Source organism: Oryctolagus cuniculus, chromosome 1 (genome assembly GCF_051225735.1).
Source record: "Oryctolagus cuniculus isolate XC-2025 breed Fujian yellow rabbit chromosome 1, ASM5122573v1, whole genome shotgun sequence".
Classification (NCBI taxonomy): Eukaryota; Metazoa; Chordata; class Mammalia; order Lagomorpha; family Leporidae; genus Oryctolagus; species Oryctolagus cuniculus.
The window spans coordinates 190,180,946-190,248,240 of record NC_142867.1 but is presented as its reverse complement, the minus strand read 5'-3'; the positions used below and the strand labels follow the sequence as shown (position 1 = coordinate 190,248,240).

General features: G+C 41.8%; 1 long non-coding RNA gene across 3 annotated transcripts; it reads right to left on the bottom strand.

Moving 5' to 3' along the window:
* Window positions 1-17,405: 17,405 nt before the first annotated feature.
* Window positions 17,406-33,971, bottom strand: LOC149128794 (uncharacterized). 3 transcript variants are annotated; one of them, XR_016213809.1, is made up of 4 exons: window positions 33,812-33,971; window positions 25,961-26,074; window positions 18,533-18,617; window positions 17,406-17,978 (listed from the first exon to the last, which is right to left on the bottom strand). It is a non-coding gene; the product is annotated as an uncharacterized LOC149128794 (long non-coding RNA). The 3 variants fall into 3 exon arrangements; XR_016213810.1 differs by having other exon boundaries at window positions 18,533-18,608; XR_016213811.1 differs by lacking the exons at window positions 17,406-17,978; window positions 18,533-18,617 and adding an exon at window positions 19,537-20,893.
* Window positions 33,972-67,295: the final 33,324 nt, after the last annotated feature.

Here is a 67,295-nt window from a genome sequence, read left to right as displayed (position 1 = left end):
CTCACACTCACCCCCTCTCCTCAAAGATCAGTGCCTTGGTGCTAGCCCCACTGGGTATAACATTTGTCCACATTGCCACAAGAACAACACAAAGGATCTGTGCATTCCTTGGTGTAAGCAGGAATCCCACAGCAATGACCCCCACCAGGGAATCAGGGAGCCCAGAGCATGTGGAACCAGCCACAGTGACTGCCCAAAGTCTCAGCCCTACCCTGCACCCTCCCATGCAGCCACAGTGTTTTCACAGTCCCGGCACAGAAGCCTCCCATAGTTGCAAGGATCTAGCCCTTTGTCAGTGCTCCCACTCAGACTCAGGTGGCTCCGCTCAGCTGATTGCCGGGTATGTGGACAGGAGCTGGTGCAATTGTTACATATGTGCAGAATGGTGCTTACCCTCTCTCAGCTTGTTATAGGATACAGGTGCAGAGTAGTTAGGGAGAGAAATGTGCCCCTTTTTTTTCTCCTCTAGGTTGGCAGATACACTGCCCCCACAGGGCTCCAAGCCAGACGCACACCAGGCTCTTCCTGCAGCTTTATCTCCAGTGGCTTAGGCTACTGTAGTCTAGTCTCCTCACTCTCTAGAGCTGGTGCTGGGGCTCTCGGCTGCTGGAGTCCTGAGTTGGCACATCCACACCCTCCACATAGGTGCACAGTGTCCCTCTAACTTGCATGAAGTTTCTTCTGTCGTTTTCTCCCTAACTCTTCTCTGCGACTGCACTCTCTCCGCTTTTTTTCCCCTAGAATGGAGCAGTAAGCTGTCTCCCTGTTCTGCCATCTTGGATCTCTCCCACTCTCATATTTTGAAAAAATATTTGTTATACAGTCTGTTGTATAACTTGAATGAGATGTGAAAATGCTTGGCATAGTTCCTGTCCTATAGTGCACTACTGACATTTTGTTCAATGAGGGACAGATGAATGATCCACTTAGCTGGCTGAACATCTGATTTTTCAAGATAGAGGTGTGGCCACATATGATAGAGAATAGAATATATATTTCTGAGATGAATTAAAAGTAAATTTCATTTTTCTCCTGGGATTCCCATAACATAAACCAACTCTGACTGAGATGTATTGACAGGATACTCAGGTTTTGTGGGGCTGGCGCTGTGATGCAGCGAGTTAACATCCTGGCCTGAAGTGCCGGCATCCCATATGAGCACCAGTTCTAGTCCCGGCTACTCCTCTTCTGGTACAGCTCTCTGCTATGGCCTGGGATAGTGGTAGAAAAATATTTTGTTTTGTAAAAATAGTTTTGTATTTATAGAAAAATTGCAATGCTAGTATAGCAAATTCCCATATATCCTTCAGCCTCCTTCTTCTAATGGTAACATCTTACATAATCAGGGTTTGTATATCATTTCTAAGCGATCACCATTAGTATATATTACCATTAACTAAGCTACAGACTTTATATATAATTCACAAGTTTTTCAATTGATTTTGTTTTTTTCTGTCCCTAATTTAAGATGCCACATTATACTTGCATGCAAGTATATGTATTTTAAGATGGACAGTATCTGGAATTAAGAGGAAAGCATTTGACAGACATTGCTGTGGTTAATTCTTAGATATCTCACATAGATACACACATCCCACACACATTTAGGATCAGACTGCATACCTATTTTTGTACCCTCTTAATTTTTATTTTTACTATTTTTTAATTCATAAATATTATGCTATGATATTTTAGTATTTGAAAGTGCTTTCCATGTGTACATCATTTTATCATATAGATATATTTTTGGTTTAGTTTAACTTAATTATTAAGTTCTTGTTTCCATGTTTTTTTATCATACATATGTGATGCTTTTTGGTGTACATGAGCTTTTGGGGATTTTTCACATTTCTATATCTTGGTGAACAAGAAGACTATATAATGTGAAGATCTATAGATTTTCCCCTTTTATTATGTTCTTAAATTCAAGAGAAAAACCATTTAAACCATACTGAAATCTCTAAAATTTTAAAACAAAACTCTCCCTGCTCTGGTAGACTTTCTTCCCTGAGGAAAAGAAAGTATTAGGAGGTCTCTGGCTTTAACCTGAGCCTGTGCAACTGGAATTACCAGGAGTGCAACTGTGAGAAAGTTCAGCTTCAACCTTGAACTTTCCATAAGCGTTCAAAGATCCAGTGAGTTCCCAGGAAGAATATTATAGCCCCATTATCTTTTGATTTGTGACCAGAGGTGGCATTGCTTGGGCAATTCTTGTGGTTGTAGTTACTGCTTTTATTTTCAAGGGTTCGCTGCTCCTTTGTCAGTTAGGAGCCAATTTCCTTATTAGGAAACAGACACTGACACAGAGAAAAGGACCTCAGATTGTCCCTGCCTTCCAGACTGGATAATTCATTTGTTCCCTGGACATTGATTTCTTGAGCTTCAATCAGCTGACACTCTGATAGCCTTGAGGTAACATCAAGGAAACATCTTGAGGTCCCTGTTTCTCAAACCCACAAGCCACTATGACTGGACATTGCAAACATGCTATTGAGGGTAGAGCTTACTAGCCCTAGGGAATGATAGTGGGGAAAATGTGGCCTCTGGAGTTAGATAGGCCTGTACTCAAATGCTGGATTGAATAACTACTAAACACTTTGATGTTAAGCAAATAACAGCTCTCTGAACCCATGCTTTTTTAAATTTTTTTTTTATTATTTATTTATTTATTTATTGATAGGCAGAGTGGACAATGAGAGAGAGAGACAGAGAGAAGGGTCTTCGTTTTGCCATTGGTTCACCCTCCAATGGCCGCCGCAGCTGGTGCGCTGCGGCCGACGCACCACGCTGATCCTATGGCAGGAGCCAGGTACTTATCCTAGTCTCCCATGCTGGTGCAGGGCCCAAGCACTTGGGCCATCCTCCACTGCACTCCCGGGCCACAGCAGAGAGCTGGACTGGAAGAGGGGCAACCGGGACAGAATCCGGCGCCCCGACCAGGACTAGAACCCGGTGTGCCAGCATTGCAAAGCGAAGGATTAGCCTGTTGAGGGGCGGCACCAGCCCCCATGCTTTTTCAATTATAAATGAGAGATTGTTATACAGTCTGTTGTATAACTTGAATGAGATGTGAAAATGCTTGGCATAGTTCCTGTCCTGTAGTGCACTACTGGCATTTTGTTCAATGAGGGACAGATGAATGATCCACTTTTTTCAAGATAGAGGTGTGGCCACATATGATAGAGAATAGAATATATATTTCTGAGATGAATTAAAAGTAAATTTCGTTTTTCTCCTGGGATTCCCATAACATAAACCAACTCTGACTGAGATTTATTGACAGGATACTCAGGTTTTGTGGGGCTGGCGCTGTGATGCAGCAAGTTAATATCCTGGCCTGAAGCGCCGGCATCCCATATGAGCACCAGTTCTAGTCCGGGCTACTCCTCTTCTGATACAGCTCTCTGCTATGGCCTGGGATAGCGGTAGAAGAAGACCCAAGTCCTTGGGCTCCTGCACCCGCTGTGGGAGACCTGGATGAGGCTCCTGGCTTGGGATCAGCGCAGCTCCAGCCGTTGCGGTCATCTGGGGAATGAACCATCGGATGGAGGACCTCTCTCTCTATCTCTACCTCTCTCTGTAACTCTTTCAAATAAATAAAAAATTAAAATAAAAAAAAAAGAATGCTCAGATTTTGTAGTCTAAAATAACCAAGGTTTGGATGAAACAAGCCAGAGAAACTGTAGGAACCTACAAAGCAGAGTGTTAAGAGCCTTTCTCCAGAATATTGTCATCAGTGTTTATCATCTTTAATGAGCTGCTGTCACATGGGTTGGTTCTGAGAAAACGGAGTCGTGTAATACATGTACAAGCGTGGCTGCTGCAGCCTCTTCCTCTTTATAGAGCAAATCTCAGGACAAAGGGAATGTTGAGAGCAAATAAATGTTTAAGGCTTTATTGAGATGTAATTGACATACAATAAATTACACATATTTAAATTTGATACACTGTGGCATATACACACCCTGGAAGCCCTCACTATGATGAAGATAGTGAATCTATCTGCACCCATGAATATTTCCTTTTGCCCCTTTTATTTTCTACTTCTCAGCCTGCCATGTCCCTCTTTCTGTCTCTAGGAATCCACCAATCTTCTGTCACTGTAGATTAGTTTGCATTTTCTAGAATTTTATGTGAATGGGAACCTACAATATGAACTCTTTGTTATGCAACTTTTTTTCATTCAGTCTAATTTTGAAACTCATCAATGTCATATAGATCAGTATGTTGTTCTTTTGTATGGATGAATAATATTCTGTTGCCTAGCTATGCCATCGTTTATTGTTCCGTTCTCTTTTTAATGGACAAGGATTGCTTCTAATTTTGGGCTATTATCAATAAAGCTTCTGTGAACATTCATGCACAACTGTTTTTGTTTGTTTACAAATTTTTCCATTTCTCTTAGATAAAAACTTAGGAGTAAAATGACTGAGTCATAGTAGAAGTATATGTTTAACTTTTCATAAACTGCCTAGCACCTTTCTTCTGCACTATTTTATACTTCCACCAGAAGTGTGTAAGATTTCCAGTTGTTTTCTGTCTGCACTAACACTTGGTACATATCTAAAATTTATTTGGAAAACTCTGAAAACTCAATATTAACAAGACCAACAATTCACTTCTTAAAAATAAGTGTAAAGTTTGAATAATTTGCCAAGAAAGATATACCAATGAAAATAATAAAGTTTAACATTAGCCACCAGAGAAATTAAAATTAAAACCACAAAGACATTAAAATCACTTATTCAAGTGGCTAAATAAAAAAGAACTAATAATTGTACATTCCTACATACACACACACACACACATACACACACTGTGGAATACTACTCAGCCACAAAAAAGAATGAAATCCCATCTTTTGCAACAAAATAGATGCAAGTGGAAACCATTATGCTTAGTGAAATAAGCCAGTCACAAAAAAAGACAAATATATGTTTTCTCTGGTATGTGTGAGTTAATACAAAATATAAAAAAAAGTATGGGAATGAAACAGATATCTTGTGATTGGGTTGTTTCTAGCCTTTGTTTATGCTCCTGTGGAACTGTGGTGTTTCTACTTTTTGTTGAATATTATGGTTAGTGCTGTGTTAAGCTTGTGATTATAGAGTAGTTTGAAATTATGTTTTTTCAAAAATTAAAAAAAGATGGTAGTAGGGTTTTTTTATTTCATAGAAAGTTTTGACCATTTAAGATTTGATTTTCCTGCTTTTTCTTTTTTTTCTCATCTTTAAAAAATTTTATGTAAGGTATACAAATTTCATTTATTTCCTACATACAGATTCAATAAATAGTGAACCTTCCCACCCATCCTTCCACCCTTCTTCCTCCTCCCTCTCCTATTCCAGTTCTTAATTTTTGCAAAGATCTGTTTTCAGTTTACTTTATACTCATAAGATTAACCCTACACTAATTAAAGAGTTTAACAAATAGTATGAAAAAAAAAATACACTGTTTCTCAACAGTTGACACAAGGGCCATGAACAATTATTGAGTCTCAATCTTGCTCCTGTAGATTACCTTTTAGGTACTGTATTAGTTACCACAATCAAGGAGAATATATGGTATTTGTGTTTTTGGGACTGGCTTATAATGGTTTCCAGTTGCATCCATTTTGTTGCAAAAGACAGGATTTCTTTTTTCTTTCGTCTTTTTTTTCTTAACCACTAAGTAGTATTTTATAGTGTATTTATACTATAATTTCTTTATCCATCTTTCAGCTGATGGACATCTGTGATGATTCCACATGTTTGCTATTGTGAAATGAGCTGCAATGAACTCTTAGGCTACAGATCACTCTTTCATATGCTGATTTTATTTGGTTTGGGTAAATTCCCTGGAGTGGGATGGCTGGTCATATGCTAGGTCTATATTCAGATTTCTGAGGTATCTCCATTCTTTCTTGCACAATGGCTGCACAAGTTTACATTCCCACCAACAATAGATTAGGGTACCTTTCCCCTCAACATCTTCGCCAGCATTTGCTGTTTGTTGATTACTGTGTGAGAGCCATTCTAACTGGGGTGAAGTGAAACCTCATTGTGGTTTTGATTTGCTTTTCAGGAGGGGATTGAGGGAAAGAAGGAAGTACTGTTATTAGAATTGTACCTATGAAATACATGAAATGTGTTCACTTTATTTTAATAAAAATTAAAAAATAAGCACACTAAAGTATTGCAAAAAAGGGTTTTTTTTGGTAAAAACATTGTTATAAATCCTGTTACAACATAATTGTGAAATTGGGGCTGGTGCCGTGGCGCGGTAGGTTAATCCTCTGCTTGTGGCACCGGCATCCCATATGGGCACCAGTTATAGTCCCAGCTGCCCCCTTCCAATCCAGCTCTCTGCTATGGCCTGGGAAAGCAATAGAAGATGGCCCAAGTCCCTGGGCTCCTGCACCCACTTGGGAGACCTGGAATAAGCTCCTGGCTCCTGGCTTTGGATTGGCACAGCTCCAGCCATTGCAGCCATCTGAGGAGTGAACCAATGGAAGGAAGGCCTTTCTCTCTCTCTCCCCCCTCACTGTCTGTAACTCTACCTTTCAAATAAATAAATAAAATCTTAAAAAAGAACATAATTATGAAATTGATACTTAGGATGCTTGAAAGTTTCTGAATAAACAAGTGAATATTGAAGTAGTGAAAAAGTACCCATATTAGGGGTGAGAAAAATGTGGCTCAAGGAGTTAAATAACTTGAGCAAGGGAGAATTTGAATTTGGACCCATGTCTATTAATCTTTGCTTAACATCGGTGCTATGTAAGCAACATTCTTTGAGGGAGGCTTAAAGCTAAGGTTGGAACCTGGGAACTCACTTATTTTTCTCCTGATAGGACTGGCTACCAGCAGTCTCAATGGATATTGTAGAATTTCTGTGCAGTTTTAGTGTTTGCTTTGCCTAAAAGATAAAACTGATGTTTCTGTAACATCTGGCTTTGTGTAGTTGCTTCTTTAAAAAAAAAAAAAGATGTATTTATTTATTTGAAAGTCAGAGTTACACAAAGAGAGGAGAGGCAGAGAGAGGGAGAGGTCTTCCATCCGATGGTTCACTCCCCAAATGGCCACAACGGCCGGAACTGTGCTGATCCGAAGCCAGGAGCCAGGAGCTTCTTCCCGGTCTTCCACATGAGTGAAGGAGCCCAAGGACTTGGGCCATCTTCTACTGCTTTCCCAGGCAATAGCAGAGAGCTGGATTGGAAGAGGAGCAGCCGGGACTAGAACCAGCATCCATATGGGATGTTGGTGCTTCAGGCCAGGGGGTTAATTGGCTGCGCCACAGCACCAGCCCCCATGTGGTTACTTCTTAAGGGAAGTATTCAAAGTGTGGAAAACTGAGCAAGGCTAACATTGTCCAACAAAGATAAAGGTCTGTTCAACATGTTGATTAAGAATAGTGTGTTTTTTGTTTGTTTTTAAGTCAAATAGATCTGAGCTGGAGTCATGTTTTAACTATTTCTCAATGACACAATCCTGGGAAAGTTACTAAACCCTGAGCCTTGATTTACTTGGGTGTAAAACAGAAATAATGATACTGTGTTTTAGGGATTAGAGGAGCTGATGTATAGAGAGAGTTCACCACAATGAATTAATTATTAAAGTTCAAAACACTGATGTTACCATGTTGCATGGTTAATAGTATAATCATACTAAGAATAGGTATGTTAAACTTCATACCACAAAGCTTAAAACACTAATTCATCAGAAGGTAATATTTTGCTTCTCTCAGGGACTTGCCCCCTCCTTTAGGAAATGCTAATCTAAGTACAGATGATGGCATTTAATTCTACAAGAATTATTTATTAAGAAATAAATGGGGCCGGCGCCGCGGCTCACTAGGCTAATCCTCCGCCTAGCGGCGCCGGCACACCGGGTTCTAGTCCCGGTTGGGGCGCCGGATTCTGTCCCGGTTGCCCCTCTTCCAGGCCAGCTCTCTGCTGTGGCCAGGGAGTGCAGTGGAGGATGGCCCAGGTGCTTGGGCCCTGCACCCCATGGGAGACCAGGATAAGTACCTGGCTCCTGCCATCGGATCAGCGCGGTGCGCCGGCCACAGCGCGCCGGCCGCAGTGGCCATTGTGGGGTGAACCAACGGCAAAGGAAGACCTTTCTCTCTGTCTCTCTCTCTCACTGTCCACTCTGCCTGCCAAAAAAAAAAAAAAAAAAAAAAAAAAAAAAGAGCTCTACAGAACACTGTTACTTATGCTAAGATAACCAGAACCCAGCTGCAGTTTTGTGTGGTTTATAAACCTTGTCAGAGACTCACACTTGCTTACTTGCTTCATCCTTTACTTGTAACTCCACCACCGTTTTTCCAGCCGTCTTCAGCTACCCATGGTATGCTTTTCTATGCCCTATTCTTTTTTTTTTTCTGAAATATGATCAGTAGTTTTAATCAGTATTCCAGGAGTCCAGCAAAGCTGCTTCCGAACACTGGGATGTCAGATTACAAGGAGAAACAAGCTAGTGTTTCTACTGGACGCCTTCAGCTTCCTCTCAGATAGCCCAGGGATGAGCCAGAGAGCTGAAGGTTGTACTTGTTGGCTCCAATGCTGATATGAAACCGTGATAGAACAGAATTTTTTCACACTGGCAAGACCGTGCCTCATTTTAGAGTATCTGGGTCAGGAGATCTCTGTCATCCCCCAGTTATACTATATGAAGTGACAGGGCATTGAGCGTCTTTCTCCTGCAGCATCGTTTGAGCAGTCTCCAGCTGTACTGATTTAAACAGGACATTTTCAGCTTCAACCAGTGGCTGGCAAGAGACTAGGGGACTACCAACAGGTCTGAGCCCAAATGTTGATATATGTTTTCTCTGTATGTCATTGTATTGTTCAACCCTGTATCTTTTGAAAGCAGAAAAATAATAACTTTTATTGTAATTTAACTTAAAACAAGCATAGGGGCTTGCATGATGGTGCAGTGGATTGAGCAGTGTCTTGCAGTGCTGGAGTCCCGTATCAGAGAGCTCATTAAGTCCAGGCTGCTCTGCCTCCATGCCAGCGTGCTGCTAATGTGACTGAGAAGGCACTGGAAGAGAGCCCAGACACTTGGGGCCCCACCACCCATGTGTGAGAATCGTATGGAGTTCCTGGCTCCTAGCTTTGGCCCAGCTCTAGCTATTGTGGCCATTTAGGGAGTGAACCAGTGGATTGAAGACATCTTTCTCTCTGCTTCTCTGCTTCACACCCCGGTCACTCTGCCTTTGAAGTAAATAGAGAAATAGATCTTAAAAAAAAAAAAAAGAATTGCTTAATACTTTAGAGTTGGGATACCTAAATTCAGCTCTAAGGTCTGTAAAATATGCCCATAACCCATCCATTTACAAAATAGTGTTAAAATCCCCATAAACAAATTTACTGTCTTATTTTTAAGTGGGCAGCTCAGTAATATCAAATACATTTATTTGTTGTGCAACTATGGCAACCGTCCACATCCAGAATTGTTTTCATCTTGCAAAACTGAAATTCTTTTCTCATTAAACTGTGATTTTCCATTCTCCCCTGCCCACAGCTCTTGGTAATCGCCATTCTACTTTCTATCTTCATGAGACGGGCACTAGGTACCTATTAAGTGGAATCATGTAGTTTTTGTCTTTTTGTTTCATTTGTTTTTATAGTAGTACATTGATAGAATCAGAAGTTAGCCAGTGGACTTCCTACTACCCTTGGCTAGGAAGTTCACATAGAGATTTTGGTGAATCCCGTTATTTGTTTTGATGTTAAACATTTGTATATCTGACTTTCTTTATTCTGAGTCCATGTGCACAGAGTAACCCTCTGATTATGACATCCTATAGTAGATATAGTTAGCCATCTCCCAAACACCATCCCTATAGACTATATAGCATTATGGTTGGATGGTGTTCACCTCTGAACTCCAGAGATCAGCCGTAAGCCCATGCTGTGTGTCACAGTGATGAACTCATGGATGGACAGGAACCAGAGCCTAAACCAATCCTCTGGTAATAGTGATTAGTTCATGGACAGGTAGTACCTAAGTTGGCCCAATCATAGTGGAGTTTAGGACTTTGTCCAGTGGTTGGGCAGAAAAAAGTCTTCATTCTCTTGCAGAGGTTTAATTTTTTTATTTTATTTAAGATATATCGATTTCATGCGTTTCATATATACAGATCCAGGAATATGCTGATACTTTTCACTCTACCCTCCCTCCCACCCACACTTCTACCCTTCTTCCTACTCCCTCTCCTATTCCCATTCTTATTTTTTTTATAAAGATCTATTTTCAGTTAACTTTATACTTGTAAGATTAACTCTACACTAAGTAAAGAGTTCAATAAACAGTATGAAGAAAAAAAAAAAACCACTGTTCCTTGGCAGTCAAGACAGGGGCTGTTAAAAATCATTGCATCTCAAAGTGTTACTTTCACTCCTGTTGATTACCTTTTACCACAGATCAGGGAGAACATATGATACTTGTCTTTTTGGGACTGGCTTATTTCACTAAGTATAATGGTTTCTAGTTGCATCCATTTTGTTGCAAAAGGCAGGATTTCTTTTCTTTCTTTTTTCCTTTTTTCCTGGATGCTCCACTTCCTACCCAGCTCCCTGCAGGTGCACCTGGGAAAGAAGAAGTCAGCTTCGGCCCTGGCACCCATGTGGGAGACCCTGGGGAAGCTTCAGGCTCCTGGCTTTGGCCAACCCCAACCATTGTGGCCATTTAGGGAGTGAACCAATGGATGGAAGATCTCTCTCTCTCTCTCTCTCTGTCTTTCCTCCTCTCTCTGTAGCTTTGCCGTTCAAATAAATAAAAATAAATGTGTACACTGTTGTCTTGAAATGTATAGCTGACTTACCTCAAACGGTGGAGTTAGAAACATACCAGGGGATTCGAATTCAATCCCATCGAGGTGGCATGTACCAATGCCATCTCACTAGTCCCAGTGATCAATTTCTGTTCACAATTGATCATAATGATAGGACTAAGAACCAAAGGGATCACATAAACAAGAATAGTGTCTGCAAATACTAGCTGATAGAATCAAAAAGGGAGAGAATGATCCAACATGGGAAGTGAGATACACAGCAGACCCATAGAATGGCAAATGTCCTAACAGCACTCTGGCCTCAGAATCAGCCCTTAAGGCATGCAGATCCGGCTGAAATGCCCATGAGAGTATTTCAGGCATGGAAAGCCAAGACACTCTGGGGAAAAAAAAAAAACCTAAATGAAAGATCTCTGTGAGTGAGATCCCAGTGGAAAGAATGGGTCATCAAAGAAGGAGGTACCTTTCTCTGAAGGGAGGAGAGAACTTCCACTTTGACCATGGCCTTGTCTAAATATGATCAGAGTCAGTGAACTCAGGGGGCTTCCATAGCCTTGGCAGCTCATGACAAGAGCCTAGGGTGATTACTGAGGCCATAAACAAGAGTGTCAATTTGTCAAGTCAACAACAGGAGTCACTGTGCACTTACTCCTCATGTAGGATCTTTGTCCTTAGTGTGCTGTACATTGAGATTTAATGCTATAACTAGTACTCAAACAGTATTTTTCACTTTGTGTTTCTGTGTGGAAGCAAACTGTTGAAATCTTTACTTAATGTATGCTAAACTGATCTTCTGTATATAAAGAGAATCGAAAATGAATCTTGATGTGAATGGAAGGGGAGAGGGAGTGGGAAAGGGGAGGGTTGCAGGTGGGAGGGACGTTATGGGGGGGAAGCCATTGTAATCCATATTCTGTACTTTGGAAATTTAAATTCATTAAATAAAAGTTAAAAAAAAATGTTAAAAAAAAAGAAATGTATAGAAGCCATTGGACCTTCAGGTAGATGTTTTCATAAGTTGTTATTTAACATTTAAAATTGTTTGCTAAGTTTTCATTTGGTATTGTTATTGTCAGTAAGTGGTCTGGGAAGCCTGACTTGTTCCCTCATTTCTCTATTCTATTCAAGATGGGTAACTAATTCTATTCTGAAGGACTCTCTAGAATGTACAATTTAATCTTTAGACCTTATAATATGGATGGCTAACATTTTTCTGTAATAATATCATAGCCAGAATGAGAGCTTAAATTGTGATTCAACAGCTAGATTACTTTGCCATGGGCACAGGAAAAACTTCATTTTTTAAAAATTTTTTATTTAGTAAATATAAATTTTCAAAGTACAGTTAGTGGATTGTTAATGTTAATGTTGTTAATGTTGTTTTGTTGTTTTTTGCCCAGTGTTTGCAACTTCCACACAGGTCTGGGCCATTTCTACTGCTTTTGCAGGACCACCCACTACAGTTTCCCCTGCAGTTTTACCCTGAGGGTGTACTTTCTACATTTTTTTTTATTTAGTAAATATAAATTTTCAAAGTACAGTTAATGGATTACAATGGCTCCCCCCCATAACATCCCTCCCACTCACACCCCTCCCATCTCCCGCTCCCTCTCCCATTCCATTCACATCAAGATTCATTTTCAATTATCTTTATATACAGAAGATCGATTCAGTATATATTAAGTAAAGATTTCATCAGTTTGTATCCACACAGAAACACAAAGTGTAAAATACTGTTTCAGTACTAGTTATAGCATTACTTCACATTGGACAACACATTAAGGACAGATCCCACATGAGAAGTAAGTACACAGTGACTCCTGTTGTTGACTTAACAATTTGACACTCTTGTTTATGGCGTCAGTAATCTCCCTAGGCTCTAGTCATGAGCTGCCAAGGCTATGGAAGCCTTTTGAGTTCGCTGACTTCGATCTTATTCAGACAGGGTCATAGTCAAAGTGGAAGTTCTCTCCTCCCTTCAGAGAAAGGTACCTCCTTCTTTGATGGCCCCATTCTTTCCACTGGGATCTTACTCGCAGAGATCTTCCATTTAGGTCTTCCTTTTTTTTTTTTTTTTTTCAGGGTGTCTGGGCTTTCCATGCCTAAAATACTCTCATGGGCTCTTCAGCCAGATCTGAATGCCTTAAGGGCTGATTCCGAGGCCAGAGTGCTATTTAGGACATCTGCCATTCTATGAGTTTACTGTGTATCCCACTTCCCATGATGGATTGTTCTCTCCCTTTTTGATTCTATCAGCTAGTATTTGCAGACACTATTCTTGTTTATGTGATCCCTTTGACTCTTAGATTTATCAGTGTGATCGATTATGAACTGAAATTGATCACTTGGACTAGTGAGATGGCATTGGTACATGCCACCTTGATGGGATTGTATTGGGATCCCCTGGCATGATTCTAACTCCACCATTTGGGGCAAGTCCGATTGAGCATGTCCCAAATTGTACATCTCCTCCCTCTCTTATTCCCACTCTTATATTTAACAGGGATCATTTTTCAAAAACTTCACTTTTTAAATGAAACAAAGGAAGAGAGTTTTACTAATGACTTAAAGTTTTATAGATAAGATGGTCATCATTTTGACATAGCTTTCTTCATGGGCATTGTCTACCTCAATCTGTAGTCATATGCCTATGACTACAGATTTTTAGTTTAGGTCACCAAAGATTAGGGACAGAGAACCCCCTTGACTTGGATTCTCTTAAAGGTTTCCTCTGGTCTGTTTTAACAAATACCAGGAGGAAGAGGAAGCTAGGTTGCAAAAACAATGTAAAGATAGGTGGCAAGCCAAGTAATGGCTGCTTTACACAGTGACCTGCCATCAAGGAGACCCAACAGGCCAGTCCACTGCATTGGTTTTTGATGTGGAAAGCCAGGGCTTCAGCAGAAGTCAGCTCATGAAGAGCTCTGGCAGCTCTGCCAGCCAAGAGTTGGGTCACTGGAAATGAACCTGCCCTGGAGTTGAAGGGCTCCAGGTCAGAGCCACAGACCTTGTTCACTCTAAGCTGAAAAGCCCTTCACTCAGCCCAGCTTCCAAAGTAACCACTGCTGTCAAGGGGGATGGCCAAGTACAGTGAACAGCATTGCAGGCAGAACTGTATATTAACTAAAAACGTTTTCCTTTTAGAAATGCCACCTACCTTCTCTTCAAGCCAGCTCTCTTCCCAGGCCAGCTAGGTAATGAAAAAGAACAGGGTACCTCCCTTATGATGTATCCCATGTTAACAGGTAGATAGTTCTGAGCTTCATAACTGGCAAGGCCTTAAAGCCCACCTGATTATTTTCAAGGCCTTTCTGCCAGTTTCTATTTACCTCTCAATGGAAAAAAAAAAAAAAAAAACTTGCTCATGGTTTAGACACTTTTCTTAGGGCCTCATTATTAGAGGAGGACTCTGTCTTCAGTTTTAGATCCTGTGAGTTTAAATTGCTTGTTAGATTCATTTTCTCTGGACTTAATAAAAGTAAAATTCTAGGTGGCCATGCGCATTAAACTGAAATCAGAAATGACCCCCTAAAATATATACAAAAATGTGCCCCTTAAAGTTCTCCAGAATTCCCATCTGGGATGCCACATATGTTATCGAAATTTGGGGTGCCATATGATATCACCATATGCTTATTAATAAATCCCCAGTATTAATAAGCCCAAGAGGGTTCTTGCCCAATATTTAGGGAAGAATTCTAAATACCGGCACAGATAAACAAGGCAGCACGGTATATTTTAGGCTTTTATTTAGTGTGAAAGATGCATAGGAGAGTGAGAGCTTTATCTAAGAAAGAGAAGTAAATCTGGGTTCATACTGAGCACCAGGAACCAGCCACATGGAGGAGCATCTAGGCCTGGAAGCCTAGGGTGGCCCGAAGGCCATGCACCATGGGGGCGCAGGGCTACAGCCAGCCCCCTCCTGGCTAGAGGCCAGGGAAAAGAAGAGAGAGCAGACACACCATGTCTCAGGCTTTTAATCCACTTTCAGAGGGGAGTGGTTAATGATCCTGATTGGCTGGTGGGCACCCAGGTGTGGCCAGGTAGGGGCATGAGGTCACACAGGGGCATGGCGAAGGCATGGTCTTCCAACTCACAAACCTAATCGATTTTAACCTGTATGGCTGCCTACTTCAAAACCTCCAATGGAAGCAGTTTCTGCAAGCTGGCACTGCACCCCCTGGTAAAGCTACCTCCTGCCAAGAAGCCACCTCCTGCTGGAAGCCTGTCTTGACTCCCTGTTATGTGTTCTGTTAGCCGTCACAAAACACACCAAACACCAGAGTAAGAGAAAGGGTTTATTGGGGGAAAACCCAGCAGACCGGAGGGAAGGGGCCAAGAGGGAAAAGGAGAGTAAGAGAGAAAGAAAAGAGAAGGGAGGAGAGAGGGGAGTGAGAGAGGAGAAGAGGAGGTTAGAGAGAGTGAGCAGGAGAGAAGAGAGAAGCCAAGAGAGATGAGAAGAGGAGAGAGCAGACGAGAGGAGCCAAGAGAGCCATGTGTTCAGGAACAGGCCCTTTTAAAACTTTGCCAGAGGGCAGGCAGGGAAGCAGGAGTAGTGAATCCCATTAGGCTGGGGGTGGAGCTTGACACTGGTGGTTGGGCCATGTGGCCACCTGGCTTTCAGCAATGGTGGCGGGAGCTAGGGCCTAGGATGTAAATCAGGGTGTAGATCGCTCCATAGATAAAACTGTGCCATTTTCCTAGCACTCCCCTTCCCAAAGATTCCCCTTTTCAGTATGAAGCAGCCAGAGTGATCAGATGTTAGGGTACATTGGTGCTAAGGAGGGGATGTGAGGAGTCAGATGGGTTAGTAGGTAGTCAGTGATGGAACAAGGACATAAGGCTCAGCCATTCTCCCTCATTGCCCAAAAGAGATAAACTTTGGAATGTATTCCTTGCCCCTGAAATTCACTTGGGTCTCATACCCTATTGCCTTCATACCCCACCCCTGCATTATTTTCCAGGTTCCCAAGGCCTCGCCCAGTTCCTGGAACTCCCCTCTGCCTGCTGCCCCCTACCTGCACCCCCAGCCCTAGCCCTCCTTAAACAGGCCTGGCCCTGGGGGTCGGGGCCTTCTGCCACAAGCTCCACCATGTACACGCAGGCAGTTGGTCACCCACCTCTATGGATTTATTTTCTTTTGGTCTGGCTGTAAATTTGTACACTACCTCTTTTCTATTTTTGTCACTCTTTTCCTTAAATTTTGGTGCCCCAATGAGGAGGCACCAATCTGCAACTCTTCCTAATAGTCAGTGTAGTCCCAATATAATTTGGAATGTAAAATATTTGCTCCCCCCCCCCATCCAAAAGGTTATTTTTAACAAGAACAAAATGTCTGTCCTCCTTCCTTAGGAATCTCCAAATTTACCATGAGAATAGCAAGGGAGTTGTGATTTTACCTTCCTGAGCTCACAGCTTACCTATCCTACCCTTCTGGGTGTTTTTTGTTTTATCTTAAGCAAGCCAGACAGGATAAAGGATTGTAAGTCAGGTCTTTTGATGGGTTTTGTCCCCACCTGGTAACTGAATGCCAAACTGATTGTCAAGTTATTTTTTTTTCCTTCGAAATTGTACTTTGAAAACCTCAGTGCCAAGAGGTTCTTTGGGTTCTTTGCTCTCTTGGAATCCCTCCTCCATGCTACTCTGGCTGGAGGTCTTTGACTCTAATAAATCTTTTTAAATATCCAAAATAAATAAATAAATCTTTTTTTTTTTTTTTTTTTTTTTTTATTTTTTATTTTTTTGACAGGCAGAGTGGACAGTGAGAGAGAGAGACAGAGAGAAAGGTCTTCCTTTGCCGTTGGTTCACCCTCCAATGGCCGCCGCGGCCGGCGCGCTGCGGCCTGCGCACCGCGCTGATCCGATGGCAGGAGCCAGGAGCCAGGTGCTTTTCCTGGTCTCCCATGGGGTGCAGGGCCCAAGCACCTGGGCCATCCTCCACTGCACTCCCTGGCCACAGCAGAGAGCTGGCCTGGAAGAGGGGCAACCGGAACAGAATCCGGCTCCCCAACCGGGACTAGAACCCGGTGTGCCGGCGCCGCTAGGCGGAGGATTAGCCTAGTGAGCCGCGGCGCCGGCTAAATAAATCTTTAAAAAAAAGGAAAACATGAAAGCAATCCAAGATGGACTCACTAAAGAACAGATTCTTCACGACTTCTCCTGCAGCCAGTGTTTCCTAGCATACCTTGCATTTTCTACCCACTACGCTCTCAGTAGGAAGAGGAGATGGCTGTAGTTGAAAACGTGGGGCTTCTGTCAAGCTTGGCCGCTTCAAGGGATGTCTTTGTTTTTATTAATCTATAGTGACTTATAAATCAGAGAAGACCCCCTAAAATTTACCCTGAAATGTGGCTCCTTAAAGTTCCCTAGAAATGCTATTTGGGGTGCCACATGTACTACTGGAATTTGGGGTGCCTTGTGATTTCACCAGGAGCTTGTTACTAAATCCCCAATGTTAATAAGCCCAAGAGGGTTCTTGCCTAATATTTAGAGAAGAATTCTAAATACCGGCACAGATAAACAAGGCAGCATGGTACATTTTAAGCTTTTATTTAGTAAGAAAGATGCATAAGAGAGTGAGAGCTTTATTTAGGGGAGAGAGGTGAATAGGGGTTCATACCAAGCACCAGGAACCAGCCACATGGAAGAGCATCTAGGCCAGGAAGCCTAGAGGACATGGCCCGAAGGCCATGCTCCCTGGAGACGTGGGGCTACCGCAAGCCCCCTTCCTAGCGAGAGGCCAGGGGAAAAAGAGCCATGGTGTGGCCCGGCTTTTGACCCACTTCCAAAGGGGCGTGGTTAATTAACCTGATTGGCTGGTGGGCACCCAGGTGTGGCCAGGTAGGGGCATGAGGCCACTCAGGGGCATGACAAAGGCATCAGGTAGGGGCATGAGATCACACAGGGGCGTGGCAAGGGCGTGGTCTTCCAGTTCACAAATTTAACAATTTAAACCTACTTCATTCCCCCCTCAGAGACTCCAGACCTTAATCTTAAGGGGATGTTGATGGGCGTCAAGTCACCATCTTCTGTGGCTACTTCCTGCTGATTAGGGCCCCAGACCCTGCATGTTCTCGGTCCGGAAGTCTCTGCCTATCTCATCTAATGAATTTGCTTCACTAGCTGGGGCTCTTTCAGTCACCGCCATCCTCCATGTCCCCTGCATGGTCATCATTATTCTCAGAAGCTGTTGGGTTCTGAAACATATAAGTTTGTCAGTCACCATGAGCAAGATTGGAATAGCCCCAAGTGCTATTGGTGTGCCCCTTAAGATAGAAAAAATATGTCTAGCCATCTCCCAGACAGTAGGTGGTGGGAGATTACCCCTATGCAAACTATAAAACCATTTAGTTGAGCATAGAGGGCTTTGATGTCCTTTTCTGAGAATATACTGTTATTTGAGTAAAGGTGGCAGATCCCGTTGAGCACTGCACACATGCCCCCTTGTTCTATTAACATGAACTCCAAGGCCTGTCTATTGTCCATAACTACCCTGGACAGGGAGTCTACTGAAATCAGAGCCTGCTGCAGAAGCCGTCCTGAAGCGTAGGCCGGATTACCCATAGCTAAGGTCAGGTTCTTAAAGTCGGTTTCGAAAAACTCTTCTGGGCTGTCCTTCTTTGTCACTGAGGAACCCACCAAGGGGTCCTTCTGCAATAATAGCACCCAGAAAGGACTAAGAGAGATATGTTCATCAGGTGGGCACTGGATTGTAGCATTTTGCTGTGGCTAGAACAAGAGTTCTACTTACCTTTCTGCCTTTTGAAGAGGTAATTTAGATCTTCAATTGGCTCACAGGAATAAGCCGAAGTAGCTGTTGGATCCACCTGTGGAGACTCAAGAGGTAGAGGTTTAATCCTTGACAAATGTACCCAGCTTGGGACTCCCTGTAATTTTACTGACGTAGGCGTGCTCTGCAGTACCCGGTAGGGCCCCTTCCACTGGGGCTGTAACTGGTCGGAGGGAGACCCTTCCTTCCAGGGCTTTAATAAGACCAGGTCCGCTGGGGAGACAGGCTGCTCATGGGCCTCAGGGTCTGGGCCGGAAGGACCTTGTTGCCATATTGTTCTAGAGCCTTCTGTATCTGGCCTAAGTTGATAATGTACTTTATTTGACCTTGTACCTCTGAGTCAAAGAGAATATCAGAGGTGAGAAAAGGCCTTCCGTAGAGCATCTCGTAGGGGCTAAGCTTTAAGGTAGTTTTGGGCGCTATTCTCATCCTGAGAAGAGCAATTGGCGACAGTTGAAGCCACGTTCCTGAGGTCTCCTGGTAAAGTTTGGCCAGAATCCTTTTAAGGCTATGATTAGCCTTTTCAGCTTTACCTGATGGATGAGACCTCCAAGAAGTATGGAGGTGGTAAGAAATTCCTAGAGCAGTGGTCTTCTCTGATTTCAACTTCCCACATGCTTATAAATACACATCTTGTGAGCTGTGTTCATGAGAAAAATGTGAAGATGAGTGAGAATTAGGTTCTGAATTAAAAATCAGTGGTCCCATAAATTGGGACCAAAATGTTAGTGGAAGTGGTGGTGTTTGGGAATTATTGTTGAATACCTTTCTATGAAGATGGAAAGTTAAGAAATCCTAAATGTTGAATATGAATATTGAGGAGGAAAGAACTGCACCATCTCCTGCTGAAAGTAGCCCCATGGCCCCATAAGTGAATGGTGCTGAAGGGTGCTGTGCCTCACCTTCCCTGGACTGGAATTTCTCTTCCAGCTCTTTCTTTGGTATGCTGATGCCTGACATAGGTGTAAGCTGTCTTCACTGAACTTGGGTGTTTATGCTGCTGAAGCCAGGGCCATAATTTGTCACACTATTTGGCTAATGACTAGTGTTTCTGAAGCAAAACAAAGGCAATTTCATCCTAAAGAAAATAATATTCTTTTATTTTCCTCTTCCAGATGATCACTGAGATGGCTAGGATTTATGTTTATGCACTAGAGGAGCATTTGGTAGACAGTGCAAAGGACAAAGAAAGACAGCAAAGAAGGAAAGATAATGAACCAACTCCTCTTTGTTGGCAAAACAATATTGTTGCTTTGCTGCTTCGAAAGGTTTCTGTGATGTTTCCATTTATCAAGAAGCCCTGTGCTCTCTGGTTTCTTTGAAAGTCCTACTCACATGCAGTTAAAGTGCAACAAAAGAGCAATCTTCAATGCATGAACTGCAGTTCTCTGTTTCTCCTATGGAATCAAGTTATAAAATGAATCCAAAAAGTTGTCAGGAGCTGTCTTAACACTGGCAACTCCTTCATGCCAGTGTACACCTTTGGTTTTAAGGGACTCCTGAGAATGTATCACACAAGAAACTATTTCCTTATACAAGTATTAGGAGAGTCACTTGCAAAGGTATAAGGATACCTACTGGCCCCTTTGCCTGGAATGCTTATACCTTATTTGGCCACCTGGAAGATCTTTAAAAAGCAAAGCCCACATGTTCCTGACCTCTCTTATGTAGAATGGTCCTTCCTTTGCATCTCTTGTATTTATTTCTTAGTTTATTTAATTATTGCCTCTCTTATAATACTTTTAACAATAGAACAAATAGGTGGTAACCTAAAATAAGTTAGGAGCTGTGCTCAGTGTTGTAAGGGTGAGTCTTTATAACCACAATAGTGTTATTTCCATTTTACAAATAGAAGAGATGACATATAAAGCAAGGCTAGTGTCTACCACACAATAAAAATGTACAATAAATTATTGAAAGTAATTAGTGTTGTATGTTCATTTTTTGATCTAAGGTGCCTCTGAGGGAATGACAGCCTTCCCTTGTCTTGTACATCCTTGTTGTCCTAGCACTAGCAGAATACTTGGGGCCTAGGAGGTGTTTAATAAATCTTGGTTAAAGGTATGTGATTGACCTGAATCTCATTTCAGAGTAGAGCAGTAGAAAGCAGGGTTTTGAGTATTTTGTAAAGTGTTTTTCTAATTATAAAAATAATGAAATGCCCTTGGAGCAAATGAGGACAATACAAAATAATGCTATACATACTTTTCACAGTCGTCTGTCCCACAGAGGCCACAGTTTTCCCTCCAGTCTTGTCCTTGTGCATTTTTACTCTGAGATCATGGTATGCAGCTTTTGTGCTCTTTTATCATAAGTATTTTCCTGTGTCATCAAAAAGTTTTTATAAACTTAACTTCTAATTTATATACAGATAGATATGCTTATTATATAAGTTTACTTATACATTAATTCTATGTTGAATATTTAGGATGCTTATAACTTTTCACAAGGATAAGTGACACTGTAGTAAACATCTTTGTGCATACATACCCATCTTTGATAATACTATTGGTATAGGAATTACTAGCATTAGGACTAGTGGTCAACATGTATCAGTTTTTTAGAATCTGATAAATGTTACCAATCTGCATTCAAGAGAGATTATATTATGCCAACTTACATATTCACTCCTGTGTCTGAGCACACTTGTGAACATTATTGTTACTCTTTGCACCTTCACTAATTTGATGGACTCAAAACATACAATGAGTCAGACTCAATAGACTATGTATTTATTCTTTTTATATGACATTCTGTAAAAGGAAAAAAATATAAGGAAAAAATTGAATCAGAATGTGGGCATGAGAGAGGGGATTGACAGCAAAGGGGCCTGAGGGGAACTTTTTTGTCTGTGTTAAAAATGTTCTATGTCTTGATTTTAATTATGGATTCTAGACTGTATACATTTATCAAAACATTAAACTATACATTTGAAAAGAATAAATTTTACTGTATATAAATTATATCTTAATAAACCTGATTTTAAAAAAGGGCATTCCACTGTGTTTTTTTTTTCCTAGAAACCTTTTATTTAAGGTATACAAACTTCATGAATTTCATAAATACAACTTTAGGAACATAGTGATTCTTCCCAGTTTACTCGCCCTGCCACCTGCACCCCACCCTTCTTTGTCTTCCCTTTCCTATTCCCATTCTTAGTTTTTACTAAGATCTATTTTCAATTAACTTTATACACATAAGATTAGCACTATACTAGATAAAGAGCTCAACAAATAACATGAAAAAAAAATTGTTCCTCAGTAGTTGAGAAAAGGGCTGTTCAGAGTCATCACATCTCAAAGTGTCAATTTCACTTCTATAGATTACTATTTAGGGGCTCTATTAGTTACCATAAACCAGGGAGAACATATGGTATTTGTCCTTTTGGGACTGGCTTATTTCACTAAGTAGAATGTTTTCCAGTTTCATCCATTTTGTTACAAATGACAGAATTTCATTTTTTTTTTTGCCGCTGTGTAGTATTCCATGGTGTGTATATCTCATAATTTCTTTGTATAGTCTTCAGTTGGTGGGCATTTTTATTGATTCCATGTCTTAGCTATTGTGAATTGAGCTGCAATAAACATGGGGGAACAGATAATTCTTTCTTATGCTGATTTTCTTTCCTTTGGGTAAATTTCCAGGAGTTCTATGGCTGAGTTCCATGGTAGGTCTAAATTCAGATTTCTGAGATATCCACTGTGGTTTACATCACCTTTTTATCTTTTTTTTTTTTTTTTTTTTTTTTTTTTTTTTTTTGCTTTACAGTGGAAATGAAGAGCTTTACATTTTATTAACCATCAATATTTCTTCTTTGGAGAATTCTCTTTTTCTCCTATTGCGTACTTGTATGCTAAGTCAGTAAATTTTTCTTATTAATTTGAGCTTATAATATTGTCTGTTGTAAAGAATAAATATATTTATCTGAAATTCTTCTTAACTTTATTTGTGATTATTTTCATGTATTTATTTGACCTAGTCAAATTTGTTGATGTTTAATTTAGGGATCTATTTAATTTTGTAAGCAGACTTGTATGATAGTCACATTTGAAACACTGAAATATTTCAGTAATTTCCAATTCAGTTTCTTTTGGGAAAACCACCTTGTATGGTCTGGGAAGACTTTGCAAATGAAGAAAAAAGAACAGTGGAAGAAGGCTGGGGCAATGGTTAAGGTGCTGCTTGGGTTGTCTGTATCCCCTACCTGATGGCTTAAGTTCAAATCCTGCCTTTGCTCACGATTCCAGCTCCCTACTAATATGCACTTTGGGAGGCAGCAGATGATGGCTCAGCTGCTTGGGTCTCTGTGATCCATTTGAGAGTCCTGGATTGGATTCTGGATTCCGGGCTTTCATCTTGCCCAGCTTCAGCTATTGTGGACATATGGGGCATGCACTGATGGAGAGGAGATCTCAATTTGTTCCTCTTTCTTAGTGAACCAGCAGATGGGAGATTTATCCCTTTGTGTCTCTCTGCCTCTCACATGAATAAAAAATTTTTTTTAAAAAAAATCAAAGAGAGACTGAATGAACAATGCCTCTACGCATGAGTGTAGTAGACTTCCCTAGAAGAGACTCCTTGAGCTCCTCTTCTCTGTCTATTCTTGCTGGCACCATGGACTGAGTGAAACTAAGCTCATGACTTTGGCTTAACACATAGTTTTTTTTTTGTTTTGTTTTGTTTTTTACCACAGTGGCAGCAGAATAGTTTAAGCATAGTGCCCTGCAAAGGGGTTTATACTAACAGAAATGAAATACAGTCTTGGGTGATGGGAAACCTCCTTTAATAGTTTGCTCTGCTGTCTAGTTTTTGAAAGTTCTGTTTTGTCCTGATTTGCCCCATGTGGGATGGAGAAACAAAAAGTATGACTTCATTTGTACATTTCAATAAATATGTGGACTCTTAAAAAAGTTCTTGGAAAATGAAATTAGAAATTTATTTTGGTACAAAAAAATTAAATCCACGCATGGTTTTTCATAGTATTCATTCTTCATGAACTTTTTGAAGATCGCTTGTGTTTATCAAATTCTTACTATGTGCCTGGTGTTTTGTAGGTGCTAGATGCACAGTGGTAAATAAGATAGACTTAGTTCCTGCTCTCCTAGAGCTTACAGAAAAAAACAGGCAATGAATGAGTGTGAAACAATGGCATCAAACAGTTGGAAATATGGTTAAGTGCTATGGAAGGAACAAAGAGTTTCTCCTTGCTACACATAGGAGTGGATGGACTCATCTCTCCTCTCTCCAGGCTGAGAGGTTTCCAATAAATTTCATTTCCAGGAAGATTCTAGCAGAAGAAAAACGTTTAAACCAATGACCTATACAATTACATATAAATGTGAGAAGCTAAGAGAGCTTAGGTAAGACCACATTTCTTAATCTGTAAAGTGTAGATAATGTTATTCACCCTAGAGGTTGCTGTGAGAATTAGCAAAAATATATCTATAAGGATACTTCAAAACATTTATGAAAAATAGACTTAAAAGATAAGTTTTCTGGGGCAGGGGGCAAAAATTATTGAAATCTATGCATATCAGGAGTCCTCAAAGAGTTTATGAACAATGCATATTATGAAAAAACTGTGAATGGATGTCAACTTTTTAGATTCCCAAATAAACTTATCTTTTAATTCCATATTTTCCTGTAAATGTTTTAAAGTACCTTCCTATAAGAGAAATAAGAGCCATTCACCAAAGCCTCGAGGCCAGTGGCCAGCATTCAAATAGTGGCCCCTCTGCTTATTAGCTGCTGCTGTCTCAGCTAAGTTATTTAGGTTCTTTGTGCCTCATTTTTCTCATGTAGATAATGAGGTTAATAGTGTCTACTGCTTAGAATTGGCTTGAGAATTAAAAGAATATACATATAATGATACTTTGAAAATGTCATGGAAATGAGATTAAAAGATAAGTTAATTATGGCACAAAATTATTGAAATCTATACAATTTTTAATATGCATTTTACATGATCTTTATGTATATGTGAGTATAGATTGTTTGAAAGAGGTCACAGAGAAAGAGAGATCCCTCACCCCCAAATGTTTGCACCTGCCAGGGCTGGGCCAGGCTAAAGCCTGGAGCCTTGAAATCAGTCCAGGTCTCCTTCATCGGTGGCAGGGACCCAAGTACATGAGCCTCCCAGGGTGTGCATTAGTGGGAAGCTGGAATTGGAGTGGAGATGGACATCAAGGCTAGGCACTCTGATATGAGATGTGATCATCTCAATAAGTGGCTTATCTGCTCAGCCAAACTCCCATCCCTCCACAAACTTTTTGAAGTGTCTTTAGATATGTGTGACTATACAAGTACACACACACACACACATGCACATTAATGCATGTTAAGCATTTGGTTGGGCTAGTGTCTATCATTGTCATATCATCACTCTAATCATTATCCTCAAGTCCTAACATGAGCCTGAACAAATCCTCTCACATACTGCAACCACATAATCAGATTACTCCGCAATAGCCAGAACCTTGACCCTGGCAATATGAAGAATAGGTATTTGGCATAAAGAGAGAAATGTGGGCAGTACAGTGGCTTTAGACTTTCCACTTAAAAGGGGTCAGGGATCTCATCTCAGTTACAACTCCATTTTCCTTTCCTGCTTTACTGAGGAGAATGACCTTGAAGGAAGGAGAATTGCACTCTGAGTAGATAGCACAACCTTGGCTACAGCCCAGCTCCACCACCCGGGCACAGAGGAGAGCCCTCAGATGTCTCTTGAATGATTTAGTTTTATTGCCTATTGTCTCTCTCTTCAAATTGCCTTCAGGATGAATGCCCCAGCCAGAACCCATATACAGGACACAAGCTTCCCAAGTACCTCCGAGATGTGGATGCTCTTTCTCTTTATGAAGCATCCTTCAAATAGACCACTAATGGAGGCTGTATTTTGCACCTTACAAAAAAGAAATTACACTGCATTAGAAGTTCTGCACTCTGGCTTAGGCAGTGAATTAGATGAGGGATACAGACTGGGGTGCTTTCCTACTGGGCATAATACCCAATTTATTTTCATTTACATTAATTTCTCTACATCACTGACTGCACAAGGCATTAAACTGTTAAATGCAAACAATTCCCAATTGCTTGACTCAAATAGAAATGTTTAATGAACAATAATATAAAACAAGCCTATGGATAAAGCCAATGTATGCAACTGTGCGAGCATGTTCATCAACCTTCCCCATGCCATAGGACTCAACTAACAAACTTCCTTTCTTCCTTCTCTCCTCTCTCCGTCCCTCCTTCCTCCCTTAAGTTTTGTTTGAAAAGACAAAGTAAACACATTTAGTGGAACAACATGGAATGGTATAGTATTGGTAGCACAAATAATAAAATGCATGGATGTGAAAAGTCTGCCTCTCCTCCCCAGCCTCCACCTACCTTTGGCTCTAGTGATGGAGCAGTTTGGTTGCTGATATGAAATGGGTTTTAATTGTGCACCTCAATTCCGTCTACCTACTGTCTTCCTGGGTTATTGGTCTGTTAGTGGTTAACCTAGGAAAAAGAAAGATGGCTCTTTGTCATCCACACTTCATATCAACACTTTCTGGTTCCTTGGGGTTACCTCTAACAGGAGTAGAATTGTAAAACCTCTATCAAAATTGGTGGGACTTTCCCCTTACAGTTTTATCCCCACCTACTAGAGCCATTTTGTGCTATGGTTTGTTGTTAGGACAGACACAGCTGAAATCCAAGCTCTCTTATTTGTGAGCAGTGTGGCATGGCAAAGTCACTTTAAGTTTTCTGATCTTCAAATTCCTTATCTACAAAGTGGGCAACAGAGCCCTGCCTTACATGATTATTTTCCACATTCTGGTAAATGCTCAAGTATATAAAAAACACATAGAAAAGAGACTGAAGGGAAACACTATAGAATGTCATCAGTAGCTGTTTATTTTTCCTCTTTCTCTGTTCTATCATAGGCAAGCATTATTTTCAATAGGAATGATGATTTACAAAATTATGTTGTTTCTTTGTTCAAGTTTACATAGATTAAAATGATATCTGTTGAATTTTCTCTTCCTTTGACTTTGTGGCAATTTATCCTTCCCTCTTCCTCTTTTGAAAGCAAATAAGATGAAGGTATACTTGTTTCCAATTGTTGTGACAAATTTACTGCAAACATAGTGACTTAAAGTGACACACATTTATTCTCTTTAAGTTACAGAGATCAGAAGTTTGGATTGAATCTTCCAGAGGCTAACTGCTGGTGTGGGCAGGGCTGGTTTTGGATGCTTTAAAAGGAGAATCCATTTCTTTTCACCCCCTGCCTTTTAAAAAAGTTACCCAGAGGTTGCCGGATTCCTGTGCTTGTAGCTCCTTCCTTCATCTTCAAAGCATAACTCTAGCCTCTGCTCTCATCACTTTACCTTCTCCCCATATAAGGACCTTTGTAATTACAGCAGATACATCTGGATACCCGGTATAACCTCCCCACTTCAACGTCCTTAATTATATGTGTAGAGTACCTTTTGCTATTTTAAGGTGATATATAGAGATCTTTGGTTAAAGGAGCATCATTCGTCTTACACAAGAGATGAAGGATTAAAAACTGGGCAAGAGAAGCAGCAGCAAATTTCCAAATAGCATCAAATAAGAAACCAGGTGCTTTAAAAATTTTTAAAGATTTATTTATTATTTGAAGAGAGAGAGGGAGAGAGAGTCTTCCATCCACTGGTTTGCTCCCCAAATGGCTGCAATGCCTGGAGCTAGGCTGATCCCAAGCCAGGAGCCTGGAGTTTCTTCCAGGTCTCCCACATGGGTGCAGGGGCCCAAGGACTTGAGCCATCTCTCACTGCTTTTCCAGGCCGCAGCAGGGAGCTAGATTGGAAGTGGAGCAGACAGGACTGGAACCAGTGCCTATATAGAATGCCAGCACTGCAGGTGGTGGCTTTACCTGCTATGCCACAGCACTGGCCCCTGATTCGCTCTTGAAGTACCCATGACAACCAGAGCTGGGCTGGCCCTGGAGCCAGGAGCCAGGAACTCAATCCATGTCCCTCATGTGGGTGGTGGGCATACAATTACCTGAGCCATCATCACTGGTTCCCAGGGTTTGCAATAGCAGGAAGCTGGAGTCAGGATCTGGAGCTGGGAAGCAAACCTGGGTCCTCTGATGTGGGACATGGGTCACTTGGCTAAATTCCTGCTACAAACCAAGTGCCTTCTATAAAATATCTGTTCAATTCTGAAAGATTGCAGCTATACTGGACAAACTGCACTGGGAATACAAGGCATTTGGGTCTGGTTTGAACACAGAAGCTGATGTGTTCTATGAAAAAAAAAGCAAAATCACCATACACAACAATGAAAATCTATCAAATTCCTCCTCTCAAAAATCTCTAAAAGGCCAGAAATTCAGTCTAAAATGATTATTATTATCATTTATTTGAAATGTCAATTTGTACTGTTAAAAGGCACCAGAAAGTCTCATGTCAGGGGCAACTCCTTGATTCGAAAGCAGCCTGTTTTCTCTAGCATGGTACTGAGATGTGCCAAGAATATATATATTTTTGAAAAAAAGCAAAAAGGTTCAAATTATTATTTTTTGTTGCAAAAATGCCACAGGTTATTAAAGAAACGTCAGGAATGGATATAATCAGATCTCATCTATTATTAATGAGGTTCTGCCTTAATGTGATCATTATAGGTATGTGCCTTGCACCTAGAAGCTATCATCTAACATAATAACAACCTGAAATAATGAGTTGCCAGCATGATATTTTTCTTTTGTGAAGGGTTATACCTATAGGGTTGCTTTTTCCTTTTCTTATAACAATAACAATAATAATAAACTCTAACATTTTAGACAGAGACAGGTGTAAGTTTTATTTGTAATATAACAGTTACTGCTTAACATCTTTACAGTTAAGGTTTGCTACTGAGCCAATATGAAAATGTTTTGAAAACTGTATTATTACTATTCATAATGATGATCTCAGAGCTAGAAGAATGTGTGTGACTCTGTAACATCTGTTCTCTGTGTGTGAGAGAAACACAGAGTTTCAATATGATGAGGCTTATAAGTTGATTTACTAAGAAATTAAAAAATATTTTTTCTCAACGCAAGCCTTTTACCTGCCATGCCTTTCCTTCTCTAGGGCGTAGGTTTGGAAAAGACACAAATTAAGCCTTTGTGAACACAGGCAGAGAGAGACACATACTGAATAGTTCAGTTTCCAGGGCATTCTTTCCAGGAGGTTATTGCAAATGGTGGTGCTGACTGAGTCTTGCTCACAAAATCCTGTTTAATCCTTCATGCAGTTGAATTCCACAGGGTCCAGTTTCCTGGAGACCAGATTAGGCAAACTTAAGTGTCAGGAATGAGAGTAAATGCTGACGTGAGGGAATGAGAGCCAGGAATCCAAGCAAGCACCTGATGTTAGCAAAATCAGTTGAGAAAAGCAAAAGGTTGGCCAGTGAGACCCCTCACCCTCAAATGGTTGTTGCACTATTCCGCCACTCCCTCCCTTCACTGCTAGACTATTTCTCCCGAATCTGCTTATGTCAGCTCTGCCGGATGACTTGCTCCACTGGCCTGGTTTTGCTCGGTCCCCAGGGGTCTCTCCAGAGTCTGCGTTTGACGCCCCTCCGCAGCCTCTATTGCTCTTAGCGTGTTGGTGAGCTCCAGCGGGAGACTGTCTTCCGGCTTCTGCAGCCTCAGCTTTTCTGCTTCTTCCCTTGCTCTTCTTCCAGCTTTCCTACGCCTGTCTACCGTGGAGCGCCATCATCTCCCGGGCTCCATTTCTCACCCAGCTTCCATGGTCAGATGGCTCTCTGTGGATAACTCTCAAGTAAATAATTCCAGCCCTTGCCCTGCTAATGACGTTCAGACTTGAATGTTCTCTCACTTGCTGGATGGCTGCACATAAATGTTCCAGTGGCTTCTCAAACTGTACTAGTCTGGTTTTGCTCATTGTCTGCGCTCTCCAGCTTCTGTTCTTTTTCGTTGTTGTTGTTTTAAAAGATTTATTTATTTGAAAGTCAGAGTTACAGAGAGAGAGGGAGAGAGAAAAAGAGGTCTTCCATCCGCTGGTTCACTCTCCAATTGGTTCCAATGGCCAGAGCTGTGCCGATCCGAAGCCAGGAGCCAGGAGCTTCCTCCAGGTCTCCCACGGGGGTGCAGGGGCCCAAGGACTGGGGCCATCTTCCACTGCTTTCCCAGGCCACAGCAGAGTGCTGGATGGGAAGGGGAGCAGCTGAGACATGAACCGGCGCCCGTATGGGATGCTGGCGCTGCAGGAGGCAGATTTACCCACCATGCTGAAGTGCTGGCCCCAGCTTCTGTTCTTAACTGTCCGTCCTGACCATCTGCATTCAAGGCCTGCTCTTCCATTGACTCCTTCAGTCTTGAGACATCTTTAGGTTCTGCACTTTGTTGTTTGACCAGGTGACAAGTCTCTCATTTCTATTCCTGTTATCACTGCCAGGGTGGTTGTAATAATATTTTACTGGTCTGTCTACCTCTATCAGCTTTTGCTCTTCTTCTAGAATTCATGTCTTCTTCTTCTTTTAAAAGACTTATTTATTTATTTGAAAAGGCAGTTACACAGAGAGCAGGAGAGACACGAGAGAGATTTTCCATCTGTTACTGGAGGAAGGTCGTGGAAGCTGTGAGGTTCTTGTCTTCATGCAAGAAAGAATTCAGGCGTGAGACAGAGAGTGGAGTGATAAGCTTTACTGGGGATAGGGTGTCCCTCAGAACTGCAGGGACAGAGAGAGAGCACCCAGTCACTCGAACTGGGGAGAGGGAGGTTACATGATTGAGTGGAGAGAATATACCTGGGCAGGCCAGGCGGGCAGCTCAGCTGAGAGGCAGAGGACTGAGTGCGCAGTCTGTTTGGACTCCCTAAGTTTTTAAGGAGTCTGTTTAACCACTTCCCCCTCTCCTCCAGGGCAAAGGATGGGGAGTCCTGGCGGAAGGGATTGTTGGGTGAAAATTAGCAAAATCCTCCCCAGATTTGCTGGCTTCCGGAGCTTCCACAGTAGGTGCTGGTCTTTAGGCCTTTCTCATACACACGTAGGCTCAATTTATGATTTCCTACCTAACACATTCACTGGTTCACTCCCCCAAGAAGCTGCGACAGCCAAAACTTAGCCAGGCTGAAGCTAGGAGACAGGAGCATCTGGCTTAGCCACAGGCATGGCAGGGGCCCAAACACTTTACCGGCTTTGCCACAACACCGGCCCCTAGAATTAACTTGTGAAACTGATGGATCGTGAGATTGCTGGTAGTACTATTTCACATAGTATTTGCTGAAAATGTTACTTCATTACTTTCTCAGATTCAGTGACTATCTGGCAAATTGGAAGATTTAGATTGGATAGCTCTAAGATCCAGCCTTTTTGTGCTATTTAATGTTTCTAAGACATAAAGGATGGATTTTCATTTGAGTTCTGTCCAAGAATTTTATCGTTGGTGAATCTAGGCCAAGGCCTAAAGAGTGATTCCAACATTGGATGCTTATTTTTCACTCTGAAATCCTTTCCCTCTGCCCCATGGATTTAGCTGTTGCCAAGGTATCTCAATCTCTAAAATCAATGATGCTCAGAATATGCAGTAGACTGATCAGAGATAGAACACTGGGCCATTTTCTCTAGAGTGGACTATTTCAAATTGCTTTTTCTTTTGTCTAAAATAAAGAAGTTGGGAAGCAGGTGTTTTGCATGATGCTTGACACCTCTTGAGAGGCCTACCTCACCTATGAGAGTCTCTGGGTTAGAGCACTGGCTCTGATCTGTATCCTAGCTTCCTGCTAATGCACATTCTGGGAGACCATAGATGATGACCCAAGATATGGGGGACCTCAACTAAGTTAAGAGCTCCTGGCTTTGGCCTGGGCCAACTCTGGCTGTTGCGAGCATTTGAAGAGGGAACCTGTTGGTGGGAGACCCCTTTCTCTCTGTTTCTCTGTCTCTTTGACTTTCAAAGAAAATAAATGAATAAATACACATTTTAAACCGAGGTTGAAACAATGAACTCTAGGCTCCATTCTGCTTTCAAGAAGTCTGTATCTCCTTATAGTCTCATTTAGATTGAAGGTTGTAAAACGACCTACCACAAAGGACCACAAACATCTGTGTGTGTTGTTTGTCTTTTTTCCTTGGGTGACCATGACTATGCACTTCACAGAACTCACTGCAGGGAGTGTACTTATCTGAGGCCCCAGCTGCTGGCCTTGGGAACCCCTCCATGGGTTTCCCAGGCCCTGCTTCCTGAGAGGAGCAGGGATGTGAAGCAACTCCATCCCTAGGAGAGCCAGGGCTCCTTTGGCAGTGACTTTGTTACCGATTTGCTTATTAATATATATGAAATTAATAAGCCATGTGGGCTCTTGCCATTTATTCAGAGAAGAATTCTGAATACTGGCACAAGTAAACCAGGCAGCATGATAAGTTTTTAAACTTTTTATTCAGTGAGAGAAATGCATAGGAGAGTGAGGGCCCTATCTCAAAGAGAGAGGGAAATCTGGGTTCATACGGAGCACCAGGAGCCAGCCACGTGGAGGAGTGGAGGTGCAGGCAGGCCGGAAAGCATTTTGTGGGAGGCCTGAAGGCCACACGCCCCGAAGGCGCAGGATCAAGGACAGGGAGGACAGAGAAGGGCAAAGGGAAAAAAAAGGGCTGGGCCCATTCATTTCAGTCCTTTCATCCACTTCCAAAGGGGAGTGGTTAATTAGTCTGATTGGCAGGTGGGTGCACAGGTGTGGTCAGGTAGGGGCATGACGTCACAGTGGGGCGTGGTGAAGGCGTGGTCTTCCAGCTCACATACCTAATCAGTTTTTCGCTGTATGCCTGCTGGCATCAACTGTGCCTCAAGAGCTGCCTTGCTGAAATGCCCTTAGAGCTGCAATGCATTCTCACACACTCCACCTCATCTTCCTTCCTTCTCGGGCTGCCCGGGTTCCCAGCCCCCTCTGGCTCTCTGCTCATTCCTCTCTCCCAGAGATCTCCCCTCTTACAGTCCTCCCATGTCCTGGTCCCTGCTTCTCAGGTGATCTGGACCCCTGTACAACTTGTATTCAGTGTCATAAGGAATTCACTTTTATCCATGGAAGAAAATGGAAATTTTAGTCTTCTTTAGCTTTGCTGTGGCTGAATGTGTCCTCTCCAAAATTCAAGTGTTGAAACTGAATGACCAGTGTGATACTACTAACAGGTGGGGCCTAAAGGAGGTGATTAGGCTACGAGGGCTCCTCCCTTTCCCACAGGATTGAGGCTCCTATAAAAGGGACTTCATCCACTGAAGTTAGGCTCAGCTGGTTCCTGCCTTGTGCTGTGTCCGAGAGGCCGTCTTGGATGTGGAAATGAGAACATGATCAGAAAATGAAACTGCTGGTGCCTCGACTGTCCGCTTCCCGGTCTCCAGGACTGTGAGCAATCCAAAGGTGTCAATCCCTATCCCAGCTGCTTCGCTTCCAATCCAGCTCCCTGCTGATGACCTGGGGGAAGCAGAAGATAGCCCAACCGTTTGGGCCACCGCACCCAGGTGACAGATCCAGGTGAAGCTACTGACTTTGGCTTGGCCCAGCCCAGGCTATTGCAGCCGTCTGGAGAATAAGCCAGCAGATGGAACATCTCTCTCTCTCTCTCTCTCTCTCTCTCTCTCTCTCTGCCTCTCTCTCCCTGCAACTCTGCCCTTCGAGTAAATAAATAATTATTTAAAAAAAAATTTTACTAACCTGGTCCTTAACAGAAAAAGGCCATCAGTTCCTCTACCAGATCATTATATATGCGTCAACTTTTGCTGTTGTTATATAACGATAGCTTGCTGATCACAGACAGTGCTAAAGAGCAAATGTTTTATGAGGATTATGGGTTTTTTAAAATACTTCAAGGGGGAAATTTTTAAATAAAAAGTGAATGGGTAATTTATTTTTTATTTTGGACAGAGTGGACAGTGAGAGAGAGAGACAGAGAGAAAGGTCTTCCTTTGTCGTTGGTTCACCCTCCAATGGCTGCTGTGGCTGGCGCACCACGCTGATCTGAAGCCAGGAGCCAGGTGCTTATCCTGGTCTCCCATGGGGTGCAGGGCCCAAGCACCTGGGCCATCATCCACTGCACTCCTGGGCCACAGCAGAGAGCTGACCTGGAAGAGGGGCAACCAGGACAGAATTCAGCGCCCTGACTGGGACTAGAACTGGGTGTGCCAGCGCTGCAGGTGGAGGATTAGTCTATTGAGCCGCAGCGCCAGCCTGAATGGGTAATTTATAAAGAACAGAAATTGCTCACAGTCCTGGAGACCGGGAAGCGGACAGTCGAGGCACCAGCAGTTTCATTTTCTGATCATGTTCTCATTTCCGCATCCAAGACGGCCTCTCGAACACAGCACAAGGCAGGAACCAGCTGAGCCTAACTTCAGTGGATGAAGTCCCTTTTATAGGAGCCTCAATCCTGTGGGAAAGGGAGGAGCCCTCGTAGCCTAATCACCTCCTTTAGGCCCCACCTGTTAGTAGTATCACACTGGTCATTCAGTTTCAACACTTGAATTTTGGAGAGGACACATTCAAGCCATAGCAAAGCTAAAGAAGACTAAAATTTCCATTTTCTTCCATGGATAAAAGTGAATTCCTCCTTACAGGAGGCTGCTTTACCTGCTATGCCACAACACTGGCCTCAGTCAATATTTTTAACTTGATTGGCCATACAGACACTGTCTCTCTCATCTTTCCAATGCTTTCCTGGTGCCGTGTTAGCAACCATAGCCTGCATGGACAGGTGAGGCTATATTTCAATAAAACTCTATGAAGAAAATAATGGTAGCGAGGCAGGCTCTCCAGTTACATAAAGAGAGAGCCTGCGAGGCAGAGCATATTAAGCTGCTGCTATTGACGCTGGCATCCCATATCAGAGTGCTGGTTTGAGTCCTGGCTGCTCTGCTTCTCAGCCAGCTTCCTATTAGTGCACCTGGGAAGGCAGCAGAAGATGGTGCTTGGCCCCTGCCACCCACGTCGGGGAACCAGAATGCAGTTCCTGGCGCTTGGCTTCAACCTTGGCTCTTGGCCCAGGCTTTGCTGTTGTGGTCATTTGGAGAATGAAAAAGAGAGTGAGGTGTAAGATCTCTTTGTTTCTCTCCCTGTCTCTCTACTTCTCCCTTCCTGTCACTCTGCCTTTCAAATAAATAAATAAATCTTTAAAAAAACAACAAAAAACAAGTGAGGGTCTGGATTTGTCCTTGGTGCCGTGGGTTACTGACCCATCATTTACTTAAAGAGCCCTAATCTGTGGCTGAATAGGAATTTTCAGACCCTGTTTAAAACAGCCCAGTGGGCCCGTAGAAATAAGCCCCAGGACTGTTTCACAGTGGCAGCTGGAGCAGAGGGCCTGGGCGTGTCCTGGCAAGAGTGACTGGCCTACCTCTGTAGGGGGATCCCAGGCTGCAGGGGATAGGCCCTGGGTGTGCAAGAAGCTCCCGTTTGTTTAGATCTTTCTTAAAGTGAGCAGGAGAAAGGCTAATCTGACAGCTACATTGTGGTCTTTTGCTGTTGTCAGGCATGAGTTAAGTAGGTTGCAAACCCTTCCTAATGTGCTTTTCCCATTTAATTTTGTGGCTGCATAAACTTTCATAGCAAATAATGAGTTGGGGCTGCAGCCCAAATGTTATGGACTCTTTATGTATCTGGAGAGCCTGCGGAGTGAGGCTCTGCATTCTAATGGCCTGCTTAGCCAGGCGCCGGCTGGGCCTAGCGAGCTTGTTTTGGCTTCAAGAGGGATTCTGCAGAATTCCAGGGGAACCCACCAGAGAGCACCTCGGCCTTGCTGCTGCCCTTCCCTCTCCATGGAAGCATTTTTTTTCCCCAAGACTTGACAGCTGTTCCTCTTGGGTCAGAGTGAATTTGTCCCTCAGCTAGAATTCTGTGTCTGTCTTGATTTGAGTGCTGAAGGATAAATTCTTACCTGGGAGTCCTGTTCTCAATGTGTGCACTTGATACTCCTATTTGTCCATGGAAATGAACATTCACAACCTATTCTCCAGCCCGTCTGCTGGGATGGCAGCGTGCCCGATTCCTGGCAGGGCAGGCACTGCACAGGCTGAAGTCTCTGTGCTCTGTGTTTGGAGGGGTGGCTGTGTGGGGAGGGCTGTGCAGCTGCTTCTCCTTGCACTGCCCTCAGTCTCAGGCTCCTGGCATCCGCAGACCCTGCCGAAACCCCTGGGCATGAGTGTTGCATGTATGTGCTGTGGATGGTGAATGTCAGAATCTGGCCTTGACATTCTTCCCAGCCACACACATGTGTTGAGGAGTCAGCCCTCAAAATGTAGCAGAGCATGGTGGGAAAAGCAGACTACAAAATGGTAATGCACAGGATTACCATTAATGTAAAAAATGAGTGTGCATTCATATTTCTGGAGGTGGGATTTTTATTTTTCATTTATATTTTATATCTATTATCTGCATTTACATTTTCTACAGATATATATATATATATGTATATAGATGATAGCAAAAAAGTAGAGCAAAACAGAAATAGCCACAGAATACGAGATATAAGAAAAGACTTCACTGAAAGACCTAACCTCAGACTGATGAAGAATTTCTTAGTCCTCTGTCAAATGGCAGTCATTTTGAAGTGGGCACGCATACGTTTTAAAATCCATTAGGTTTGTGAGCTGGAAGGCCACGCCCCTATGTGACCTCATGCCCTACCTGCTACCTTTGCCATGCCCCTGTGTGACCTCATGCTCCGACCTGGCCACACCTGAGTGCCCACTGGCCAATCAGGTTAATTAACCACTCCCCTTTACACGGTGTGTCCGCCCTCCATTCTCTTCTGTTTCCTGGACTTTAGCCAGGAGGGGGCTGGCTGTAGCCCTGCACCCCCAGGGCAGTGGCCTTCGGGCCTAGATGCTCCTCCGTGTGGTTGGTTCCTGGTGCTTGGTATGAACCCAGATTTACCCCCCTCTCTCTTAGATAAAACTCTCACTCTCCTAAGGATCTAAAATGTACCAAGCTGCCTCGTTTATTTATGCTGGTATTTAAAATTCTTCTCTAAATATTAGACAAGAACCCTCTTGGGCTTATTAATATTGGGGATTTATTATTAAGCATATGGTGATATCGTATGGCACCCCAAATTCCGATAACATGTGGCATCCCGGATGAGACTTCTGGGGAACTTTGAGGGGCCACATTTTTGTATATATTTTAGGGGGTCATTTCCGATATCAATTTGGTGCTGGTGAAGTTCAACCTGGGACTTCAGGACACCAAAGAAAGTACCAGCAGGCAGAGAAGATGATGCAGTGTTAGGGCTGGGCTGGGCTGGAGTGGAGTGGGAGCCGGCCAGATGTTTGGAGGAGAGTCTGCAGTGTCACGGCTGCTTTCCCAGAGAAGCCTTCAGTGGTCAGCCCCTGGCCGGCCCTGGGCTCCCTGGAAGAGCTGATTGCTCACTCCCCTTTCTGACTCCACAGAACAACCCCTTTGCAGGCTGCTATCCGAGCAGTGTTTGTGCTCCCGGGGGGTGGGGGGTGGGGTGGGGATTCATTCACTCCAGTGCCTCTCTCTGTGGAAGGTGCAGAGTCTCCTGGTGGGAAGGAATCCTCTTCCTACTGCTAAGAGCCTGGTTGATGGTGAATGCTCAGAATAAATCATTATGCAGGCAGTAAATTACCTACCCTAGGTAATTTAAAAAATTTCTTTTATGGGAAAATGTATAACATAAAGAGTTACCATTGTAACCAATTTTTTAAAAAGATTTTATTTATTTGAGAGACAGAGTTACAGAGAGAGGGAAAGACAGACTTAAAGGTGTTCTATCTGCTGGTTCATTCCCCAGGTGGCTGCAACAGCTGGAATTGGGCCAATCTGAAGCTAGGAGCCAGGAGCTTTGGGTTTCCCATGTGGATGCAGGGGCCCAAGCACTTGGGCCATCTTCCACTGCTTTCCCAGCCAATAAGCAGAGAGCAGGATCGGAAGAGGAGCAGCCGGGTCATGAACCAGTGTCCATATGGAATGTAGACGCTGCAGGTGGTGCCACTGTACCGGCCTCTGAAACCATTTTCTTTCTTCCTTCCTTCTTTTTTTTTTTTTTTTTTTTTTTTGACAGGCAGAGTGGACAGTGAGAGAGAGAGACAGAGAGAAAGGTCTTCCTTTTGCCGTTGGGTTGCCCTCCAATGGCTGGAGGGCCAGTGCGCTGTGGCCAGCGCATGGCGCTGATCCGAAGCCAGGAGCCAGGTGCTTTTTCCTGGTCTCCCATGGGGTGCAGGGCCCAAGGACTTGGGCCATCCTCCACTGCACTCCCGGGCCATAACAGAGAGCCGGCCTGGAAGAGGGGCAACTGGGACAGAATCCGGCGCCCCGACTGGGACTAGAACCCGGTGTGCCGGCGCCGCAAGGTGGAGGATTAGCCTATTGAGCCACTGCGCCGGTCCCTCTGCAACCATTTTCAAGTGCACAGTTCAAAAGCATTAAGTACTTGGACATTGTTGTGGGAAGTGTTCACCATCTGTTGCAATTTTCTTCCTGTGTCCAAGCTGACATTCCAAACCCTTTAAACAATTCCTCATCTCCCCAACCTCAGTCTCCAGCAATCACCATTTTACTTTCTGTCTCTTTGAATTTGCTTATTCTAGGTACTCATATATGTGGAGGTGGTCAATATTTGTTTTTCGTGTCTGCCTTATTTCGATTATTAATGCCCCAAGGCTCATTGTGTAGTACCATGGGTCAGAATTTCCTTCCTTTTTTGTGCTGAATAATATTTCCTTGTACATATACACTACATTTTGTTTATGCATTCATCTATGAATGGAGGACACTTAGGTTGTTTCCATCTTTTGTCTATTATGAATAATGCTGCAATGAACATGGATGTGCAAATATCTGAGTCCTGCTGTCAATTCACTTAGGTATATACCCAAAAGTGAACTTGCTCAGAAAACTACTTTTAGAATAGATATGTAGGCCACTGTGAAGTGGTAACAAGATGAAAAGGGGTCCATAGCTGGAGGAGTTAATCTCCAACTACACTTAGACTCTTATCTATTGAATCAGAATCTTTATGAAGGCTGGGGTAGGAATGTGTAATTTATTTGTTTAAATTTTTTGAGAGGCAGGAGAAAGAGAAGAATGCTTGAGTGCCCCTATCTGTTGGCTCATTCCCCAAATGCCAATCACCACTGGGTAGCTGAAGCCAGAGGGAGCTGGGAACTCCACCTAGGTCTAACTCCCAGTTAGGTGTCAGGAACTCGGTCACCTCAGCTATTGCTGCTGCCTCCCAGGGTCTGCATTTTTTAAACATTTATTTGAGGGAAGGGGACACACACACACACACACACACATACACATAGAGATAGAGAGAGATTGATTTTCCATCCACTAGTACACACCCCAAATGGCTACAGTGGTCAGAGCTGAGCCATGTTGAAGTTAGGAGCCTGGAACTCCATCGAGATCTCCCACATGCATGGCAGGGGCCCTAGCACTTGGGCCATTTTCTGCTAATTTCTCAGGTGCATTAGCAGGGAGCTAGATTGGAAGTGGAGCAGCCAGAATTTGAACCAGTACTCATATAGCAGTTTAACCTGCTGTGCCACAAAGTTACCCACCCCACCCTGCCTCATATGCCAGGGTCAGCATTGCCAGGAAGCTGGAGTCAGAACTTGAACCCAAGCATTCTGTTGTAGAATGTGGGCTTCTTAATCGAATGGCCACCCCAGAATCGGTGATTCTAGAAAGTACCTCCAGGTAATTTTGATGACTACGTAGGTTTGGGGACCACAAAGCTCCATGGTTTTCAAGACCTCTTCCCACCTTATAATTGCATACAGCTCAGTTGTCTCTCCTAGCCACTGGACTTCTGTAAAATCGTTGGATGTTGTCCTTGTGGATGGGAAGTAGAATTTCAAGTGTTGCTCACTAGTTCTCACAAAATGAGTCAGACGGGTAAATCAAACTTTACTCACTAGAGGGTTATTTTTGTGTAAGAGGAGAAACAAAAGTCCTGAGACCACATCTCATTCCCTCTGCTTTCCCATTGTCGTTATCCTGCAGCTTTGCTGTTGATTTTATTACTATTCAACACAGATCTGCAGTAATACCAGGTACCACTTATTGTACCAAGGAGTGTTCCTAGAACTCTTCTGGAAATACCTCATTTAATTTCCCCCAAATCATGCAAGGCACATATTAACCTTCCATTTTATAAACAAGGACAGTAAACATCAAGGATGTAAGCATTTTGCCTGGAGTCCCCTGGTAATATATAACCTCTGTGTGCATGCAGGCAATAGCATGTCAGAGATGTAGAGCGTAAAGGAAACTCAACACAGTGCCTTCATTCCTCAGACTTGTAAACAGACACTGAGAAGTAAACTATCTAACAGGCTAGGCAGTGGATGGCACTGGCGTCAGAATCCATGTCCCCTAACCAGTTCCAATGTGTAAGTATACGATCACTGCCTTGAAATTCTTTGATGTTTCCTTTCATAGAGGCTGTGAGCTTCTTAGAGGCACAAATTCATCTTATGCCTCATTAAGTCATTGTGCCTAGGATAAAGGGGAACGGGGCCACTGAATGGGTGGATGGTAGTCCAGATGAGAGGAAGAACATCTGACTTGCAGAATGACCCACCTCCAACAGTATAAATTTGTATCTATGATCACAAGTAGGAAGAGTTGCTTCGGTTATGTACATAGTGGAAAGGAGTACATGGGATTCAGAGCCCAAAAAGGTTTTGGGTTTTGATCCAGTTTCTTTTCTTTGAAACTGTGGGCAAACTATTGAACTCTAAGCCCTAGTTTTCCCATTTAGACATGGAGAGATTAATACATTCTTTAAAAGTAAAAGCACGCTGCACACAGAGCATGACGCATGTTGGGCAAAATCGGTATGACTCGTCTCCAGTCTCCTAGGAGGCAGCATAATCTCAGGGAGAAGGTTGGTGCTCTGATCAAAGGGGGCTGCATTGCTGATGCAGTGAGGGCTACTGGAGGTTGATCTTGGTGCCAGTCTGTTATCCCAGGAAATGTGTGTTTATATCAAATCAAGAAAGAAGTACATCGAGTTTGATAGTTGCACTATTCACAACAACCCAGAGGTGAAATCACCACATTTCCATTAATGGATGAATGAGTAAGCAAAATATGTTATATATAAACCACAGAATATTATGCAGCTGGGGCTGGCACTGTGGCCTAGCAGGTGAAGCTGCCACCTGCAATGCTGGCATCCCATGTGGGCGCTGGTTCAATTCCCAGCTGCTCCACTTCCTATGCCATTCTCTGCTATGGCCTGGGAAAGCAGTGGAGGATGGTCCATGTCCTTGGGCCCCTGAACCCGTGTGGGAGACCTGGAGAAAGCTCCTGGCTCCTGGCTTCAGATCAGCGCAGTTGTTGCAGCCATCTAGGGCATGAACCAGCAAATGGAAGTCTCTCTTTCTCTCTCTGCCTTTTGTTCTCTCTGTGTGTAGCTTTGACTTTTAAATAAATAAATCTTTATTAAAAAAAAAAAAAGAATGCTATGCAGCCTTAAGGAGGAGGAAATTCTGAAACATGCCATGTATGGATGAACCTTGGACGTTGTGCTAAGAGATATAAATGAGCATTCATTACTCTCAGTAGCTCATACAAGTAGAATCATACAAGCTCATAGAAATAAAAAATAGAGTGGTGCTTGCGAGGAGGTGGTAGAAGGAGGAATGCAGAGTTCTTGTCTAATGAGTGCAGAGTTTGTAAGTTTTGCAAGAAGAAAAGTCACGCGGAGATGACGCCACCACTGGACGAAAACCTTTAACAGAACATTCCAGAATGCTGGAGGGAAGTGGGCGGGTGGCCGCTGTGGGGTCACCAGTGTCATCTCTGGGAACAGCTCTCTGCTGTGGCCTGGAAAAGCAGGAGAAGATGGCCCAAGTCCTGCACCCACATGGGAGACCTGGAAGAAGCTCCTGGCTCCGGATTGGCACAGCTCCGGCCATTGTGGCCATTTGAGGAGTGAACCAGCAGATGGAAGACCTCTCTCTCTCTGCCTCTGCTTCTCTCTCTGTGTAACTCTTGACTTTCAAATAAATAAATAAATAAATCTTTAAAAAAAAAAGTTCTGGAGATTGGTTACACAAAAATGTCAATGTAATTCTGACCACAGAACTATACACTCGAAAATGCCCAGATGGTATATTTTGTGTTGTATGTATTTTGCCACAATTTAAAAATGTTAAAGGAAAAGAGTATAGGGGCTATGATTATTATTATTTTATTATTGTTGCATACAAAACCCATTTTTTTGTCTTCCTTGAGCCCAACCTAAGAACCTGAAGCCATTTCTTTGGAGGCTAAACTCTATCCATGGTGCAACAGGTGGGAAATAGCTTCATAATTTTCAGATTAGCAGACTTTTTCTGCTAATGTCTTGCTAATTATCATGTAGACTTAGCATTGAACCATAATTATTATCAGTTAATTAGACCTTAAAATGTATTTTTGATAACACCTCTGGCATTTAATTATGTAACTAGTAACTTATGAATGTTATTAAGGGGATATATAACTACAGTAAAGTGTAATTAGATCTCATTTTTGTTCCTTGATATCATATTGATTATGATAATAGTTTTTACAGCTTATTTGGAAATGGTCACATTAAATTGATAGTCTATAAAACAAACATCCATTTTAACAGATATTTTAACAAATATTTTAAAAAGAGAAGTCATGAGAAAAAGTAGATGATTATTCTTAATGCTGTTTAACAAAAGTTCACAATAAATAAATTGTTTTCAAGGTTACTTTTTGCCTACAGACAAATAACATTCAAGAGCTTGTATCCTAAATAATTAATTCCTGTTGTTGGAAAACAGAAACAACTGCCCAAGTGTTTCTTTCTTTGTTTTTTTTTTTTTTTTTTTTTTTGACAGGCAGAGTGGACAGTGAGAGAGAGAGACAGAGAGAAAGGTCTTCCTTTGCCGTTGGTTCACCCTCCAATGGCCACCGTGGCCGGCGCACTGCGCTGATCCGATGGCAGGAGGCAGGTACTTCTCCTGGTCTCCCCTGGGGTGCAGGGCCCAAGTACTTGGGCCATCCTCCACTGCACTCCCGGGCCACAGCAGAGAGCTGGCCTGGAAGAGGGGCAACTGGGACAGAATCCGGCACCCCGACCGGGACTAGAACCCGGTGTGCCGGCGCTGCAAGGCTGAGGATTAGCCTAGTGAGCCGCAGCGCTGGCACCCAAGTGTTTCTATTATTGTAAAAGTAACAAACATTTTCCCCATTAGTTTCTCCAATAGTTGTGTACACATCACTTTATTTTACACGTGCTAATATTCATTTAAGAAGTATACAGTAAGTCTTTTTTAAAGAAATTGTTTTTAGAATAATGTAGTTAATTTCAAATCTTTGTAGTAGAATTAAAGATCAGCTTGAAGTCAGATCTTCTGGAAGGACTGGTTAGTAGAGTCTGAGCCCCTTAGGGACAAAGTTCTATCTTATTTACATCTTAGTATCATTTGTAATTCCCAATGATGTGGTCTACACATAGTAGGTGTTTAATTACTACTCATGGCCTGCTGAGTGAGAAAGCTGGGAGGAAATCAAAGAAACTCTGTTTTATGTACTTTTTCTCCAAAATGAGTTTCAGCAAACACACAGTGAGGAAATAAATCAGGATTCTCACTTGGAAAGCATACTCAGAGTCTGGTGAATTAATGGATACTTGGCCAAAGAGGATATAAGGAATAATGGTCCAAAACAGTGCCAACTCTGGCAGCAGAGTCTGGTGTGAAATAAGCCACATGCAACAAATCCAGGCTGATGAAATGATGAAATCCAAATGGCTTTGATGTGAATATTTGTGTAACTCACTTACGTTTTCTTTCACCGAAATGAGTGATCCTTGCATAGAAGTAAGTAGGTAATATTCTTGATCAAAGAGCTGTGTCCTAGGCTGTAGGGCTTTGTGGAAAGAACGCCAGAACAGTGAAGGGAGATGTACTAGCTGTGATCTTCAGCAACCACGTAATGTCTCTGTGACTGTGTCCTCACCTGTAAAAGGGAGCAATTAGTGTTTTTGCTGCAGGGATGTTGTCAGGGTAAGAGAAAATAGTTGCAAAGCATATGTTTGGTGCTTAATAAATGGCAAGGAATGTTCTTATGACTGTAAGGAGCTCAGATGCAAAGTGCAATGGTGCTGAAAAAGAGAAACCAATTAACCCATAAAGAACACATACATAGAAGTAAAACCAAAAAGACAAAACTAACTTGCAGAAGCTGCAGATGTGTTTTGGGAAGGAGTAATTGTTTACCCAAAGCGTCTTAAGTGCATTTTGTTTTGGGAAGAATAGAGCCATGTCCAGCAAAGGGGCCTGAGAGACCGCAGGCCTGAGTCCCGGTCTGGTTTCCTCTATGGGTTGTGTCACCTTGAACAAGTCATTTAAATTTAAAGTAAGAAGACTGAGTGAGTCTTTCAGATTCCTTCCAGATCTGTGATAATGAAGGCCTGGGAATAGGAATAGTGGGGGTTTGGATTCAGATACAAAGAAATATCCTATTTTGAGTCCCAAGTCTTTGATGCTGTTTCTTGCTATAAAATTGTGTAAAAATAAGTATTTTGTCAGGATTATTGAGAAGAATAGCATATTAGCGTATTAAGGAGACTCACAGTGTGATAAATGTTCTGTCATTTCCCTTCTCTTTTACTCAGTCACGTTGTAGGTCAAGCACACATCTCAAGCTGTGCAGTCACAGATAGGAAGTAGGCTTTCCGGAGACAGGGGCTGATGATGAAGACTTTGTGCTTCTGTAAGACTTCACCTGCTCTGAGAGAGCTCCCTGCTTCGCTTCTGTGGAAATTCACCACCCTGTTTATCTGTTCCAGAAGTCCTTCTACTAGGCTACACCTTGATTAGACATCCAAGGTTAGGCATTGCCTGTAGAATGTCATGTCATCGAAAGAGGGTAGAGAGTTCTAAGGTGTTTATGCATATATATATCTGTATATATTACCATTTAGTCCAACCTAGGGTAGTATACATTAAGTAGCTATTTCCTGGGAAAAGGCAGAAACATTTAGCCATATAATGCATAGCAGTGGGCACAGAATTAGCCAGACATGAGTTTAAATCAGGCGCCCTTCATTTTGTGATTCTGTACCATTTATGCTCTCAAAGACCCAGTTTCCTCATCTGTAGTGTGGGGCTAGTAACAGCACCCACCACATAAGCACTATTGTAGGCATTAAATGAGATATTTGTGATATGCTCTGCATGATACTTAGCACAAAATAAGTCCTTAGTATGCAGAGATACAAGATCATTTCAATACATACGTTTGTCGATGAAGAAGTGAGGCCCAGGGGAACTGGGTGACCCACCTATGCTGCTGTATAAAGGGAAAAATAGACTCATAGTCCGCTGATACTCGAGGTCTATGTTTTTGAGGATTTTTTTCTATTTGCAATGCTTACTACCTGGAAACCTTGAATAATAAAGAAATGAAACTGCTTTTGAAGGTATTTGTTTATCAAAGAGGAGTTAGATTACCAGCACTTTCTTCTCACACAATCTGGCTTCTGTCCCCTGATGCTTCTGGTGTGTTATTACACTTCTTAGAAGTTGGGTCCTAATTCTGGGTTGTAGTAAAATGTTGATAGAAATTGAACTTGAAGCCTTTCAAATCAAACTTCACATACCTTATCTGTAGAGGAGATGTGAGGTTACAATCCAGAGACCACCCAAGCATACCAATAGGTAGCAGAATGACTTCACCTTTTAATAGAAAATAATCCATTTCTGAGAAACCATCATGGCAATTTTGTACAATTGAACTTCGTCTTTAACCTTTTACTATGATTGATGTGATTAGGCCACTGGAGGAAGTGGTTCTCAACAGCATGATTAAAACACTTTGAGGAAATAATTTCTGTCTTGAAGCACCTTGCATGCATTCTTTTTTCAAGTGTTTGTCCTTTCTCATCAAAAGAAGAGCCAGGAAATGGAGAAATATTGACTTTTAAACGTTGTCTTAGACAGAAACGAAAATCATAAAACAGCAGGGTCAGCATCAGGGTGCTGTCTTCAGCAGTCCTGGGCAGCAGGCTTTCTTGGATGATGAACACTGGGTCTGAGGGCACACTATTTCAGCATTTCCCAGATTTGAGAATTTTACCCACTTACCCGATTTTTCTTTCCCTAAAGTTAGGAAATTTGCCAATTTTGAAATCTATTAAGGACTTATTTAAAACAACAGCAATACATGACTGCCATCTACTATGAACCAATTTTACTGAAAAAAAATCATGTTTTAATAAAATAGTAGGAAGGATATAATTTTATAATAATGAACAATCTTGTCAAGAAATGGCAGTCGTTGCATGGTTCTTTGGGTTTCTCATTTTGCTCTGTTTGGAATGACCTGCTCAAATTCAGTTTGGACTAATTATAAGTGAAAAATGTTTCATTCTGCTTCTGTATTTGCTTAGACAATGTCCAGAGGTTCCCAAATAGACTTCAAAATCAATGGAATTTATAGGTAATGTATGTAGGTACAGCTAAACATAATGACATTAACAGATCTGAAGATTCCAAATCATCACTATGAACTCTACCTGTACTATACCATTTTCTTTTTGGTTACAAGGTCTTGTTCCAATGGCTCACAAATGCTTATATCTCAGCAAAAATGAGAAGTGGTATATTCTTTCTAGAAAGAGTAGGTTGGCAGGTGACCTATCTGAGTTCATGGACTCACTGAGTAGTGATTAACATTTAAAATGTATGCAAAGTAGACTCCTAATTAAAGTCCAATAATGTAAGGCTTTGAACCTATTCACTGCTTTTGGAAATAATCCTAGATGTGGGTTGCTCATCATGAAAAAGTCATTATGGTAAATGACCAACTCCCCCACCTTTCCATCAACTGCAAAAGTGATTCTCCATTGCAGATTTGCAAGTAGTGCATGTTGCACAAATGTGTCCTGGTAGCTGTAATTGTTATGCAAATTATCTTGATTAGAAGAAAAAATAACATTTACAGGGCTCCTATCCTATGTGAATTTGCAAGCATGTACCAAATTCAGGTGTTGACTTGAGAGATCATCAATAACTCACAGTGGCAGTGATAAAGAAGGAAGGACCATTCTTCCTCCCATCTCTATTCCTGCCTTGTTTTACTGACTCTTTGTGGGAGGATGGATATGCAACACAGTGAGGCAATCAGAAAAAAGTAATGAAATGCAAAAAAGGTCAGAAGATAAAAATATTCATGAACCAGATGTTAGTGGCAGATAGAAAAATTACTGCCAATTTATTTGCCAAAGATAGACAATTCAGGTGACAAAGATATCAGTACAGAAAAAATTGAAGCTGAGGACCAACATTTATTGTACATTTGATATGTGCCACAGAATCTAGTAGATATGCCGCACATGTTCCGACTGACCTCTATGAGAGTCTGATGAAACAGGTAGTGTTGGTTTATAGATGAGGAACCTGAGACTCAGAGCACTTGCTGACCATCCATAAAGGTCTAATATCTCAGAGTTAAACTTCAGTTCTAAATATAATTTGAATATTCATGGCCTTTCTCACCTTCAAGTTGCCTCCCAGAATTACTCACTTGGAAATGAACTTCTAGGACATATGGTTCCAGATCTGTGGCTTCCCTACCTCATTCACCTGGATGTCAATGCCACAGAGCCCATGTGACTGTGATAGCTATTTCCTGTGCAAGTAGTGCAAGAATGGAATGTATAAAGGGCTTGGGGCAGCTGTTCAGTGTTGCTCATCAAGATGTCTCGCCATTTTCCATGTGATAGGTCTGGAGTAAGTAATTTAATGTTTGCTTGCAGGAAGCGAATATTGAAATATAGTCAGCAGATGACGTTCACTTTCACCTTTGGTAAATCATCCATCTGATGACAACATTTAAGGAATTCAGGTTATTTCTTTGAAGAATTATGAGCAGAAAGTGATTATGAGCTATGAGAGAAGGAAGTATCTACTCTTGTCCTGTCTCTGGGCTAGTAGACTTTCTCAAAGGTTTGTGAGGCTCAGGACATGAGTACAGATAGAAGCCTAGATACCACATGTCTAAATATTTCCAATTGCCGATTAAAATAGCAAACTGTTAAATACCTCTCTCGTTGCAATTTACAAAGTTTTTTTTAGTGACAATGAATATCTGGTTTGAATTTAGACTTCCTGAACTCCATTGCTCTCTGCTCTGTAATGGGGGGAGTATAAGGAGAGGAGGCCCCAAGTGTGGACTGCGGTTCACTGCTCCTGTCTTCTCACCCTCACATATCCTGCTTTACAAGAGGACTCGGAGGCACACATGGAATCAGGCCAGGCTAGCTCATACATCCAAACGGCATCCTGAAGTCCACAAATACCTCCCCTCTGTCTCTCCACCCTTCAGGTCCAGGGATGGGACCCTGAGATGCAGTTGTGTGATGGGGACAGAGCTGGGGAAGAAGGTCACACTGATCCTAGAAGCAGTTCAGGGGCAGTTGCAGGGCATCTGGAACTCAGAGGTTGTCTGGGGGAGGCATGGGGTCCGGGTGGGCATGTCTTCTCTGGCACTTCTCACCCCAGGGGAAGACATGTGGTTGGAGGGAACCCTGGAGTAGTGGCTTGTAAGCATTGGGACCTAGGGCGGGCCCCTCTTGCTGGTCTAAGAATGGAGACTTGTTCATAGGAGATGGTCGAGAAGGGCAGGCTGGAAGCAGATGAGAGAGCAGTCTTCTGTAGTCAATACCTAAATATATAAATAAATAAATATACATGCATATATATGGTATGAATTCATCAATATTCAAATATTTTAAATTATTATTGTATCAGTGACTTTGTAATGATAATTCCAGAGCTAGAGCAACATCATAATTCTGTTAACAATGAACTTAATATTTTCTGTTCTTCTCTGTCTTTTTCCAAGTACATACACATACAAATTTTTTCAATTACATTTTTGTTTTATGATAATTAGGAGATTCCCATGCAGTTGTAAGAAGACATATAATTTTTAGGTATATAAGTGTAATTTTCTTTTTTTAACAAAGAGAATGTATACATATTTTCTTATTGTAAAAGCAATGCTTCTCCATCAGAGAACTTGGAAACATGCCCAAGTACACATGCATGCCCTCCACAAGTGTCCTGTGGTTTCTCCTCTGGGGTGACTTGGCGGAGAGATTGTTCAGAGGTTCTTGTAGCTCTCTCTACAGTGATGTTTCCCTTTCTGGATGGTGTAATCTATGTAAGATAACATTTCTATTATCTAGTCAAGATTATAAGTTTCTGACTTCATTTTTGCTTTTTTTTAAAGGTTTGTTTATTTGAAAGGTAGAGTTGCGCATAGAGGAGGAGAGTCAGGGAAAGGTCTCCCATCTGCTGGTTCACTCCCCAAATGGCTGCAACGGCCGGAGATGGGCAGGTCCAAAGCCAGGAGCCAGGAGCTTCTTCTGGGTCTCTCACATGGGTGCAGGGGCCCAATAACTCGGGCCATCTTCTGGTGCTTTCCCAAGAGCATTAGGGAGCTGGATGGAAGTGGAGCAGCTACAACTTGAACTTGTGCCCAAATGGGGATGCTGGCACAGTAGGTGGTGTCTTTACCCACCACGCCACAGCGCCTGGCCCCATCTGTTGCTGTTTTTCTGCCTCTTCCCTATACTGATCTCTCAGTGATCTCACTGCTCTATTTTGGGGGAAAAAAAAAGGAATAAAAGATTTACTCCTTTGGTATGTGTCATGGAACCTGACACTATCATACTAATATTTTAATAGGTCTAATAGTATTCTAAAAGGTCCAGACAAGTAAAGATGTGACAAGATGTGTGTGAGGGATTGAGGATCCTGCAGTTCTATTTTGTCATTACTTTATTTTAGAAAATAGTTAATGACTGCTCTGAATGGTAGCTGGATTGATGCATGGCTAAGGAGAACTCCATTTAGCACAACATGTAGGATTCCAGACTATGGAGCTCAGTCTTATAACATGTAAGATTCCAGACTACGGTTGGGATTTCTAGATCTGCCACTTTGCAGTTGGATGAGTGTGGTTGACTGAGAAATGGGTCCCCAAGGAATATCCATGTTCTAATCCCTGGAACCTGTAAATGTTACCTTATATGGAAAAAGCATCTTTGCAACATGGTTCAGTTAAAGATTTTGAGATAGGGAGACTATTCTGGATTCTCGGGGTGGACCCTAAATGTAATTACATGTACCTTTTAAAGTGGGAGTGAGAAGGAAATATGACAAACACATATATACACACAGAGAAGGCAGTGTGATGACAGGACAAATTTGAGTGATACAGCCACCAGTGAGAGGCATGCGATAGATTCTCTCCTGGAGCTCCTAGAAAGAGTGTGGCCTGCTGATGTCCTGATTTCAGCCCATTGATATTGATTTTGGACTTGTGGCCTCCAGAACTGAGCGCATGCATTTCTATTATTTTAAATCATGAGGTTTGTGCTAATTTGTTATGGTGGCTGCAAGAAAGGAATGCAGTGACTTGTAGGCAGGTCTAGTCCTTCACTTTGGCTCTACTTCCTCAGCTATCAAAGTAAATAATAATAATAGTATCCACTCTTTAGGATTCTTAAAAGACTAAAATTATGTTTATGTAATGTATGATGTAAGAGAATATATATATGTAAATGACTTTAATCTTAATAACAAATATTTTATATATAATGCATATTCATTATATATGTAAGTTTCTCTTGAACGTGCTATACACGCACATGCACATGTGTGCACACACCCCTAAAGGCAGAAGATCCTAAGGCTCCAGGGAGTGGGAAGTGCCAAAGCTGGAGGAAACTTAGGTCTCTAAATCACCATGTGGTGACTGGGAGCACCTGTGTGGAACTGACCTGTGAATAAATAGGGGTTTATGTTTCTCTACTGAAGTGAGCTGTTAATTTGGTGGCTTGTTACAGTAGTTAGTATTATGCTAGCAAATAGTACAGAGTTCTTCATACTTCTACCAAGTAGCTTTTCCAAACCTTCTATCTTATTTGTAGAAGAGTCTGTCAGGGAAAAAACTGTTGATGCATGTATCCAACAATTTTAATCATGATGCTATTGGAAGAAAATGAGCACAGAATCCATAAAGGTCATTTTCAAAGAGTCACTTTTCTGATTCCAGTTGCATTCTAATTAATATCATGGCGTGTTAGCAAACTAAGTAAGGAGCAATTATTAGCTATCAGATTCTAGGTTTGGGAGAGAAATGATGGTATATTATGCATAATTTTTGCATCATTAAAAATTAAATCCCATAAGCATAATGATTCAAACATCAGGCTTTGGCAGTGTCTGCAGATGATAAACTATGGTATGTAAGGAAACAATTTACTAGGTAATGGTGCAATATTTTCTGAAGTTAGACAGAATCTACCCCCCCAAGGAAAAATGCTATTTTGTACAGAATTATTTCTAGTCAGAGCTTATTAGAGGAATAAGAATAGTTACTTAATGCTTTTTTTCTATATTCAAATCCATAGATGTGTAGGATGAGTTTTTGTAAAGAAAACTTTCATAACTTCCCTATTTTATAGAAGGTAATTTAACGAAAAGAGCAAGGATTTCATTGTCTAATGGACTCATGTTCAGAATCGTAGGTCAGTGACCATTCTGTGAAGTTTCAAATATCTTAAGCTCATACATTTTCTGTTTCACCACCTGTCAAAATGAGATACTCCATCTTACCTCATAGAGTTTTTATGCAGATGAAGTGTGATAACAACATTAAACACTTAACGCGTGGTCCAGCATGTGGTGGATGCTTAGTTATTTGTTGCTTTCTTTCTTTTTTTCTTCCATGTTGTTGAGTTTTCTCCCTGAGGCTAGTACTTAAATGAAATTCTGCTGCTACTACGTAAGTCAAGTTCACAGCAAGAATCATGGTAGGGATCAAAACCTGCTGATTGAACTGAGAAGAGCTCTTGAAGAACCTGTCTGTGAGATCCGAGCACTAAGCCAGGTACTGATGCCACCAACAGGCAACCCCTACAGAGGGGAGAATTACTGGTATTTGTACCTCTTGCGTTACTTTTCTTGGGTACTTGTCATGGTTTCCCTCAGTGATGATTTTAAGCTTTCAAGGCAATCAAATGTAGCTTGTATCTGAGACCATTGATTGTGGTAGGGCATGTGTTAATGAGCGTAAGACCCTGCATTTCACCTTTCATGGGTTCCAGAGTCACAGTGCTGCCATCCTAATCCCCAACTGGTCATCACACAGAAGTGTGCCCTATGTCCATTTTGGGACTAGGAGAGAATCAAAGAATATTGGCTTGAGAGTCAAGGGCTTAAACTTCCTGGTTCTTCTATCATTCCCATTTTGTCATTTGACCAGCTTATATCCACCCTTGAGTTTTGGTTTTATCTTTTGTAAAATAGTGGTGAAGGAAGGCTATTATTCACATGGTTTTAATTGTCTTATTTATACCTTGATATAATTAATGTCAATACCTAATTCATTGTGTGTCTGGGGAATTCATTGCCTGAGGTTTAAAAGTAAAATTCTATAGGAAACACAAATAATAAATCCACAATAGGGGATTCTATTTTTTTTTGAAGAGGGAGAGGGTGAAACACTAGAAACTAGAGGGTGAAACTTTAAGTTTGATATGACAGGAAATGGGATCATTCACACTGATCCACTAAGAAAATAATCACACAGGGTGGGCATTTGGTGTAGCTGTTAAGACCCCAGTTGGGATATCCACCTTCTATAGTGGAGTGCCTGGCTTTGAGTCCCAGCTCCACTTCCAATTCCAGCTCCCTACTGGTGTGCACCCTGGGAGACAATAGGTGATGGCTCAAGGATTTGGGTCCCTGCCACCCAAATAGGAGACCTGGGTTGAGTTCCAAGGTTGCAACTTCAGCCTACCTCAGCTCTAACTCTTGTAGACATTTAGGGAGTGAAACAGTTAATGGGAGATTTCTTTCTTTCTGCCTTTCAAATCAAATGAAAATAAATTTAAAAAAAAATCATAAAGAGAATATCCATTTGCAACAATGTCTATCTGTCTCACAAACTTTGTGGTAATAAGTAGAAACAAATGACTAAATATATTTTTCTTTAAAAAATGATGCCAATTCACCAAATATTTTACACATACACACACACACACACACACACACCACATCACATCACATACAGCTACAAAAGTGTAATTGGATACTCACAAATTAATATAGCTTGTCTGGGCAGAGACTGTGCCTAAGTGCTTTATCAAACAATAGATCTTACAAAAAATTGAGTAGAATGCTTTTTGAGTGAAATAGGATTAGATAGAAGGACACTGTCTTATACCTTTGAATATCTTATATCTCTTTGTGCCTTTGAAGTTTTGTTTCTGTATTATAATATTAATGGAGAGAATAGAACAGAAAGAGGAGTATGATGCAAGCTTATTCTTTCTTGCTCAGAGTGAGGAAGTAACACTTTTCAAAAGAGAAAGGCCAAGGAATTTGGAAAGCATAAAAGATTGGTGATTGGGATAAATGGAGATTTCATTAATTTTTTTCACTCAGTGTATATTTATCAAGGGCGTATTGTGAACCACCACCTAAAAGCCTCCTAAAGGAAAAGTGAATGGGCAAAGATGAATTTGATGTTCATAAAAGACGCGTAAGACCTGATGTGGGATTATTTTATTAATACGCGAGATTTCCAGGACACAAGAGAATGGGAGTGGGCAGTGAAGGATGAGGTGAGATTGTGTGGGAGGTGAGGTGGGGTGGAGATGACAGCTCTAGAAACCATACTGGCACAGAGTAAGAGAGGCAGGAAATGTCTTAAAGGAAAATATCATAAGCATTGGAAAAATAACTGGAAGAGAAGATGGGCTGCCTGAAAGCAATGGAGAAGAATATGGTTAACATAAAAACACATTGACAAGCCTGCAGGAATTATTGTGATGACTGCACCTGGAATTAAGACGTCTTAGGGGAGTTAACTGGGATGATTTTACTCCAGCACAAATAAGTTGTCAAGAAGGAGGAAGAACGTAATTCATTCTCAGTAAAGGAAGAGCATAACTCTTATCTGCTGTAATGGGAGAACTTGAACCTATAAAAGGCAAAGCGGAAAGGAGCCAACCTGATTTGGTGTAAGTCTCTCGACATAGATAATCTCATTAATACTGACAACTCTAGGACGTTATAGTCATTTTGCATAAAGAGAAATCTTAAGTAATTGGTCAAGGTCACAAAGCTGGTAAGTTGTAGGCCTGGAATTCCAAACCAGGTTTATCTGCTTTGAAAGAAAGCAAGGGTGATGCATCAAGATCCAGCCAGGAGACTGAAATCACGCCAATTAGTTTTACAGATTTGAACACTGAAAAAGCATTATTGGTGTTAAAGAACTGAAAAGACCAAAGGTAAAATTGATCATATCGTAGCGATCACTCACTGGGTTGGGTGAAAAGGGAGGCATTTGGAATCACTACACTACAAGCTGGGAGGAAGGGCCCCTTGGTGCTGGAACCCAGATCTCTGGGGAAGGTGTGCTCCTTGCTGGTGATGAGGAGAGTGAATGGTGGGAGCAGGTTGCTGCTACCAGGGTGAAGAAACCCTACTGGGGTGATTGAAGGTCCTAGGAACAGGAAGTCAACAAGACAACAGAGAGAGTCCTGTCCTCCTCTGCTTGCCCTCCAGTCTCCATTAGCGCCCCCTGTTGGCCCCCTGTTTAACAGAAGGCAGGTGGAGATGATGGAAGGTGGTTGACAGTGTTGCAGCCCCCAAGAGCATGAAGCCCATTGTGGGAGGGTGAGTTTGAAGCTGGACATATCACTGGATGACAGAAAAGGAGATGCTTAGGCCGGCGCCGCGGCTCACTAGGCTAATCCTCCGCCTAGCGGCGCCGGCACACCAGGTTCTAGTCCCGGTCGGGGCGCCGGATTCTGTCCCAGTTGTCCCTCTTCCAGGCCAGCTCTCTGCTGTGACCAGGGAGTGCAGTGGAGGATGGCCCAAGTGCTTGGGCCCTGCACCCCATGGGAAACCAGGAGAAGCACCTGGCTCCTGCCATCGGATCAGCACGGTGCGCCGGCTGTGGCGGCCATTGGAGGGTGAACCAACGGCCAAAAGGAAGACCTTTCTCTCTGTCTCTCTCTCTCACTGTCCACTCTGCCTGTCAAAAAAAAAAAAAAAAAAAAAAAAAAAAAAAAAAAAAAAGGAGATGGTCAGGAGCACAGTCTCGCTATCACCACCACCTCCCCACCCAACAGTTCTGAAGGATTTTATGCTTCATGGAAAGAATGATTGATTTTAAACATCAGCTTTGGAGAAAGCGACATGAATAGCCATATTTCATTAATTTCCCAAATTAGTGTAAAATCAAAACTACAGAATATATCTGAAAGAAATACAGCTTGAGAATTTGCAAGTACATACAGAATTTCTTGTAATGGGCATTAACTAAGTAAAAATGCGTATTAATTGTCCTGTGCAGTGAAGTAGAAAACAGACAGTTCATTGCTTAGCTATTGAAGATTCTGTTATTAGGACAGAAGGACAATTAGCTTTGAAAGCAATGTTGCGAATGTATTCTTTTTTTTTTCTGCATGTTTCTTTTTCCCAAAAGAGATGAGAACAAACCACACTATTTCTACAAGAATTACATTTGTGAAAAAGCAAATGCCTAACAGGAATTAGGGAAGAAAAAACATCTCCAGAGCCCATGGGAATGACAATTCCTGGTTAACTGTAAAAAATGGAGAATGTAATTGAGACAGATGACCAGATTTAGGAAAAATAAACCTCCCCATTAAAATCTAATTAAATATTTGCATTTCAGCATTAAGTTTCCTCTCAAAAGTTTTGTGAGCAGCAGGGTGACAGTGAAGATTATTGACTATAATTTGCCGAAGTTTTTTAAACTAAATTAGTTTTGTGCAATATATGGAAGGTTTACTCAGCTGCACTTACACAGTGGCTGCTTTATTATTCTTTTAAAGTGAATCATTTATAACTGTTCTCAGAGATCTTTTATCAGCCACTTATCTCCTTCAACTGGACTTGTGACGCCAAGGGATAAAATGAATTGCTGGCTAATATTGTGAGAATTAATCAGACCACAACAGCAGGAGAGTAATGACTTACTTACAGTTAAGATATTTGCATTTGGCAATAAAATCACAACAAAAATATAAGGATGTTTAATCTTTGACTTTGACTTGAACACTGAAACATGCTGGCAATACAAAAATCTAAGTATAAAAGTTGTGTGTTTTAGTTTTGGGTGATTACCTAATCTGAAAAATTTATTGTGGGAAGAAAACTCTCATTTGATATAAAGTTTTTTTTTTTTCCATATAAAGATTTCTTTTTTTCCATGTTGCAGTGCCTTTGATTCACACTGGTCTTGTTTCCAGAGATGTTTTCTTTTCTCTTAGAGCTCCGGGCAGATGAAGTGAATCTTTTGCTTCTTGTTTTGCTTTCTTCCGAAGTCTGCTGATTCTGTTTAGTTCTTTCCTTTATGTCTCTTTGCCTCACAATGACTTAGAAGAAAGGAGAGGCAAAGCCAAGACTCAAGTGGTAGAAATAGTCCTGCTGCTATTTTGTTGAAATGATTTCATATGCTACTTGCTCTCTTTTCTTAGTCTGGCATTTTCAAAAAATAGGAATAGGTTTTTCAGCTGCTATCTAAACACAGAAGGTGTACAATGAAAAATTATTTCCTGATTTGTGTCCATTGAATCGAATGCTTGGGAGATCATTTCTTATGATTGGAAGCCACTTTCTCCAATTTATATGTCTGCAGCCAGTGTGTTAATGGCATCCATTACTGTTTATTTCTGGTAATTTGTACAAATGTAGGTGTCCTCCTCAGTAACTAGATTTTTTTTTTTTTGCTTTTCTGGGTAATGCTCATGTGTATACCAGATATATGAGAGATATGTGAGTGTACCTGTTCACACGAACTCGCACGCAGTTTTCCCTTTTCAGAGGTATAGTGTAATGGTGTGAAAAGCATACTGATTCAAAGAGACCCAAGTTTAAATGTCTTTTCTACCCCAAGCCTATTTCCTGGTCATGTCACTTCATCTCTCGGAATTTTATTTTCTTAGTAAAATGAGGATAACACTACCTTCCTTGCAAGGTTGTAAGGATTAGAGATTGTAAATGACATGTACATGACACTTACTAAACTATTGATAGCAGTGATTGTTGCTAGAATCAGTAGAGACTGGAACCTTTGAATTTCCTGCATTTCTTATGTTTCTTGAATACAACCTGTATATTTAGGTAGAACAGTCTCTGGGCTGTGGCTTTAAGAATCTGAGTTCTGGGGCTGGCACTGTGCTGCAGTGGGTTAAAGTCCCAGCCTGTGGTGCTGGCATCCCATATGGGCACCGGCTCTAGTCCTGGCTGCTCCACTTCCCATCCAGCTCTCCGCTGTGACCTGGGAAAGCAGTGGGAGATGGCCCAAGTCCTTGGACTCCTGCACCTGTGTGGGGGACTTGGAGGAAGCTCCTGGTTCCTGGCTTCGGATTGGGTCAGCTCTGGCAGTTGTGGTCATTTGGGGAGTGAACCAGTGGATTGGAAGACCTCTCTCTCTCTTTAAAATAAAATAATTCTAAAAAACAAACAAAAAAGAATCTGAGTTCTGAACCCACAGTTTTGCCCAGGTGCAACTCTGGTCAAAGCAAGAGAATCTCCAGTAGAATCTTATATCTTGTTTTATAGACTTTCTTTCTTTTCTCTCTCTTTTTTTAAAGATTTATTTATTTGAAAGAGTTACACAGAGAGAGGAGGAGAGGCAGAGAGAGAGAGAGAGAGAGAGAGAAAGGAGGTGTCTTCCATCCTCTGGTTCACTCCCCAATTGGCCACAATGGCTGGAGTTGTGCTTATCCAAAGCCAGGAGCTTCTTCCGGGTCTCCCACGTGGGTTCAGGGGCCCAAGGACTTTGGCCACCTTCCACTGCTTTCCCAGGCCACAGCAAAGAGCTGGATGGGAAGTGGAGCAGCCGGATCTTGAACCGGTGCCCATATGGGATGCCGGCACTGCAGGTGGCAGCTTTGCCTGCTACACCACAGCGCCAGCCCCTTTACAGACTTTCTTTACAGACTTTCCCAATCTCCAAAGCAATCTGTCGTCTATTACATTAAACTGATGAAGAGCAGAGGCCATTTTTGTTTTCTTTATGTTGCTAGAGCTGGCACATAGTAGGTGCTTTGTCAATGTTAGAAGAAATGTATGCCTTCCTTGCTAGAGTTATTTCTTTTACCAATTAGAACTTCAGCTCTCTTTACATGTTCTCCTTGCATCCCAAGGCTTGGCTAGTGGGAACGAGAGATGAGAACCTTCTGACTCTCATCCCTGCCTCTAGTGTTACTGGAATGTCAATGCAGTTAAGGATGACTGTCTTGATGGATGGGGAGATGACTCTGGCCTTGAGGTAGCCCCATGACAGCCAGAACCTGGGCAACTGTCTCACCCATCAAGTCAGTATTAAGTGATATCTGAGTGGAGATCAAACTTTATAAAGACTTCTGAGAAAGAAGGAAATTTCCAAGGTAGCAGCTAACAATGACACCACCTTAACTTTTGGCAAACCCTGGCCTTAATTTGGAATTCCGATCCAAGATGATGTCAGGAAACTGTCAACTTTGTGCTGCTATAACAGAATATCTGAGCCTGGCTAATTTTAAAGAAAATAAATTTATTTCTCAATTCTGGAGGCTTGGAAATACAATATCAAAGTGCTAGCAAGTGGAAAAGGCCTTCTTACTGCATCATAATGTTGTCAAAGATATCCGTGGTGACAGAAAACAGAGAGATGGAACTCACAGCTTCAAGCCCTATTGTAAGTGGCATTAATCCCATCATGAGGGACCTGCCTTCGTGGCCTAAACACCCCACATTAGGCCCCATTTCCGAGTGCTGTAACATGGGGGGTTAACTTTCCAACATATGCTTTCTCTCTGGGGGACACACTGGATCGTCCCAGGAAAATATTTCCTTGAGCCTTCATCTTTGAAATAGGAATGGAAATATCCGATTTATCACAGGTTCAGTGAAGGCAAAGAAGGAAGTTTTCATTCTGAAGTAATTTGAATGGGACACTATTGTTATTGAAAGTAGGTTAATATTTTAAAGAATCATGCTTACTGTAAAAATTCAACAATACAAGCAAATATGAAGAAGATGCAAATCACACTATCCAGAAATGGCCAGGCATGACATTCGGTACATACCTTTCCAGGATTTCTCTGGATTCTAACACTGGATTGAGTGACTTTTTAAATTTAACTGAGTAATATGTTTATAGATATCTTTCCATGTTGGTAAATTTAAATCAGCTTCAAATTTCTATTTTCCATTATGGAAAATTTCAAATATATACAAAAGATTTCAGACTATTATCTAACATACCCTCTGCTAGTATTGCCCAAGTTTGCTTCATCTATATTTCCTTCTATCCCAGCCTCCTCATTGCTGCTTTGTTTGAAAACCGACCTCAATTGCATGTATGGATTATTCTCTTAGGCTTGCCGTAACAAATTACTACAGAGTAGCTTAAAACTATCTGAAATTTATTTTCTTACAATCAGGAGGCCTAGAATCTTGCCTCAGGTGTTGACAAGGTTGGTTCCTTCTGAAGGCTCTGTTGGAGACTCTGTACCATGCCTCCCCCAGCTGCTTGTTGAGCCAACAATGCTTTGTATTTTTGGTTTGTGACAGCATCACCCCAATCGTGGCCTCTGTTGAGATGGCCTTTTTCCTTGCTGTGTCTGTGGGTTTCTCTGTGTCCTATCAGTTTTTAAACTAAAGACAACAGGCACTGGATTTACAGCTCGTTACCCTAAAGCCAGGATGATTTCATCTCAAGATCTTTAATTTCATCTGAAAATATCCTATTTTCAAATAAGGACACATTCTGAGATTTCAGGTAGATGTGAATTTTGAGGTGACACTGTCCCAGCCTACTTGTATCTCAGAGTGAATGTTTTATTGTCTGAATATTCCACAGTTTTCATACTTTCTATACAATTACACTACCGATTATTTCTAGTTTTTCACTAATCATAGGTCTTCTCATTCTTGTGCAAGACTAGGTCAAAAGGATTTACATTTCCATTCTGATACACGATGCCAAACTATCTCCTGGAAAAAGTATGCTAATTTACATATTGAACTAGTGCATGAGAGTACACTCTTCAGACTTGAATTTTTTCCTTTACTAATTTAGGATTTTTCAATTATAAGTGGATAGATATGATTTTTATTTTTAAAAGAAAGGTGGAAATAAAGCAGCTAGGAATGCTTCAATGCTGGGACTCAAAAGTGATTCAGATCAAATCATTTCCACGAATACCACTTGTATCAAGAAGTTCAGGAAAAAGCACTAGAGAAATGCTATTAATCTCCTCTATGTAAGGTATATACATTACACAGTGGGATGCTTATGGTAGAAAATGAATGCCCTGCAGATGAAGGAAATTACCTCTTTAAGTTTCTGTGGACAACTGTAACAAAATGTTCAATCTAAAGGAATCATTGCCCATTGGAGGTCACTTCTTTAACCAAGGGGCAATACTTTCTTCAATTACATATTTCACAGCCAGATTTTATATTGGGCTTTTGTTCATTTTGAAAAAAGAAAAAAAGGCTATTCTAGATATCCTCTGGTCCCATTTACCAACAGTCAGACAAATAAGGTTAGCTAACAGAATTATAGGGCATGGCCAATGCTCTGGCTAAAGGTTAAAGGGCCTTGGGGACTAGAATCATCAAAAAAGATAGTTTAAGATGTCAACCAAGTCATGCCTTGTCCCATATGTTACCTTCCTTCTATTAATAACTTAGACTTAAAAATGTAATGTTTTCATTTTTAATTACCAAAATAATACATGTTCATTTACAGTATTTGAATGAAAAGTTACTACATATACAAGAAAGTAAAAGCTCCTTCATATTGTTCTAAGATAGAACCATTTGGAATATATTTTTTGTTTATTTCTATACATATAACTATTAATACTATTTTTAAACAAAACTGAGTACATATTGTCTTGTAATCTTCATTTTCACATCTTGCTCACTTTTTAAAGGACGTAGATATATTTCATTTCAAAAGCTGAGTGTATACTCTAGAAAAATATCATAATTTATGTAGTGATTTCCCTATTGGTTTGTTGTTGATTTTTCACTACCACAAACATTGCTTCACATTATCCATATAGAATTGCATATTCTTTTTTTTTAAATTATTTCTTTGAAAGACAGAGATACAGAGAGACAGAGGCAGAGAGACATAGAGAGATCTTCCATCTGCTGGTTCACTCCCCAAATAGTTGCAATGGCCAGAGCTGGGCTGAACTGAAGCCAAGAGTCTCTTTCAGGTCTCCCACATGGATGCAGGGGCCCAAGGACCTGGGCCATCCTCTACTGCTTTCCCAGGGCATAGCAGAGAGCTGGATCAGAAGAGGAGCAGCCAGGACTCAAACCAGTGCCCATATGAGATTCCAGCACTCAGGCTGCGGTTTTACCAGCTATGCCACGGCACCAGCACCCAGAATTGCATATTCTTTGAGGTATTTATTTAGAATAAATTCTTAGATGGTGGAGTTTGGCACAGCAGTTAAAACACCACTTGGGCTGTCTGCATCCCATATCAGAATGTCTGGGTTTGGGTCCCAGCTTCACTTCCAATTCCAGCTTCCTGCTGATGTACATCAGGGGAGGCAGTTGTAATGGCTCAAACACTTGGGTCCTTGGCAGAGTGGGATCTAGGCTCCTGGCTTCAGTCTAGTCCTGGCCCAGATGTTGCAGGCATTTGGAGAAGCAAACTATTAGATGGAAGACAGTGTTTGTTTTCTCTCTCCCTTCCTCCTCCCTCCCTTTCAAATAAAATATCTTAGATAAGCAATTGCTGAAACAAAGAATAGTAGTAAATGCTTTACATGTTGATAGTTCCTGTAGATTGTCTCCCTCTCTTCCCCCCATGAAAGATTGTTCCAGGGTCTATTCTCACTTGATCTTAGCAAAAAGGCTGAGAAGTGATGCCAGGGTCTATTCTCACCAACAGTGCATCTACCTAACTACCTTCCTTCCGTCCTTCCTTTCTTCCTTTCTCCAATTTAGACAGTGTCTTGAATTACATGAAACCAAGAATTCTAGGGGTCACCTCTGGGAGATACTTGGCATCTGTGTTATTTTTCCTTGCCCAAGAGTCCAAGTGGTCTAGTAGATGTCTTACAAGAGGGAAGACCCAGCAAATTCATCCGACTGCTGAGAGGATTTCAGCACATTACCGTTACATGGGTGAAAGTGCCGGAGGAGCAGTCTAAAAGCAATCCTTAATTTTATACTCTTGTGCCATCAGAAGCTGCTCTTAGCACAGATACTCTTCCCCTAACAGGCTGTGCAATAAAAATTACAACAAATATTGTTGGAATGTCTACTATGTGCCAAGTTTTATGTAGATGTTATCAAATTTTGTCATCATAGCAGCCTGACACATCACTGTGTCCTACCCATTTCAGTTGGAGACTCCAAAACTCAACAATGAAGCTACTTTTTCACAAAACTACCAGTGACACATCCAGTATGGACATCCATTGTCTGACCCCAAGTCCTTGTTCTTCTTATTGACCTAGGGCTCCCTATCAACAGCAGACCTTTTAGCTCACAATTTAATTGATTCAAAATGAACTACTATAGTTCAGTGATGGGGATTTTGAACACATTACCAGCTTTTTGAATTTAAATATCACCCACAAAACATTCATTCTCATTTATTCACTCACTTATCAGGCCTTTTAACTCATTTTTCCTAAAGGATATGTGGAATATGTATTGTTTTTTTAATTAGAGAGAGAAGGAGGGAGGGAGGGAGGGAGGGAGAGAGGCAGGGAGGGAGGGAGGGAGGGAGAAATCTAGAGAGCTCCTGTCTTCTTGATTCCACCCTCAAATGCCATCAAGGCCTGGGCTGGCCAGGCTGAAGCCGAGAGCTGTGAACTCAGTTCAGGTCTCCAGTGTGGGTGGAAGGGATCGGATCAGTTGAGGCATCACTTGATGTTTCCCAGAGTTTTTACCAGTATGAGGCAGAATCAGAAGCCTGAGTAGGGACCTGAACCCAGGCAATCAGATATGGGCCATGGGCATCCTAGCTGGCTTCTTAACTGTTAGGTAAAGCACCTGACCCATCAAGCATTTATTAAATATATGCCATGTGCCAGATAAAAGAAGTGTGTTTCCTCCCCTTGAGGATGTCAGAGTCAAGTGAGAGCTGCTACGAGGAGGATGCTCATGACATGCTGGGAGCTCAGAGAAGCACTTCTGTAGTCCGGGGAAGCCTTGCAAATCAGGAAACATCTGAATAAAGATAAATCCTTCATCTCCCACAAAATATCCTTTGAGGCTACTTTCAAAAACTGAGCAGGATTAGATCAGGGATTTGACTTTTGAGATGAAAATAGCAGAGAAATAGTCTCTTAAGCTGAAAAAATTATTCTTTTTAATTGACAATACAGTTTTTAAAATTTCAATTATTTGAAGAAATGGACCCTGGGTTCTAGTCCCGGTTGGGGCGCCGGTTCTGTCCTGGTTGCTCCTCTTCCAGTCCAGCTCTCTGCTGTGGCCTGGGAAGGCAGTGGAGGATGGCCCAAGCGCTTGGGTCCTGCACCCGCATGGGAGACCAGGAGAAGCACCTGGCTCCTGGCTTCGGGTCGGCACAGCGCGCCGGCTGTAGCAGCCATTTTGGGGGTAAACCAACAGAAAAGGAAGACCTTTCTCTCTTTTTCTCTCGCTAACTCTGCCTGTAAAAAAAAACAAAAAACAAAAAACCACCACTGGTAAGTTTGCTGTATGTTTCTGAATCTTCTTTCAGTGCTTATGTGTGCATGCGTGTGTGTGTGCACGCATGCACACACATTATAGTTCTCTTCTAACATTTGCTTTGTTTGGGGAGGACATTGAGCAAAGCAGTTTAACTGCTGCTTTGGACACCAGCGTCCCATATTGGAGTGCCTAGGTTTGACTCCTGCCTCTGCTCCCAATGCAGCTTCCTGCCAATACAGGACCAGGGAAGCAGCAGGTGATGGTTCAAGTGCTTGGGCCCCTGCCACTCACGTGGTAGATTTGGAAGGAGTTCTGGGCTCCTGGCTTTGACCTGGCCCAGCTCCAGTTGTTGGGGATATTTTGGGAGTGAATTAGTAAATGGAAGATCTCTCTCTTCCTGTTCCTCCCCTTGTTCCATCTGCCTTTCAAATAGAAATAAAAAAAAAAAAATCTAAAAAAGTTTTACTTTCCTCACCTCAAAATAAGAAGTGGTTATTTATCAATATTCATTATCTTCAGTTTTTTACACAGGTGTGTACTAATTCAGTAAATGGATTTGTCAAAATGTATTTAATCTCAGGGAATACTGGTGGTTGCAAGTTTTTAATATCGCAAACAACACTGTAATGCTTCCTTCTGTGTATACAGCTTTGTGACTTTGCTCTATTGTTCCCACAAGTAAATTATCCAGAAATGGAATTACTGATTCAAGCAAGGAGGATACATGTTGCCAGACTGTCCATATCTGACACTCGCTGCTATGAGGAGGGTTCCAGAAATGACTCTGGAATCAGAAGGAACAAAGTGCACATCCAGGTCAGCTGCTTTCTAGTTGTTTTAAAGTTGGCGAGTTACTTAGACCTGAATCTTAGCCCGCTTGTGTCTGGAATCCATTAGCAGTACTTATCTCAAAGGGTAAGATAAATCGAGATAATCCTTATGTATGAACAATCTACTCTAGTGCTTGGCACCAAGCAAGCACTCAAGATGAGATGGGTACTGGGTCTCTGGAAAGCTACAGTGCTGGGAAAGAATGAAGAATAATTGTTTTATCCTCAGAATCAGAAGCTATTTCATGTTTTTGGTCCGAGGAATTATCTAATGCACAAGGAGATCTTGGAACTGGGCTTCCCACAAAGTCCCAAGTGCTGTCTGTACATGCATCCGTGTGCTCTGTCCTTGCAGGGAGTTCCTCCAAGCATTTCCCTCCTTCCATCTTATTTATCAGATTCAATGGGTCTGGGACACCACCCTGTGTGCCTTAATGGCCAGTGTAAGTATGCCTTTTCTTTTTATAACGTAAGGCCTTTAAAAGAGGGTGTTGGTGATGTATAATCGGGAGCTATTTCATGAAGTCCTAGATCACTTGCAGTGAGATAAATTGGATCTGCGTAGTAACACATTAAAAACAGGGACATCTGCACAGCTTCCCCCTAGTGCTTTATAACTGGTCTCTCCCTTTTAAATCCACATCTGTTATATAGCTCCCAAGTAAATGGCACACATTTTGCTTAAAGACAGGACAGACTGTAAGGACTAAATTTTATTTTTTTCTGACCATTAGTGCCTGCCATCAAACAGATTGTGAAAAGGCACACATTTTTGAGCTGTAAGCAGGCATTTTGTATGCATCCCCACAAGGGAGACAATTTATTACCCTTAAAGATATGCATATCTATAGATGTATTGGTTACTATATACATTTGCTCCTTAGAAAATATTTTGATATTTGCAGTGGGGAATTCTGAATGGATCTATTGTGATATGAAAAAAGGTTTTTTTAAAGCTTTTTTTTAAAAGAATGGCAAAATCTTGACAATTGCTGAAGCTGGGTAATGGGTACAGGTGAATTCATTGTATTATTCTCTCTGCCTTGTGCAAGTTTATCATTTTTCTTAATAAAAATTATATTGAAAAGATTATATTTCTCTGAGCCAAAATATACTGTTTCATTATGTTCTCTGTCCATAGCAGAATGTATAAAATCCCACATTACACTGAGAAAAGATCCTTAGAGCTTAATGTAAAATCAAATGACTGAGAACAACCAATATTCTGTTGGCCTTTGATTAGAGTTGAGTGTTTTTGTGATATTACAATCTGACTGAGCTGTGAAGGTCCATGCAATTTACTTTGAATTGTAAATGTGTCCAACATAAGGATTTTTTAATCCCATTCTGTGCTCTCATCTTTTGATTATTTCAGCTATCAGACTAAGTCTCATTCTCCCTGCTTTTTCCTTCCCTAAAAGGACTGTTTAACTTTTCAAGTGATACAAGCCAAACTCAGAACATGAGAATTAGCTTTAGGAGATCAAGTTTTGAATCTCAGTTCTGTCTAACCTTGAAAAAACTTAATTTCTCTGAAAGTCAATTTTTCATATAAAATGGATGTAAAATAACCTCTTTTGGGTTGATATGAAGATTAAAACAGAGCAATTAAAATGCACTTTACAAACTGTAAATCACCCGCAGCGGGGGGTAGCTGTGATTGTTCCCGCATGGGCTGTGACCCCTCTGAAAATAAAGAGCTCTTGGCTGGCCACAGCACTGAGGACGCAAAGTTCCCTGAGTGGGACAGTGCTGAGGGAAAGAGCTTGATAACTATAGTCACCAAGGTGTGGTTTTTAAATGTCAGTGTGCCCCTGGGAGCTTGTTAAGATTTAGATGCCTGGGCTGGCGCCACAGCTCACTAGGCTAATCTTCCACCTTGCGGCGCCGGCACGCCGGGTTCTAGTCCTGGTCGGGGCGCCGGATTCTGTCCCAGTTGCCCCTCTTCCAGGCCAGCTCTCTGCTGTAGCCAGGGAGTGCAGTGGAGGATGGCCCAAGTGCTTGGGCCCTGCACCCCATGGGAGACCAGGAGAAGTACCTGGCTCCTGCCATCGGATCAGCGCAGTGTGCCGGCTGCAGCGCGCCAGCCATGGCGGCCATTGGAGGGTGAACCAATGGCAAAGGAAGACCTTTCTCTCTGTCTCTCTCTCTCACTGTCTACTCTGCCTGTCCAAAAAAAAAAAAAAAAAAAAAAAGATTTAGATGCCCAGATGAATCTCGTGGTACTGGGTCAGAACTCTAGGGTGGGAGTATGTTTGAGGGGGAGAAGGGAAGAGAGAGAGCAAGAACACCCCTATCTGCTTCCCAAATCCCTGGGAGCTGGGAACTTGATCCAGGTCTCCCATGTCGGGGACAGGGGTCCAACTATTTGAGCCATCATTTGCCACCTTCCAGGGTGTGCCTTACCAGGAGCTGGAATCTGCAATGGAACCAGGAACTGGAATTCAGGTGTCTGATATGGGATGTGGGCATCTTAACTGCTAGACCAGATGCCTGCCTCAGAATTTGTATTTTCTGTTAAGTATTCCTAGTGATTCTGATGTTGATGGCCAAAAGGTTACAATTTGGAAGACATGGTTGCTAAAGCATCACAAGTTATCTTTTGAAGGATATTTCTAGTTTGAGAGAAAACTCTAGGTGAAGCCAGTATTTAACCCAAAGGACTATGTCACTGGAGTGAAATGCAGACATCAGCAAAGGAAAGAATTTTGAATGGGATCTTCCTAGAGCCCTTTAAACTGTACCCCACAATGATCACAGCTAGATATAAATAAGAACTGGCTGCTTTTTTTTTTTTTTAATATTCTAGCTGCCTTGTATTGAACTCTTTCCAGGTAATTTTGCTTCTGTGTGGACCTATTCTTAAGGGAATGCTATTCTGGAGATTTTATTTATATTTTCTGAATTATTTTAAGTGTGATTATTGTTTTGTCAGGAAACTATAGCTTTTCCTTTAGATAATTTACTTTGGAGGAGCTTGTTGTATTGTTAAATGTGATTTTATTTAGACTTCAGGCTAAAATATTTCCTGTGGGGAATACATCTTTGGCTTTGCAATGTAAGTCAATGGAAAAATAGGTTTGATTAAAATAAAATTGCTTTATAGTCATTTTTTTTTTTTTTTTACAATTGGGACAACTGCATTAGCTGAGCT